The sequence below is a fragment of the Lontra canadensis genome, unplaced genomic scaffold (genome assembly GCF_010015895.1).
Source record: "Lontra canadensis isolate GAN:19392208 unplaced genomic scaffold, GSC_riverotter_1.0 scaffold66, whole genome shotgun sequence".
Classification (NCBI taxonomy): Eukaryota; Metazoa; Chordata; class Mammalia; order Carnivora; family Mustelidae; genus Lontra; species Lontra canadensis.
This window is the reverse complement of record NW_022631060.1, coordinates 10943971-11012386: the sequence shown is the minus strand read 5'-3', so window position 1 is coordinate 11012386 and position 68416 is coordinate 10943971. Positions and strand designations below refer to the sequence as shown.

The following is a 68416-nucleotide window of genomic DNA, read 5'->3' as shown; positions in this document are numbered from 1 at the left end:
CGCACAGACACAGCCAGGACGCGCCCAGGACAGCGGAGGGGACAGGCTGCCGTCCCACGCGGCCAGCAACGGGCAGAACAAGCCGGCCAAAGGCTCAGGAGGAAACAGAGGTGCGCACGTGTGTCCGCCCGTCCCGCCTGCGGGCCCACGAGCGCCCTCAACAGCGACCTGAGCTCCTGAAGTGTGCATGCGACGTTCTCCAAGAAACTATGTGTTCGGCCCCGAGACGGGTTTGAATACACTCACAGATACTAACCCATGGTGCGGCGGCAGGTCAGTCGCAGGAGGGAGAGGGTGGGAGCGCCGCGGGGCACAGCGGCTGCGCGTCTGGCTGTCGGTTCCGGCCGAGGCACGATCTCCGGGTCCTGGTTCCAGGCTCAGCAGGGAACCTCTGAGATTCTCTCTCTCCCTCTGCGCCTCCCCCTGCTCCCACTCTCACTCTCTAAAATAAATACATATTTTTAAAAAACAAGAAAAAGTGTGAAATTCACAGATATGTGAAAATTAAACAATACAGCATTTAAAAAAAAGATTTTATTTGAGGGAGAGTGAGAGCTAGAGAGAGCGTGCAGAGGGAGAGGGAGAAACAGACGCCCCAACGGCAGGGACCCCTAACACGGGGCTCAACCCCAGGACCCTGGGATCACAACCTGAGCAGAAGGGACACGCTTCACCCGCTGAGCCCCCCAGGCGCCCCAGAACAACACAGTCTTTTTTTTTTTTTCCAAGATTTTATTTATTTATTTGAGAGAGAGACAGTGAGAGAGAGCGTGAGAGGGGAGAAGGCCAGAGGGAGAGGCAGACTCCCTGGCAGAGTCCCCCCGATGTGGGCCTCGGTCCCAGGACTCCAGGATCATGCCCCGAGCCGAAGGCAGTGGCTTAACCAACCGAGCCCCCACACGCCCAGACCTAGGAGGCCCAGCGGGGCGGGTGCTGAGGGGCTGCGGCACAGCTGGGAGCCCCGACACAAGGAAGGGTCTCCAGTGACAGCCACACTGCAGCCCCCAAGGCGGCAGCAAGGGACGCGGGAACTGAGCCCCGCGCTTGGGGCAGGAAGGCGCTTGCGACGGTCCGAGCAGGGAAAAGGCGGCGGACACCGGCAGCCGCAGAGAACCGGCACACCCCACAGCTGTTTCCCCGGAGACAGCACAGGCGAGCAGCGTCCACAGGCGAGCAGTGCCGCGGTCGGAAGCAGAAGCGGTGCTGCCCCTGGTGGGACAGCAGTGCGTGTGGTGTTAAGGGGTCCTGCAGACCATCTTACCAGGCTTGACAACTGGAAGAAACAGACAAATTCCTGGAAACAAAACCTGCTCACGGGACTGAACTGCTTCTTCCCAAACTCCTCTGGGACACTTCGGGGGACGGACCCGCTCCCGCCTGGCTCTGTGTGGCCAGCGTGTCCCCGACACCGAAGCCGCGCACAGACCGGTGCCCGCCATGGACACGGGTGTGCGAGTGCGCAACAAAGTGCCAGCAACCCAATGCAGAAGCGCGACATTCTTCACCACGACCCAGCGGGCGCACCCCCGGAGCGCAGGAGCGGCCCCGCACGCAAGGATCTGTCCCCCCGTTCACAGATCGGGGGCACCTGACCATCTCAGTGGATGCAGAAATGGAATTTGCCGGAACTCCTCGCCCTTTCATGATGAAAACACTCAACAAACCAGAATGAGAAGGAAACCATCATCGTAAAGGGGAGTATGACAAGCCCACCCCTGATGTCGCTCCCAGCGGTGACGGATGAGAGTGTCCCCGCTGAGATGCGAATGGGACGCCCACGCCCAGCACTGCCATTCTGCAGAGCGCCGGAAACGGGGCCGCGGCTATTGGGCAGCAAAATGAAACACAAGGTACTGGGGCCTGGACCGGAAAGGAGGCACAGACAACACGGTCTTACGTGTAGAAAACTCTAGAAACTTCACGAAGAAACCGTTCAAGCCTCCTGTGGTCTGAATATGATCTCCTGAAATCCACATGTTGAAGATCTCTCCCGCAGCGATGGTGTCGGCGGGTGGGGGCTCTGGGGTGTGACCGGGTCATGAAGGTGGAGTCTGTGGACGGGGTCAGGGCCATCGGGAAGGGGCCCCTGAAGAGCCCCCGGGCCTCGTCAGCTTGGCAGTAGGTCAACAGTCTGCACCCAGGAGAGAGCCGTCCTCACCCCAGCCCGCCCTTTGTTCACTACTGGTGGGAACACAAAATGCTGTCCGTGTTGTGGAAACTATTTTGGCCGTCCCCTAGAAAGTGAAGCACGGACTTAGGACGCGATTCGGTGAGTCCACTCCTGGGTCTGTCCGCAACGACACTGGAAGCAGGGACCCAGGCGGATCCTTGCACGGTCATGTTCCTGTGCTCACAGCCGCCCACAGCGGCAAGCGGCCCCACGTCCATCAGCAGATGATACGGGAAATGGGATCTGGTGTATCGCACAGTGCCGTCCTCCTGAGCCCAAGAAAGGGGGGGCCTTCTGACCCCTGCCGCCACGCCTCATGGACACGGTGCTGAGCGGGTGAGCCAAACCCAAGGGGTAGGCACTGTGTGACCCCACTCCTCTGGTCTCCGGAGCCACCAGATCCGGACACAGAGAGGGGTGGGCGGGCACCAGGGCCCGAGGAGTTCCTGGTGGACAGAGTCTTTCTGGAAAGAGTAAAGGTGATCTGGACAGATGGCAGTGAGTGTTGGTCCCCCCTCTTGCCTCCCAGAACCATCACCCTCTTGGTCCCTCCAAAGCTCCCTTTGTGGCCGCAAACGGCCACATGTCCTGAGCTCCATGGGGCAGGACCTTTGTTTTCCTTGTCTAAGTTGCATCCAGGGCCCGGGGCCATCCCACCTTGGGGCTCAGAATTTGCTAGAAGGAAGGAAGGAAGGAAGGAAGGAAGGAAGAAGGGACAGAGGACAAGGGGGAGGAAAGGGACGTGAGTGAAGAGGTTGGGGGGCTCGTGGCCGCCACCCGGGTCAGGGCTGTCCTGTGGGAGGTGCTCTACATGCCTGCAGCCTGCCTGGAGGCGGGGGTGGGGGGCGGGGATGGCCCGTCTCACAGTGGGGATGGCTCCAGGGTCCAGCCCCCCTCCACAGCCTCACCCCACCCCAGGGTGACTTGTCCCCTCCAGTGGGAGGTCAAGGGCTCCTCTCCACAGCCCAAGTGCCCCACACAGAGCGGAGGTGCTCAGGGACATGGGTCAAAGAACAAGCTGGGGGCCCCCCGGGGCCATGATGCCCTCGCCACCTGTTTCTCCTGGACCAGGCTGGTCCCCCAAGTCTCGCTGGAAACACCCTGAGCATGCTGGGAGGAGGAACGAGGCCTCGCCATCCCAAAGCCCAGGCGGGAGGGGCCTGTTACGCACGTGTCACCTGGGGTCCTTCCCTGCCTGGGCCACCCTCCCCACTGGGGTCACCAGCCTGGACGGTCAGGCTAGTCCGGTAGTCACACCACTGGGCTCTTAGCTCTGGGGAGCACAGGCCCCTGGGGTGTAGACCAGGGCTGCCAGGGTCCCCGTGGTTGTGGCACACCGCCGGCCGGGGGAGACAGGAGGCAGCAGGTGTGAGAGGCCCCATCCCAGGGCGGTCCAGGGGGGGCTCCGAGCCAGCCAAGCTTGTGCCCCCAGGACCGCGCCCCGGTCCTCCCACACCCTCCGTGGTGCCCGAGGTGCAGCAGCTCGCCCAGCCACGCCCAGTAAGGGCTTGAGTCTTGGTGCCTCGTCCTTGCTGCCAGGATGCGGGGATGCAGGGAGACGCAGGCTCAGCACCTCCAAAAGCCCTGAGGGGTGGGGCAGTGCGCCTCCGGGCTCTGCATGGCTGGGTTGTGGCTGAGCGAGGACAGGGGCGGACCCAGGGCGCACGGGCTTCCTGGCACGGTCCCTGGCGGAGGCTTCCTGAGCTCCAGGAGGCGGCCGCGTCCAGGCAGCGGTTCCCTTCCCTCCCTTTACCTCCGTCCTCGGCTCCGTCAAGTGTGAAGGGTAAACTCGCTGAGCAAACAGGGCCGGGGCCGCATCCGGGATGTCTCAAGAGCTGTGCCGGCGGCCCCCACCGGCCTCGGCCCGGAGTGCGGCGCACGGGCAGGGGCGGCGCCGGGCGGCCCGGAGCGCCTACTGTGTGCCGCGGTGGGCAGCAGGCAAGGCCCCTGCCGCGGGAAGCTCTCCTTCCCGGGTGGGGTGGGGAGGGAGAGACGGCAAACCTGAAGCCCCGAACAGCTCACGTTCAGGTCCCGAGTCCGAGGCTCATATGGGCAGGGGCAGGGGGCTGGCGGGCCCTGAAGGCCGTGGGGTGCTTGCCGAGTCGGGGGGCCAGGGCAGCACGGCAGGGGCCTGGGTGTGGCTGGGCGCCGGGTGGGGCACGGACGAGAGCCGTGGGAAGGCCAGGGAAGCTGCGGGGGCCCGAGGGCTCGGCCTGAGGGAGGCCCGGAGATCTGCAGACGTGAGCGGGCAGCACGCCAGGCCCGTCGGTGGGAGCTCTGAGTCCAGGAAGCGGGGCCAGCTCCCGGCGGGTGGGTGCACTGAAGGGGCCAGCTGCCCGCAGACCCCGGACCCCCAGACGCACGGCAGTGGCCCAGATGTTGGCCGGAGGGGCCCTCTGCCAAGCAGAGGGGTGACTGCCAGGCTGGAGGCGTGAAAGCTTTGAGGAAGGTTTGCGCGTGGCCCCAGCAATTCCACTGATGTGAACGAATCCCGGGAAAGACAAATGCAGGGGGGGGCCCGGCTGTGCGCACCGTAGAGAAGCTATGGGGGCTTCCCGCACCTCCCAGCCAGATCCGCCCATGGGCCGCTCTCAGACACACTCAGGCGTGCGGTAAGGGTGCCCAGCGTTGTGGCTGGAGCCAGAGAATGAGACGCCTGTGGTGCGGGTCAGAGGGGGACAGCGGGTGAGGCTGAGCCAGACACCGGGAGAAGGTTACCCTGTGGCCCGGCCAGGCTGGGCCAGCCAGGGAGCTGGGACATGGCTCCCACTCAGGGCCGCACCGAGACCCGCTCAGACTGAGGTGACCTCGTCAGCCCTGCCGGGGGCCCCAGGAGCACATCAGTGTGGCGACATCAGCCCCCGTATGGCCTGCCGTCCACCCAGGACCCTGGCGACTCATGGACCCAGAGGGACAGTGGCTTCCTCTGTGCGACCCGGCCTTGGGCCACCTAGCCAGCCTCAGAAGCAAGGGGATGGTCAAATCCGCCATGCTGGGAGCTCCTGGTCCTGCCTTGGCCAGGGCAGGCGTGGGACAAAGGCCAGCCTGGTGTCTACTCTCAGGGCCTCAGTTTCCCCTTAAATCTGAACTTGGTGACAGAGAAGAGCCTCGAGATCTTCAGGGGCACTGGTCAGCATGGTTAGGGTCTCTGGGCATGGAGCCCCCTCCCAGGACCCCCACAAGCCATGCAGCCCAGGTACCCCACCCTACACACATGGCTGACCACCCCCTAGCTGAGCAGAAGCCCCAAGGACCCGGGGTGAACACCCCTGGCCAGCGCCCAAGGCTACCCGATGGCTGAGGCCTTGGCCAGGTTCTGGGGAGGGGCTCGATGTGCGGGCTCAGCGTGGGGTCGTGCTGACCACCTCCCTACTAAGTGAGCGAGACACGACCAGAGCGGCTGGGACGGCTGCGTGCAGGGGCCTTGCCCCCCCAGGATGGGCCGCTGGCACCAGGCAATCACCTCTCTCCCTCTGATTCTCAGACGCTGCAGAGGGGCGGGGGAGAGTGGGGGCAAGGGTCCTGTGAATCTGGGGCCCAGAGCTGCAAATCCTTCCTCCTCCAGGCGTCTTTCCTGCCTCAGCCCCTCCCCAAGAGCAAACACACGTGGCCGCCTTGGGGGGAAGGATGGAGCCCTGCGTGGCCCAGGAGCCGGGCGCTGAGCCAAGGCTTCTTGCTATATAAGCCCCAGGGCCCCCAGGGAGCGAGCACTGGGGCCCACTCCCTCCCGGCCACCAGCCCGCCGCTGTGCCAGCCCCCAGGATGGGTGCCCTGAATGGGTGCCTGGTGCTGGCCTGGGTCCTGGCGGCCCTGCTTTTGGTGCAGGAGACAGGTGAGGATAAGGACCCGGCTCTTTCTCTGCAGCAGGGGAGCCCCGCGGGCCACTCGCCGGGGGTCCTCCTCCTGAGAATGGGCAGGCAAGAGCCCGCCCCGTGTGTCCCCACTGGGGCCCCCAGGCTCTCAGCCTCCAGCCAGGAGAAGCTGGGCCCCGGGAGAACCAGCGAGAAGGTGTTGGGGTGGAGGTGGGGGAGGAGGCCAAAGCTGGGTGTCTCTCTGGTCCTTGGAGCTCCTCACTGCGGCTCCAAAATTCCTGCTCAGATTAGGGTTGGAACAGCCGATAGGGGAGCCCCATCGAGCCCGCCCCCCCCACTGGCTCCCAGGGGCTCCCGGATGCCCCGTGGCACTTAGCATCTAGGGGAAGCACCACTGGCCCTAATACTTACTGTCAACATGAAAGACACTGCCTCAGGGGCTGCCTGGGTGACACCCAGCAGGGCTGGCCTGGAGCCCTGGCCACTGCAGGCCACCCCGCCCGGTGTCAGCCCTGAGCTCTGCTCCCTCGAGGCCTCCCCACGCTGCATTGCCCGGGCTCGGGGAGTCCAGGCAGACGGACGCTGGCCCACAGCCCTCTCCATCAGTCGTTTCCTGGGTGTGGAGCAGGGCTGGGGGTTGGGGAGCTCCCCAGAGTGACTCCCAGTGGGGTGCCGGGCCCCCAGCCCACCAGGCTGTTCAGGTGCCCACCTACTGGTTCGCACGGCCCCCACGTGGCCGGGCTCTTCCAGGCTCCTCTGGGCCGTGCCGGCCTCGCAGCACGTGCCTGAAGAGTGGCTTCTCCAGCGAGCCACCTCACCCCTGCCCGCTCCTCTCTGGGGGGCAAACCCCGCTGGGGGGGGGCTAAGGCCGTCCGAGAGGAGGGCCCCACGTCGGGGTGTGTATGGGCCGCAGTGCAGCGCACCGTCGGTAGCGGGCGGTCCCCTGGCCCCGGCGATGCAGACCCGGTCTTGCTGGGCGAGTGACTCTGCCTGAGGAGGGCCCCGAGTTGAGTCCGTTCTCGTGGCGACGGGGCCTGGATGGGGAGGAAACCGGGCCTGGATGGGGAGGCGACGTGCAGGCCAAGCACCCCCATGACTCTCTCTTTTGACTGTGGGGTGTGGCCGTGGCTGGTCCCGGCCAGGCTCACATGGGAGGAGCTGCTGGTCTGGGGTCCCACAGGGGTAATGTCTGTGCCTGTAGGAAACAGTCCGCTGGGGCCCTTGAAAGCCAAGTTCGATGCCAAGCCAGGCCCTGTGGTTTCTGTCCGAGGTCCCTGCTGGGAGAGTCAAACAGGAAGCAGAGGCCGTCCCCATGGCCTCCCGGTGCCCCTTGCCAAGCAGGTCGCACCGGGAATATGGGGACATCAGGGACCCCCCTCCCACTCCCCAGGAAGTTCCGTCTTGGGCTGAGCGTGGAGACTCCTGGCAGACCAAAGGGAGGATGTCAGGGCCATGTGAAGGGGGTGCCGCAGCCTGAGCTCAGCAGAGGCGCCTGGGAGGGCTCGCTGCTGTCTCCCATGGCAGCGAGGGGGCCTGGGGGCTTGGCCACCGGGGCAGTCAGGCTGGTGGGGGAGGCCCTGTCTGGAGGTGGTGGGCACACAGGCCCCTGGAGACAGCCACCCTGGCACCAGGGCCCCTGGGCCTCCTGCTGCCATAATGGACTGTTCTAACTCGAATCTGGCTCTGGTCTTGGGTTTCTGCTAAGTCACGCCTAGAAGCCTCCCCAACTGCGTGTGTCCTTCTCCCCAACAAAGCCGGTCTTTGTCCTTCTCCAAGGGACGCGCGGGATGGGGCCAAACCCTCTTCTGGGGTGGCCGGGGTCAGTGGCAGCAACGCCTTTTCCTGATTCCGCTCTCTTGCCTGGAGGCAGCGGCGCCAACGGCAGTGTCTGGGCGGGACAAGGCACCACCCTGCGTTTGTGGACGGGGAGGGTGGGGGTCAGCACAAGGCTCCCAGCGGAGGCCTCCCACCCCGGCAGAGCCCCACTTTCCACCCTGTCACATGTCCATGGGGCCTGCCCAGGAAGGACGGGGAACGTCCAGCGGCTCAGGGACCCGCATCCGCTTTCCCTGCAGAGACCCAGAGCAGCGTGGAGCCCAGCCAGCCAAGCAGACAGGCCGCAGAGCACAGCCGGAGGGCAGACATCGGTATGCGTCCCAGGCTCGGAGGAGGGGGTGGCCCTCTGCAGGCAGAAGGGGCTGGGCTCCAAGTGGCCTGGCAACCTGGACGGGGGATGGGGACATTCCACATCGGCTGCATGTCACAGAGACCCTTCTGGATCCCACCTGCCCACAAGAAGGGACAGCAGGGGGGCACGGGCCCCGGAAAGCTAAGGCACTGAGCAGAGTGCCCGAAATGCTCACACATGCCCACACACGTGCCCACACATGTGCTCACACCTTGCGCGTGCATGTTCACATGCACACTTGGGGCAGAGTGTGTCTTGGGCAAGTGGGGAGGGCCCGGGAGGGGCAGCCCTAGTCCTGGGGCTCGATGGGCTGCGTCAGGGCGGCCAGCAAGAAGGGTGGGGGTCTCCTGCCTGGCCGTGTTTCGGTTGTAACCTGGCCTCCCTCTACAGCTTGGAGCATGACCGTCATCCCGCCCATCACTGTCTTGCCCACCATGAGCTGTGAGTGGACACTGCCCACTGCTGGTGGGGGGCGGGGGTACTCGCAGATCTTGGGGGGAGCTGTGTGGGCAGCTGAATGGCCCCGGTCCCAGCCGGGAGCCCTCCCTGTGGCCAGCTCTTCTGGGGGCTGACCCCAGATGCTGGGTCCAGGGGGAAGGGCGCTCAGGGCGGCGAGGCGGGCGAGCGGCCGCCCTCCTGGCTCCCCACCTCTCCAGACCCGGGGACAGCCACCCGCAGGTGGCTGGCAGGGCTGGTGGCGTCTGCTGGGGCCCCACACGCTCTCCCCGCAGCCCGGGACCCCGCGCACAACGGGCGCGTCTGCAGCACCTGGGGCGACTTCCACTACAAGACCTTCGACGGTGATGTCTTCCGCTTCCCTGGCCTGTGCAACTACGTCCTGTCCGCGCACTGCGGCGCCGCGTACGAGGACTTCAACGTGCAGCTGCGCCGCGGCCTGGCCGGCTCCAGGCCCACCATCACCCACGTCATCCTCAAGACCCAGGGGCTGGTGCTGGAGGCCTCCAACGGCTCCGTCCTCATCAACGGGCAGCGGTGAGCCTGGGGGGGGGCTGCAGCGGAGCCGGGACTCTGGGGCAGGCTCGGGATGTGCAGGGAGGGCCCCGGACCCTGCTGGACACCCGCTGCGGGACGACCAGAACTTTCCACCCCAGAGAGGAGCTGCCCTACAGCCGTGCAGGCCTGCTGGTGGAGCAGAGCAGCGTCTACGTCAAGGTCACTGTCCGGCTGCTGCTGACCTTCATGTGGAACAGAGAGGACAGTGCCCTGGTAAGGACGCCCTGCCCCCACGCCCTTCCTGGCCAGGTCGGGGCAAGCCTCCCAGCCCTGGGGGCAGGGGCAGCAGGAGGTGAGGGCTCGGCCGGGCCGGCTGAGGCTGGACCTGCCCTCCTCTGCCCCCAGCTGGAGCTGGACCCCAAGTATGCCAACCAGACATGTGGTCTGTGCGGGGACTTCAACGGGCTCCCGGCTGTCAACGAGTTCTACTCCCATAGTGAGTGCCCCTGGGCTCAGGGTGGGGTCAGGGAATGGCAGGAAGCCAAGCCTGTGGGTCTTTCGGGGGACTGGATGGTCCCAAGGAAGCCTGGAGGGGGCAGCCTGGGGTGGCCTCACCGAGACACTGGGCAGTACTCAAGCCAATGGTGCCCCAGAGAGAAGTTCCTGGCACCCCGGGCACGGGCAGGGGGTCCCCCGGCAGCCGCTGCCCGCATGGCCCCCAGGGGCCCTCAGCACGCCCCACGCCGAGCACCTCCTGTCCACAGATGCTAGGCTGACCCCTCTGCAGTTCGGGAACCTACAGAAGCTGGACGGGCCCACAGAGCAGTGTCAGGACCCCCCGTCTTCCCCGGCCAGCAACTGCACAGACGTGGTGAGCCCATGGCCCCTGCTTCCCCAAGGGCATGGGGACCACCAGAGGCACAGGCTCAGGCTTCCTGGGCTGGGGCCTGGGGTGTCCAGGTGAGAGAGGGTCTCCTAGCCCCCAGGCGGACGAGGACATGGCCTCCAGTCTGGAGACACGCCCTCTCACCGACTCACCTCCACTGACCGCACACGTTCTGAGTGTGTGGGCAGCACACGTGTGTGTGTCCTTCTGCGTGTGCAAGTACGTGTCGGCACATATACGGTCCTGCCTGGGGTGGGGAGCGGGGAAGCCCCACTTTTTGGGTCTATCTGTGAGCTTTAAGTCAGGATGTGGAGGCTCAGTCCAGCCCCAGCTGGTCGGGGGCGGGGGGCTGCTAGGGAAGGAGGAAGGGTTCCCTGGTGGGCTGGCTTTGGCTCTGCCGGGGCTGCCTAAGGGCTTCCCCCTTCTCTGACTGGCCTCCTGGGTGCTCACACCATGAGCAGGTGTGTCCTGGAGCCCTGGCGGGGGCTGGGTCCACAGTCACGGCTCAGTCCCCAGAGCCAAGCAGAGCTCTGCACCCAGTGGGGGCAAGTCCACGTGGCCGGGGGAGGCTGGGAGGGCTGCCAGCCGGCTGGGTGGACAGATGCACGGGAGCACGGAAGGAGGACAGACGGTGGGTGAATGTGTGGGTAGACGGACAGACGGACAGATGGATGAAGGGAAAAAAGGAACTTCAGGGGAGGAAGGGGGTCCCCTGGCCTGGAAATGCCTGCAGGGCCTGAGGCTAGACAGTGCCAGCGTCTGTGCCCCCAGGACGGCGTCTGCCACCGCACCCTGCTCGGCCCAGCCTTTGCGGAGTGCAACAAGCTGGTGGACCCCACGGCGTATGTGGCCGCCTGTACCCAGGACCTGTGCCGCTGCCTCACCTGCCCGTGTGCTACCTTCGCGGAGTACTCTCGCCAGTGCGCCCATGCGGGGGGACAGCCCCAGGACTGGAGGGGTCCCGACCTCTGCCGTAAGTGACTCTCAACAGGGCCAGCCCCCACACTCACAAGGGGTCCCTGGGGATGGGGACAACACCCCTGGGCAGGACATCCGGCAACTGGCTGGGGACCTGGGACAGGGGAGTTGGTCAGGAGGGTGGGCAGGAGAGCAGAAGGGGATAGGTCTGGGGGACCCAGGCTGGGTGCCATGAGCCGAGCTCACGCAGAAGCCAGGCGGGCCCAAAGGGGCTATCTGGGAGGCCCTGTGGTCTGGGCTCCCCTGCCTGCTGCCTCACCCAGAGGAGAGCCGGGGTCCAGGACAGGCGGGGCCCGGCCTCCCAAGATGAGGGGTTCCCCAGGCCCGGGTGTAGCACACGAACGGCTGAAAGTGGAGGGGCCTGTCCGCCCCGTGCATGGGCAGCTTCCTGGGGCCTGACTGCTGCCTCCCCGCTGCAGCCCAGACCTGCCCCCCCAGCATGCAGCACCGGGAGTGCGGCTCGCCCTGCGCCGACACCTGCTCCAACCCCCAGCGCTCCCAGCTCTGCGAGGACCACTGCGTGGACGGCTGCTTCTGCCCCCCAGGCAGGTCCTCCTGGCCCCACTCCCCGGCTGTCCCGGTCACCGAGGTTCCAGCACCTGACCCGGCTCACTTACGATGCCTCCCTGTCTCCAGGCACAGTGCTGGATGATGTCACCCACCGGGGCTGCCTGCCCCTGGAGCAGTGCCCCTGCACACACGGGGGCCGCACCTATGCCCCAGGAGCCTCCTTCACCAGCAGCTGCAGCGCCTGGTAAGCCTCCCATCTGCCCGGGCTGGGCGGGGGCGCAGGGAATGGGCTCTGTCCTTTCTGCTCACGCCCCCCGCCCCCTTCCCAGCATCTGCTCCGGGGGGCTGTGGCAGTGCCAGGACCTTCCGTGCCCCGGCACCTGCTCTGTCCAGGGTGGGGCCCACATCTCCACCTACGACCAGAGGCTCTACGACGTGCACGGGGACTGCAGCTACATCCTGTCCAAGGTGCAGCTCCGGTGGGGTTGGCAGACCTGTTCAGGGACTCTCGGGCCCCCTCTGCCCCCATGCAGGGTCCCATGATGGCCATCAGAAGGGTGAGCCCCCCCGCCAGATCTCCTCCTAGAGTCCCATCCCCAAGGGAAGCCCCTGGGCTCACACTTCCTGGGCCAGGGGCTCCCAGACCCTGAGACAAGCTGCCTGGAGGTGGCCACTGGGGCCACGGGCCACCGTGGGCCACCACCCGTCTGCACCCACACGGGCAATGCTGGGAACAGGCCCCACACGTGTGCATGCAGCAGCGCCCTGGTGGCTTTGCCCTCCAGACGTGTGCAGGGAACAGCTTCAGTGTGCTGGCCGAGCTGCGCAGGTGCGGCCTGACGGACAACGAGAACTGCCTCAAATCGGTGGCACTCAGCGTGAACGGCGGGGACACGGTGAGGCTCCCACAGGGACCCAGGGAAGCTGGCAGGACACGTGGGCCCGGAGGACACTGACTCCCAGTCCCTGCCTACACGCCCAGACCCGCTCCTGAGTCCCACGGAGCCAGAGGTTCGAGGCCAGAGCTCCCCGCCCGGCTCCGCCTCTGCCGGGCTGGCTCCCTGGACCCCCAAGCGGGCGGGCTCCTCCCTGCACCGACCCGGCGCTTCTTCCCTGCAGGTCGTCCAGATCCAGGCCAATGGCGGGGTGTTCGTGAACTCCATCTACACCCAGCTGCCCGTGTCTGCAGGTACGTGGCCCGGGACGGCTGGCCAGGCTGCATCTGGGCGGCCCGCTCCCGGAGCCTGCCCGCGGCCAGCTGGGTCCCTAGCTGCTCTTCACGGCCCGCGGCTGTTCCTCAATATCCTGCTGGCAAGTGGGACGCGGTCTGGCCCTTGGGGGCCCGGGGTGGAGCACACTCGGCGCCCGGCCTCCCGGGGACCAGGACCAGTCACTGCCAACACTGCCCACTCCCAGGGCCCGTCGTACACCCGTCTCCTCCCAGCTCGTCCCTGGAGGACCCTCCCCACCCCGGGGCTGTCGCCACGGCAAGGGCCTCGGCCTGACTCGGGCGCTGTCCCCACCCCTGCAGGCAACGTCACGGTCTTCCGGCCCACGTCCTTCTTCGTCCTGGCGCACACGGGCCTCGGGCTGCAGCTGCGGGTCCAGCTGGTCCCGCTCATGCAGGTGTTTCTCCAGCTGGACCCGTCCTACCACGGGCAGACGTGCGGTGAGGCCGGCTGCGGCTCGGGGGCGCCGGGCCCTGGGCTCAGCAGCAGGCAGGATGGGCTAGAGCCTGGCAGGAAGTAGGGACAGGGAGGGAGCTGCTCCTGGGGCGGTGACCTGGGGTGGGCATGGGGAGCGAGCCGGGCTGTCCTTTCGGGGGCAGGCTCTGCCCTTGGGCTGACCCCCCGGCGCGTCTGCCGATGGTGCTGGAACCGGGTCCGGGGCCGGGGCTCTCTGGCTGGTCTCCTTGCGAGGGTTTCTGGAGGGAACGCGGGGCCGGCGCAATGGCCCGGCTGGATGCCCCACGAATGCCGCCTCCCTGGGCCTCGGCCCCCAGGCCTGTGCGGGAACTTCAACCAGAAGCAGGCCGACGACTTCCGGACCCTCAGCGGCGTGGTGGAGGGCACGGCCGCCGCCTTTGCCAACACCTGGAAGACCCAGGCCTCCTGCCCCAACGTCAAGAACAGCTTCGAGGACCCCTGCTCCCTCAGCGTGGAGAACGGTATTTTCATCCCTGGGGTCCCCCCCCATTTACCTGGGCTGGGTCTGGGAGCTGGAGCTTCCATCTCACCTGGCCCTGGGGTGGGTGGGGCTGGGGAACCCCACATCTGGGCATGTGTGCGTGTGGGCAGCAGGGCCTGGGGTCCATCGGCACCGTGGGTCGGCCCCATACGTCACAGCTCTCCCCGGGGCGGGTGCAGCAGCGGAGGCTGCGGGGTGGGAGGCGCGGGGGAGGAGCCATGGGGATGGCCGCCAGCCGGCTCGCCTTCCCTGCCCCAGAGAACTACGCCCAGCACTGGTGTTCCCTGCTCACTGACCCGGCTGGAGCCTTCTCCCGTTGCCACTCTGTCCTCAACCCCGCGCCCTTCCACTCGGTGAGAACCCGGCCCCACCTGCAGCTGCCTCCAGCGTCCTCTCAGGGCTCCCCACTCCAGCACGTGCACAGGCCGGCCAGTCCTCCCTGGGTCCCGCAAGCTTGTCAGCTCTGCCACTGTGGGTGTGGTTCTTGGTGTCGATAAAAGCTAGAGGAAGTGCTTCTGTCCCAGTCCTGGAGGACAGAAGACTGAAAGCAAGGGGTGGGCCGGGCCACGCTCCCTCCTAAGGCTGTAGACCTTCCTCCTGAGTCTCCCAGCTCCTTGGGGCTCCAGGTAACACCCAGGCCACATCACCCCAATCTTTGCCTCCGTGCCCCTCCCCTGTGTCAGTGTCCAAATTCAGAGCCCATCCTGATGACCGCATCTTAATTGCATCTGCAAAGACCCTGTTTCCAGTAGGTCCTTCTCCTAGGCCCTGGAGGTTTGGACTTCTGCAGGCCTTTTGGGGGGACCCCAACCCACGCCACACCGCCGGCTCAAGGGCCACTTTCCCCGAAGCTCAAAGCCCACAGCGCCCACGAGCGCACCCTCGGGAGTGCATGTGTACAGGTGGAGGGCTGGGCCCCCTCTGCCCACACTGGGGGTGGCATAGTTCCCGTCTTCACCCCACGTGTGTGCCCCACAAGCGGTAACATCTGCGGAATGCAGCCGGACTCCCCGGTCCCATGGAGCTCCGTCCTGACCCTGACCTTAGCCTGGCCTCATGCCTTCTTTCTGCCCCCGCAACCTGGCCCGCGCGGTCCCTTAGGGGTCTCTGCTGGGGTCCCCTCCACGAGGCCCCCACCACTCCCATCCAGCGGTGCTGAGGGCCCTGCTTGTGGCAGAGCGCCCGGCCCGGGTGGGGGTCCCAGGAAGGACGCACAGGGAGAGGGAGAGGAGGGTCCCTGACAGCCCCCCGCGGCCCCGTCCCCAGAACTGCATGTTCGACACGTGTAACTGCGAGAAGAGTGAAGACTGCCTGTGTGCCGCCCTGTCCTCCTACGTGCACGCCTGCGCGGCCAAGGGGGTGCTGCTCCGCGGCTGGAGGGACGGCGTGTGCAGTGAGTGTCCCCCAGGCCGGTCCGGCTGCACTGGGGGCGGGGGCGAGGGCGCCGGGGACCCAGGGGGCGGGCGGATACTCCCGCTCCCACGTTCTCAGCTGGGGCTTCACGCTTCCTTGCCTGGGCCAACCGAGGACCTGGTGTCAGGGGGAAACCGTCTTGGGCTGTGTGAACCCCAGCCTGGAGGGACCCTCCGGCCACTGACCCAGTGCTGCCCCCGCCCCAGCCAAGTATGTGAGCAGCTGCCCCCAGTCCCAGAACTACAGCTACATGGTGGATGGCTGCCAGCCCACCTGCCGCGCTCGGAGCCAGGTCGACGTCACCTGCAGCGTCCCCTTCCTGCCTGTGGACGGCTGCATCTGCCCCACCGGCACCTTCCTGGATGACTCGGGCGCCTGCGTGTCTGCCGACGCCTGTCCCTGCTACTTCCGTGGCTCCGTGTTGGCCCCAGGGGAGGTGGTACATGACGATGGCGTGGTGTGGTAAGCGGCCAGCTGGACCCGTGCCCCCAGCGCGCCACTGCCCCTGCACACCCGTGCCCCCAGCGCGCCACTGCCCCTGCACGCCCGTGTCCCCAGCACACAACTGCCCCCCCGACGTCCTGTCCTGAGCCCGCAAAACTCTGGCCCCCCATGTCATACCCGACAGTCTCTGGGCCTCCTGGGACGGTTCTGAAACAGAGCGGGGCTCCCTGGGAGGGATGCCCGCCCTCCGCCCCTCAGCTGTGCGGTACACAGGGACCCGGCCCCTGGCCGGGGCCAGGGTTCTGAGGGTCCGGTGCCCAGGCAGGGTGTATGTGTTGGGCTCTGGGCAGAGTGGTGGGTGGGGCCCGAGGGGTGGTGGGTGGGCATTGGGCCCAGCAGGCTGGCCTGTCTCTCGCAGCTCGTGTGTGGCCGGGAGGCTGAGCTGCCTGGGAGCGGCGGAGCAGCGGAGCTCAGGTAGGGCCTCCTGCCGCGCCCGGGCTCAGGGGCTTCCGTGGGCCTGGGCTGTGGCCCCTCCCAGCCCAGTGGTCTCCCCCTGCAGGGTGTGTGCCCCCCATGGTGCACCTGGACTGCAGCAACGCCTCGGCTGGCGCACCTGGGGCCGAGTGTCTCAGGAGCTGTCACACGCTGGACGTGGACTGTGTGAGTGGCCGGGGAGAGCGGGCTGCGCCCCAGCGTCCCTGGGCACGGGGGGACAAGCTTGACGCCGTTCCCATCCACAGTTCAGCACCCACTGCGTGTCCGGCTGCGTCTGCCCCCTAGGGCTGCTGTCGGATGGCAGCGGGGGCTGTGTGGCAGAGGAGGACTGTCCCTGCCTGCACAACGAGGCTGTCTACAAGCCGGGGGACACCATCCGGGTGGACTGTAACACCTGGTGGGTCAGGGCCCCTGCAGGAGGGAGGGGGGTGGGGGAGGAGCCGAGGCCTGGCGCTGTCCCCACCCCTGGGAAAGCCCGGGACGGTCCCCTCTGTCCTTAGAAGGTGCCCCTGGGGCCCAGCCGTTCAGAGCTGCCACCAGGACCCCCGTCCCTGCCTCACCAGATGCTGAGGGCTTGGAAGCCAGAGAGAGGCGGGCGGCGGGCCCATGTCCACGCTGCCCCCTCTGCTCAGCCCTCTGCAGAGGGTGGCTGGCCAGGGCTGGTCCTGGGCACGGGGTGAGCAGCTGTCTGCCGTCCTCAGCACATGCAGGAACCGCCGGTGGGTGTGCAGCCACGAGCCCTGTCTGGGCACCTGCGTGGCCTATGGGGATGGTCACTTCATCACCTTCGACGGGGAGCGCTACGGCTTCGAAGGGACCTGCGAGTACACGCTGGTCCAGGTGCGTGGAGCCCCTCCGTCCCCTGACCCGGCCCGCCTGCTCCCGCAGCCTGAGCTCACCCTGACCCCTGCCCATCCCAGGACTACTGCGGGGGCAACGGCACGACCAACGGGACCTTCCGCGTCGTCACCGAGAACGTCCCCTGTGGGACCACAGGCGTCACCTGCTCTAAGGCTATCAAGCTCTTCCTGGAGGTGAGGGGCCACCGGGAGCCCTGTCCTTCCCTCTGTCTTCCTGCTGGGCAAATGGCCACAGCCGGGGCACCCGAAGCCAGAGAAATGCATTCTCTCTCGGTTCTGAGCCAGGAGTCTGGCAGCAGGGGTCCCAGGGCTGAGCCCCCTGCCAGCCTCCGGGGGCTCCCTCTTGCCTCCCCTGTCCCTCTCCCATGGGCCCACCCCTTCTCTCCTGTCCCAGGGACACCTGTGTTTGGGCCGAGGCCCACCCTAATCCGGGTGAGCTCGTCCCTCCCTGACCCCCACAGAGACCCTTCTTCCAAACAAGGCCACGATCACCGCCTTTAGGGCTGGGATGGGGACACACGCTGTGGGGTCTGTGTTCAGCCCACTACATCGGGGCGCCCAGTTCCAGCCGAGGGAGGTCGGCGTTCACCAGGAGGAGAGCCACACTGCTCTCTGGGGACATCGCCCCCGATGACCCGTGGCCCCTCCCCAGGCCCCCAGCTCTCCCTGCGCAGGTCCGACCTCGTGTTCAACGACAGTGTCGGGAACCCATTCCTCCTTGACCCCGGCCTCGCGCCTTGGGCTCCCGAACACCCGTGGGGCCCTTGCCTCAGGCCTCCGGTGGGCTCTGGTCCCCAAGCCGGCCCCTCAGTCCCTGCAGCCGCTGCTCCGTGCGTCCCCCGCAGAGCTACGAGCTGGTCCTGCAGGACGGCGGCTACAGGGCGGTGCAGTGGGGGCCAGGCGGAGAGCCACCCTACAAGGTCCGGCACACGGGCAACTACCTCACCGTGGAGACCCGCGGCGGCCTCGTGCTGTCCTGGGACCGGAGGACAAGCGTGTTTGTGCGGCTGAAGCAGGACTACAAGGTGAGGGCAGGCGGGCTGCGGGCCCCTCTGGGCATGGTCGGACGGAGCCCCCTTTCCTAGGTCTGGCCCCGAGGGGGCGCTCTGGCAGCTGATGAGCCGCTGAGGGCCGGGTGAGTCCGCGCTCCACGCTGGCTTCTGAAGGGCATGTCGAGGCCAAACCGCCCAACAGGCTGAGTCCTGGTCAGAACTCTGCTCGTGCTCCGCGTGTCCCCACACCCTCTAGGCCTGCCTGCCCCCCTGTCCACCTGCCCGCCCGCTGGCTATAGGGCTGTCTGTGTGCCTGTCCTCCTGCAAGTTCACAGGGCACTACCCTGGAGTCCCCCTGCCGGTCTGGGCTGGGTGCTATGCCCTCAGGCTGCCCCCTGAGCCCCCCGTGCCGCCGCCCCCCGTCTGCAGGGTCGGGTCTGCGGGCTGTGCGGGAACTTTGACGACAACGCCGTCAACGACTTCACCACGCGGAGCCAGTCCGTGGTGGGCAGCGCCCTGGAGTTTGGCAACAGCTGGAAGTTCTCCCCGTCCTGCCCCGACGCCCCGGCCCCCAGGGACCCCTGCACCACCAACCCGTACCGCAAGTCCTGGGCCCAGAAGCAGTGCAGCATCATCAACAGCGCGACCTTTGCCGCCTGCCACCCTCAGGTGGGCTGAGGCCCCGGGCTCTGACCTGGGGGCTGGGGCTGCCCCCCAAATTCTGGCAGAACTGGGTCCAGCCTGGGCTGGGCCTCCGAGCTTGGACTGGACGTGGGTGCTGGCACATGGGAGGTCCGTGGTGTGCCAAGACACCCCGGGGTCCCAGCCGGAGCATCCCTGTAGCTTTCGTTGGCCACTCAGGCCCTCCCTGCAAGTGAGGCTGCGAGACACACGGACCGCGGGGGCCACCTCCCCGTCCCATCCACGTTCCCCGGCAGCTGGGCCTCGCGAGCTCCGGGGACTGGTGGTTCTCCTCCGAGACTGTTCCCCCAGGTCCTTCCTGTGACTTTCTCGAGGACGCGGGTGCCCATGCACAAGCGTGGTCTCAGGGTGCAGGATCTGCTGCTGACATGTGGGCGGCTTAGGAGGGACAGGCTGGTGGCAAACGTGTCTTGGGTCCCCTCTGGGCTCTGCTGCTTGGGGGAGGGGTGTGGTCAGGGGGCTGACCCCTCACCATGAGGACACAGACAGGGTCATGACACGGCCATGGGGAGGGCCGTCTGCAACCACAGATACCATGTGGGTACGGGTGACGGTGCCAGGTGGGTGGGAGTCACAGATCTCGGACCACAGACGCAGGGTGCATGTGCAGCCGCTCCCGCGCTCGTGCAGGGCTGGAGGTCCCCCGACTACTGCTGAGTGGCCCCTCCGCCTCCCCCAGGTGGACCCCGCCAAGTACCACGAGGCCTGCGTGGGCGACGCGTGCGCCTGTGACTCGGGGGGTGACTGTGAGTGTTTCTGCACGGCCGTGGCTGCCTACGCGCAGGCCTGCCGCGACGTGGGCGTGTGCGTGTCCTGGCGCACCCCGGACACCTGCCGTGAGTGGGGCTCTGCTGCGGCGCTGAAGGGCGGGAAGGGGTGGGGCCCGGGTGCCCCGGCTGGGCCCCCGTCTGGGCGCTAACGGACCAACTGGGCAGGCCACCGCGGGACGGGACCAGCGTGCTGAGGGCGGGGCAGGAAGCAAGGGGTGCGCCCTCAGCTGCCCCCCTCCGTGCTCAGCCCTGTTCTGCGACTACTACAACCCCGAGGGCCAGTGCGAGTGGCACTACCAGCCGTGCGGGGCGCCCTGCATGAGGACGTGCCGGAACCCGGGCGGCCGCTGTCTGCACGACCTGCCGGGCCTGGAAGGTGAGGGCAGGGAAGGGGACAGGTGGCGGGGCGGCTGCCCCGCGCAGTGCCCAGCACCCGGCCACGAGGGTGAGTCTCCTCCACGCGCGGTGCCTGCCCAGGCTGCTACCCGAGGTGCCCGCCCAGCGAGCCGTTCTTCAGCGAGGACCAGATGAAGTGCGTGGCCCAGTGTGGCTGTTACGACGAGGACGGGAACTACCACGACGTGGGTGCAAGGGTCCCCACGGCAGAGAACTGCCAGAGCTGGTGAGTGGGCGGGGGCGAGGGGGCAGGGAGCCGGGCAGGGGTGCTGGCGTGGCCTGGCGGGCCCTCAGCGCTCCCCTCTCCTCTTCCCCAGTGAGTGCACTGCCGGCGGCCTCCAGTGCACACACAGCCTCACAGGTAAGGCAGAGGGGCGGCCCCGGGGCTGGGGCCGGGGCTGGGGCCGGGGCTGAGGCCGGGGCTGAGGGCTGTGAGTGAGCCCCATGCCGGCCCTGTCTCCCAGCCTGCACCTGCGTCTACGAGGGCAGGACCTACCACTACGAGGACGTCATCTACAACACGACCGACGGGCTCGGCGCCTGCTTGTTGGCCGTCTGCGGACAAAATGGAACCATCCTCCGTCGGGCTGTGGATTGTCCCGGAACCCCGTCCATAATGCCCTTCACCTTCACCACCACCGTGGTCCCACTCTCCACGTCAGGTGAGCCTGGCAGACACGCTGCTGGTCCCGCTCACCCCCGAAGCCTTAAGCCCAGACCCCGGGTGACAGTCTAGGCAGAGCAGGAGGTCAGAGTGGGCGTCCTCAGTACAACCAACGGCCCCGGTCACCCCTGCTCCTGGGCAAGGCTGGCAGGGGTCCAGAGGAGGCTGACGAGGTTCTCGCCCCCCGCCCACAGGCTCAGTCCCCACCGTCACCACCGTGTGTGTGCGCGAGTTCTGCCTCTGGTCCGACTGGTACGACAGCGGCCCCCCAGAGCCCGGCATGGCGGGCGGAGACTTCGAGACGTTTGTGAACCTCAGGCAGAAGGGCTACGAGGTGTGCCTGGCCCCGGTGAGCGTTGAGTGCCGGGCACGGCGACTCCCTGACACCCCGCTACTGCAGCTGGGTCAGAAGGTGGAGTGCGATGTGGTCAAGGGGCTGACCTGCTTCAACAGCGAGCAGAGCCCCCCGCTGTGCCATGACTACGAGCTGCGGGTCCTCTGCTGCAGCTACCTGCCCTGTGGCTCCTCCCCCGGGGCCACGTCCACGGCCCTCGGCACCACCACCTCCGCCGGGGCCACCACCACCTCCCCCGGGGCCACCACCACCTCCTCTGGGACCACGACCATGGCCCCCGGGACCACCAGCACCCCTGGGGCCACCACCACCTCCCCCGGGGCCACCACCACCTCCTCTGGGACCATGACCATGGCCCCCGGGACCACCACCACCCCTGGGGCCACCACCATCTCCCCCGGGGCCACCACCACCTCCTCTGGGACCACACTCACAGCCCCCGGGGCCACCACCACCCCTGGGGCCACCACCATCTCCCCTGGGGCCACAACCACGACCCTCGGCACCACCACCTCCGCCGGGGCCACCACCACCTCCTCTGGGACCACGACCATAGTCCCCGGGGCCACCACCACCCCTGGGGCCACCACCATCTCCCCTGGGGCCACAACCATGGCCCTCGGCACCACCACCTCTCCCGGGGCCACCACTACCTCCTCTGGAACCACACTCACAGCCCCCGGGGCCACCACCACCCCTGGGGTCACCACCACCTCCCCCGGGACTACGACCATGGTCCCCGGGGCCACCACCTACCCCCGAGCCACCACCCGGCAGCCACCGGCCAGGTCCACTCCTGCCACGGAGACCCCGCCGGCGGAGACCACCATGACAGGGACCTGGGCATCGAGCAGCCCCCCGGCCGTGGCCACCACCTCCTGCCAGCCCCGGTGTCAGTGGACGGAGTGGTTCGATGAGGACTACCCCAAGTCTGAGGAGGCCGGGGGGGACGTCGAGTCGTACGACAAAATCAGGAGCGCAGGAGGGGCCGTGTGCGAGCAGCCTGTGGACATCGAGTGCCAGGCCGAGAACTTCCCCGGCAGGAGCGCCGAGGAGCTGGGCCAGCGCGTGCACTGCGACGCTGGTTCTGGCCTGGTGTGCAGGAACGAAGAGCAGGTGGGCCTGTTCAAGATGTGCTACAACTACAGAATCCGCGTGCTGTGCTGCCACCAAGACCACTGCGCGGGGCCCACTCCCGGGACACAGACACTGGCCACTGCGCAGACCACAGGCGGCCCCTCCAGGGGGACCCCACAAGCACACACGACTCCCACAGTGACGGGAGTGGAGGCCACAACAGGCACTGTCCCTGCCGGCCCCCCGTTCAGCCCACGCACAGAGACGCGCACGACCACCGCAAGAACGTCACCGGGAGCCCTGGGAACGGCCACGACGACGGCCACCCCCAGCCAGAGCACGGCTGGCTGTCAGCCCCAGTGCGAGTGGACAGACTGGTTTGACATGGACTTCCCAACCTCAGGAGTGGAGGGCGGGGACCTGGAAACCTTGGACAACATCAGGGCCACCGGGGGCACGCTGTGCGAGGAGCCCCAGAAGATTGAGTGTCGTGCAGAGAACTACCCTGAGGTCAGCATCGACCAGATCGGACAGGTGCTCAGCTGTGACCTGCACACGGGCCTGGTCTGCAAGAACCAGGACCAGAAGGGGCCTTTCAACATGTGCTTCAACTACAATATCCGTGTGCTCTGCTGCCGCCCGAACCCGCACTGCCCCAGCACCCCCGCCCCTGCGGGCTCCACATCTCTGGGGCGAGAAACCACAACCAGAGTGTCCACCCAGACCCATGCCTCCTCCCCTGGAACCAGCCAGGGGGTCCCTGTCTCCACCACCCAGACCCTTCCTTCCCCTGCCAGGACCACAGAGAGGGTCTCCAGCCCCGGTCCCTCTGCCTCCCTGGGGACCCCGACCACCACCACCAAGCCCACCTCACCCCGTGCACCCACCACGGTCCCCGAGGTGACCTCCAGACCATGGACCTCCCCCGGGTCCCCGCCCAGCACGGCCACCTTCGGGACCACGCTGCTCTCCACGCCCCCGCTGCCCAGCTCCACCACGCACAGCCCGGCCACCTCGTCCTCCACGGGCTGCAGCCCACGGTGCACGTGGACAGACTGGTTCGACGAGGACTACCCCACGCCGGGCCTGGACGGCGGGGACTTCGAGACCTTCTCAGTTTTCCGCTCAGCGGGCCACGACTTCTGCCAGCGCCCCCAGGACATCCAGTGCCGCTCGGAGAGGGCGCCGCACGCACGTCTGGAGGACCTGGGGCAGGTGGTGCAGTGCAACGTGAGCTTCGGGCTGGTGTGTCGCAACCGGGAGCAGCCGGGACCCTTGCGCTACTGTGACAATTACCACGTGCGCGTGCTCTGCTGCGAGGACGACGGCCGCTGCGCCAGCCCCACCGCCTCTGAGCCCACCACGCCGTCCCGGGGGACGCCCGCCACCAGGGCCACCACTGCCTTCCGCTCCGCGCCCGTCATCCGCATCTCCACGGCCTCCACACTCAGCCCCCACGGCAGTGAGTCCCCACCCTGGCAGCCCGAGACCTCGCCTGGATTCCCAGGAGTCATGCCCAGCACGGGGGCAGGCCCCAGAGCCTCCCTGTCGCCCCCCGTGCCCGAGACCGCCAGCTCTATGCCTGGCACCACCTTGGGCCTCTCCACGGCCGCCTCCAGGGCCACAGTGCCAGTGGGCAAGACCGAGACATCCTCACCTGTGACCTCCAGCCACACACATACCCCCACGTCCCCCGTGGCCAGGTCTACAGCCTGTGAGCCCCGTTGTGCCTGGACAGACTGGCTGGACGAGAGCTACCCGGTGCCCGGGGCCTCCGGTGGGGACTTTGAGACCTACGCCAACCTCCGGGCCGCGGGCAAAGCCATCTGCCAGCAGCCATGGGCACTGCAGTGCCGGGCGGAGGCGCAGCCAGAGACACCACTGCAGGAGCTGGGCCAGGTGGTTCAGTGTGGCCTGGAGGATGGCCTGGTGTGCCGCAACCAGGACCAGGCCGGCCCGTTCCACATGTGCCTCAACTACCAGGTGCGCGTGCTCTGCTGCGAGGATGACGGCCGCTGCGCCAGCACCCTGGCCACCACTGCACTCACCTCGCGGGGCACCAGCCTGAGTCCGACCCCCGTGCTGCCCACAAGCACCATGGTCCCCAGTCCTACGGCCCCCAGAACCAGCCGGACCACGGCCACCGCCACGTGCCTGCCCACCTGCCGCTGGACCGACTGGCTGGACAGTGACCAGCCCCGGCCTGGCCGCTACGGGGGCGACATCGAGACTTACTACCACATCCAGGACGCGGGCGGTCAGCTTTGTGCGGAGCCCAAGGCCATCGAGTGCCAGGCAGTGCTCTACCCAGATGTGCCCTGGGGGCAGCTGGGTCAGGATGTGCGCTGCGATGTGAACTACGGCCTCATCTGCAGGAATAACTGGCAGACGGGGGGCCGCAGCTGCCTCAACTACCATGTGCGGGTGCTGTGCTGTGAGGGTCCCGGCCGCTGTGCCACACAGCCCACCTCGGAGCCGGGCGCCGCCAGCAGCTCTAGCACACGACTAAGGTCATCGGGGGTCACAGGGCTGCAGACCACGGCCACCCTCCCAACTTCCCCCGAGACCACGCAGGGTGTCATTGGCCCCACCTCCCAGGCTGGCCCATCTCCTGAGACCACCCATGGGGTTCCTGTCTCTACCACCCAGATCCTTCCTTCCTCCCTCAGGACCACCCAGACAGGACCGACTTCCCCTGGGACCACCCATGGGGTCCCTGTCTCTACCACCAGCACCAGCATAGGCCAAACGTCATCAGGAGTCATTAGGCTGGGGAGCACGACCACCCACCCCACGTCCCCTGAGACCACACAGAGATACACTGTCTCCACCACCCAGATCTCTCCTTCCTCCCCCAGGACCACCCAGACAGGCCCGTCTTCCCCTGGGACCACCCATGGGGTCCCTGTCCCCACCACCCAGATCTCTACTTCCTCCACCAGGACCACCCAGACAGGACCCTCTTCCCATGGGACCACCCAAGGGGTTCCTGTCTCCACCACCCAGATCTCTCTTTCCTCCCCCAGGACCAACCAGAATGGCCTGTCTTCCCCTGGGACCACCCATGGGGTCCCTGTCTCTATCACCAGCACCAGCATAGGCCAAACGTCATCAGGAGTCATTAGGCTGGGGACCACGACCACGCACCCCACTTCCCCTGAGACCCCACAGAGATACACTGTCTCCACCACCCAGACCTCTCCTTCCTCCCCCAGAACCACCCAGACAGGCCCGTCATTCCCTGGGACCACACATGGGATTCCTGTCTTCACCACCCAGATCCTTCCTTCCTCCCTCAGGACCACCCAGACAGGCCCGTCTTCCCCTGGGACCACCCATGGGGTCCCTGTCTCTACCACCAGCACCAGCATAGGCCAAACGTCATCGAGAGTCATTTGGCTGGGGAGCACGACAACCCACCCCACCTCCCCTGAGACCACACAGAGATACACTGTCTCCACCACCCAGATTTCTGCTTCCTCCCCCAGGACCACCCAGACAACACCCTCTTTCCCTGGGACCACCCATGGGGGTCCTGTCTCCACCACCCAGATCTCTCCATCCTCCCTCAGGACCACCCAGGCAGGACCCTCTTCCCATGGGACCACCCATGGGGTTCCTGTCTCCACCACCCAGATCCTTCCTTCCTCCCTCAGGACCACCCAGACAAGACCGTCTTCCCCTGGGACCACCCATGGGGTCCCTGTCTTTACCACCAGCACCAGCATAGGCCAAACGTCATCGGGAGTCATTAGGCTGGGGACCAAGACCACCCACCCCACGTCCCCTGAGACCACACAGAGATACACTGTCTCCACCACCCAGATCTCTGCTTCCTCCCCCAGGACCACCCAGACAGGACCGTCTTCCCCTGGGACCACCCATGGGGTTCCTGTCACCACCACCCAGATCCTTCTTTCCTCTCCCAGGACCACCCAGACAGGACCGTCTTCCCCTGGAACCACCCATGGGGTCCCTGTCCCCACCACCCAGATCTCTCCTTCCTCTACCAGGACCACACAGACAACACCCTCTTCCCCTGGGACCACCCATGGGGTTCCTGTCTTCACCACCCAGATCTCTCCTTCCTCCAGGACCACCCAGACAGGCCTATCTTCCCCTGGGACCACCCATGGGGTTCCTGTCTCTACCACCAGCACCAGCATAGGCCAAACATCATCGGGAGTATATAGTCTGGGGACCACGACCACGCACCCCACCTCCCCTGAGACCACACAGAGATACACTGTCTCCACCACCCAGAYCTCTCCTTCCTCCCCCAGGACCACCCAGACAGGCCCGTCTTCCCCTGGGACCACCCATGGGGTTCCTGTCTCCACCACCCAGATCCTTCCTTCCTCCCTCAGGACCACCCAGACAGGCCTGTCTTCCCCTGGGACCACCCATGGGGTCCCTGTCTCTACCACCAGCACCAGCATAGGCCAAACGTCATCGGGAGTCATTAGGCTGGGGACCAAGACCACGCACCCCACGTCCCCTGAGACCACACAGAGATACACTGTCTCCACCACCCAGATCCTTCTTTCCTCTCCCAGGACCACCCAGACAGGCCCGTCTTCCCCTGGGACCACCCATGGGGTTCCTCTCTCCACCACCCAGATCCTTCCTTCCCCCCTCAGGACCACCCAGACAGGACCATCTTCCCCTGGGACCACCCATGAGGTCCCTGTCTCTACCACCAGCACCAGCATAGGCCAAACGTCATCGGGAGTCATTGGGCTGGGGACCATGACCACGCATCCCTCCTCTCCTGAGACCACACAGAGATACACTGTCTCCACCACCCAGACCTCTCCTTCCTCCCCCAGGACCACCCAAACAACACCCTCTTTTCCTGGGACCACCCATGGGGTTCCTGTCTCCAACACCCAGATCCTTCTTTCCTCTCCCAGGACCACCCAGACAGGCCCGTCTTCCCCTGGGACCATCCATGGGGTTCCTCTCTCCACCACCCAGATCTCTCCTTCCTCCCTCAGGACCACCCAGGCAGGACCCTCTTCTCATGGGACCACCCATGGGGTCCCTGTCTCTACCACCAGCACCAGCATAGGCCAAACGTCATCGGGAGTCATTAGGCTGGACACCACGACCACCCACCCCACGTCCCCTGAGACCACACAGAGATACACTGTCTCCACCACCCAGATTTCTGCTTCCTCCCCCAGGACCACCCAGACAACACCCTCTTTCCCTGGGACCACCCATGGGGTTCCTGTCTCCACCACCCAGATCCTTCTTTCCTCTCCCAGGACCACCCAGACAACACCCTCTTCCCCTGGGACCACCCATGGGGTTCCTCTCTCCATCACCCAGACCTCTCCTTCCTCCCCCAGGACCACCCTGACAGGCCTGTCTTCCCCTGGGACCACCCATGGGGTCCCTGTCTCTACCACCAGCACCAGCATAGGCCAAACGTCATCAGGAGTCATTAGGCTGGGGACCATGACCACGCATCCCTCCTCTCCTGAGACCACACAGAGATACACTGTCTCCACCACCCAGATCTCTCCTTCCTCCCCCAGGACCACCCAGACAACACCCTCTTTTCCTGGGACCACCCATGGGGTTCCTGTCTCCACCACCCAGATCCTTCTTTCCTCTCCCAGGACCACCCAGACAGGCCCGTCTTCCCCTGGGATCACCCATGGGGTCCCTGTCTCTACCACCAACACCAGCATAGACCAAAAGTCATCAGAACTCATTATGCTGGGAACCACAACCACGCACCCCACCTCCCCTGAGACCACACAGAGATACACTGTCTCTACCACCCAGACCCTTCCTTCCTCCCCCAGGACCACCCAGACAGGACCCTCTTTCCCTAGGACCACCCATGGGGTTTTTGTCTCCACCACCCAGACCCTTCTTTCCCCTGCCAGGACCACAGAGAGGGTCTCCAGCCCTGGTCCCTCTGCCTCCCCGGGGACCCCAACCACCACCAAGCCCACCTCACCCCGTGTTTCCACCACGGTCCCCGAGGTGACCTACAGACCGTGGACCTCCCCTAGGCCCCCACCTAGCACAGCCACCTTCGGGACCACGCTGCTCTCCACGTCCCCGCTGCCCAGCTCCACCACGCACAGCCCGGCCACCTCGTCCTCCACGGGCTGCAGCCCACGGTGCACGTGGACAGACTGGTTCGACGAGGACTACCCCATCCCGGGCCTGGACGGCGGGGACTTCGAGACCTTCTCAGTTTTCCGCTCAGCGGGCCACGACTTCTGCCAGCGCCCCCAGGACATCCAGTGCCGCTCGGAGAGGGCGCCGCACGCACGTCTGGAGGACCTGGGGCAGGTGGTGCAGTGCAACGTGAGCTTCGGGCTGGTGTGTCGCAACCGGGAGCAGCCGGGACCCTTGCGCTACTGTGACAATTACCACGTGCGCGTGCTCTGCTGCGAGGACGACGGCCGCTGCGCCAGCCCCACCGCCTCTGAACCCACCACGCCGTCCCGGGGGACGCCTGTGCCCGAGACGACCAGCTCTCCGCCCAGCACCACCTTGGGCTTCTCCACGGCTGCCTCCAGGGCCTCGGCACCCCACACCTTGCGGCCAGTGACAGTGAGCACCTCGTCCACGTCCATCCTCACCACCCCACGGCCACCTGTGTCTCCCAGCGGGAGCCTCACCACCCGCTGCTTCTGCCGGGCGCTGGGGCAGCTCTTCTCCCCGGGTGAGTGCAGGAGCCACATCCCTCCCTACCCCGCCCCGGGCACTCTATTGCTGAGACTTGTGGGTCCACCCTGTGCCTCCTGAACTATCCGGAGCTGACCCTGCTGTGTCGTCTTGGTGACTGTCTCCTCACAGGGGACATCGTCTACAACAAGACGGACAGCGCGGGCTGCTCCTTCTACGCCGTCTGCAACCAGCACTGTGACATTGACCGCTTCCAGGATGCCTGCACTACGTCCTCGCCCCCGGAGGCCTCCTCGACCCCAGTGGCCTCGCCCTCCCCGACCCCAGTGGCCTCGTCCTCCCAGCCTCAGGGCTGTGACCTCATCATCCCTCCCCGACAGGTGTGCCTCCTGCCTGTGGCGCAGCTGGCCCGGGTCCTTGTGGCCCCCTTGAGCCCTCTCCGGGTAGCTCTGGCTGCAGGATGGCACGCGGGGTTGGGGCCGGGACGGCACCGCGGGAAGCCGGGATGCAGGGCCGCACCCCGGGCAGGGAGGGCCCTGTGGCCGTGGCAGGGCTGTGGGGCAGGTTCTGTGGTCCCAGCCGGTGAGCCCTGCACCCTTCTCTCCCAGGTGAATGAGTCCTGGACCCTGCCAGACTGCACGGTGGCTCGCTGTGAGGGCCACAACCACGTGGTCCTGCTGGGGCGGAAGCCGGTGGCCAGCATCCACTGCGTGAACGGACACCCACCGGTCAGAGTGTCGCAGGACAACGAGCCGTGTGATTTCCACTTTGAGTGCGAGTGTAAGTCTGGGCATGGTGAGGGCGGCCGCTGCGGGCAGAGAGCACTGGGGGACTCGCTAGGGGCCAGAGCCGCGGTGTACAGCGCCAGCCAGAGACGGTGACACGCATCACAGCCGGGGATGGCCCAGGTTTGCGGAGATCACGTGCACGGCAGCCTCTGTGGCTGGACGGGGCACTGGGCTGGGGGCTGGGATACCCAGGTTTCCTGAGTGTCCCTCCTGGAGCTTCCGCGGGGAGCACTTCTGGCCCAGCGTCTGGATGGCGTGGGGCTCAGGTTCCCAGAGGAAGCAAGGGCCACACCCGGGGGTCAAAACACCATCAGGGACCGACTGTCCCTCCGGAGGCTGCAGGGTGGCCTTCCTGCCTTCCCAGCTTTGGGGCTCCAGGCGTCCCAGGGCTTGTGGCCACTCCACTCCTGTAGGGACACCTGTCACTAGGTTAGGGCCACCTGGGTCATCCAAGACGGCATCATCCTGATGTCCTTAACCTACTAACAGACATGAAGGTCTTTTCCCAGACAGAGGGCACATTCTCAGGGTCTGGGTGGGGCTGGGGACTTGCCTTTGTGGCCACCATGCAACCCACTCCAGCCCCTTTCATAAAAAAGGCAAACGGGGCCCCGGGCGGCTGGGGGGCTCCCCTGAGATGGCTGTTTGGGGTGGCGCTGGTGAGGGGACCATCCACACCCCACAGGCTCCTGCAGTGGCTGGGGGGGCTCCCACTACACCACCTTCGACGGCACGTCCTACTCCTTTGCGGACAACTGCACCCACATGCTCATGAAGGAGATCCGCCCACGATACGGGAACCTCAGCATCTTCATGAACGGCTACTACTGCGGGGCCGCTGCCGCCCCCGCCCCCTGCCCCCGCGCCCTCAGCGTCCACTACAAGTCCATGGAGGTCATCCTCACCACCCGCACCAGCGCCCGCGGGCAGGAGCAGAGCCTGGTGAGCGGCCCTGTCCCGCCATCACCAGGGAGGGCCTGCGGGCACCGAGGCAGCTCCCAGAAGCCCCTCAGGCAGGGTCAAGGGCACGCGCGATGCCTCGGGGACCCCAACATGGCCGACCGGGACCCCAGGCTGCAGGGGGAGCATCTGCCCTTCGGGGGAGGGGTGCCAAGGATTCGGGGCCCCAGCAGCCCGTCACAGACCCCACATGTCCCCAGATCCTGTTCGACCAAATGCAAGTGGGCTCGGGCTCTAGCAAGGACGGCGTGAGCGTGTCGGTGACGGGCGCGACCATGATGACCATCGACATCCCCGCGGCTGGTGTGACCGTCACCTTCGACGGGCAGGTCTTCCACATCCAGCTGTCCTACAGCCGTTTCAGCCACAACACCGAGGGCCAGTGTGGTGAGCGGGTACTGGGAGACGCCTGGGCCGCCGCTGCCCAGCACGGGGGCGGGCAGAGGGCGGAGGGGAGCGGAGGAGGGTGACCCCGCCGTCCTGCCACCCAGGCACCTGCACCAACAGCCGGACGGACGACTGCCGCCGGCCAGACGGCACCATGGCCGCCACCTGCCAAGACATGGCCCACCACTGGCTGGTCCCCGAGAGCGGCCGCGAGGGCTGCTCAGCGCCTACCGGCCCGCCCCCGACAGCAGGGACCTCGTCCTCTGCGCCCACCACGCCCACCTCGTCCCCATGCCCCCCCGCGCCCCTCTGCGAGCTGCTGCGGAGCCCGTGAGTCGCCCCTGAGGGTCTGGTGCGTGTGGGGTGGCTGCCCGCCCCCGCCCGGCCTCTGACTGCCCCTGTCTGCAGGCTCTTTGCGGAGTGCCGCGCCCTCATCCCCCCGGAACCGTTCGTCAGCTCCTGCGTCAGTGACGGCTGCCAGGCCGACGGCCCCCGAGCGCCTTGCCGGAGCCTGGAGGCCTACGCGGCGCTCTGCCGTGCCCGGGGCGTGTGCAGCGACTGGCGGAATGCCACCAACGGGCTGTGCGGTGAGTCAGGGCGGCCCCGGGCACTTTGGCCTCCTCGGCCCACCTGACTCCAGTCTCTGTGTCCCCAGACTTCACCTGCCCGCCCGACAAGGTGTACCGGCCGTGTGGCCCTGCACAGCCTGCGTCCTGCGACTCCAGGTAAAGCCTGCCTGAGGGTCTGGGGCAGGCCAGGAGGGCATGCGACACCCCCAGCCTCAGGACCTCGGGGCTTTCTGCCCCGCCCCCGCCCCCCCAAGTCCGGGCCCTGTACAGCGGGTCAGCCCCAGTCCTCTGCCATGGCCTCTGCCCTTCCCCCTCGGACGGCCACTTCTACAGATCGAGGGGCCCAGGCACGCCCACCTTGCTTTGCAGGAGTCAGAGCGGAGCGGGCAAGGGGCTGGCGGAAGGCTGCTTCTGCTCCGACGGCCTCACCCTCTTCAACACGCACACGGACGTCTGCGTACACACCTGCGGTGAGCGTCAGCCATGGAGGACCCACCGGAGCCGCCGCAGAGCCGGGGGCAGGCGGCTGGGGTGGGGGAGGCCCGAGCCAGGAGCCACCCCTCCCGGGTGCTGGCACTCCCGGCCCGGCGACCAACCTGAGGGTGCTGTGTGGCCACGACATAGGGCCCTTGGCAGGAGGAGGAGCCCTGGCCGGGGGTGGGGTGGCGAGGCCTGCAAGGACAGGTCCCAGGGCCCGTGGTCTCTGCCCGCTGGGTCTGGCACCCCAGCATGCCCACTGACCCCCTTTCTTCTTCCCTTCCAGCCTGTGTGGGGCCAGATGGGTTTCCCAAATCCGTGAGTGCTCTGCCCCCAGCCTGAGCAGAGGGAGGGAGGGCCTTATCTCTGAGCAACCTGCTCCGCCCGGGCAGCCCCTGCGGGGGACTGGGGTGGGGTACCCGGTGGGACACACGTCCCCGTCACGGGGGCTGCGCCAGCGACGGCAGCTCGAGTGGGAGGCCGAGAACTGACCAGGCCACGCTGAGGGCGGGAGCCTTCCCTGCCGCCGGATGTGGCCCCGGAGACCAGGGCCCAGTCCAGGAGTCTGCAGGGACCCCCACTGCTCTGTTCCAGCCTGGGGAGCGGTGGGTCAGCAACTGCCAGGCCTGCCTGTGCCACGAGGGCTCCATGTCAGTGCAGTGCGCCCCCGTGCCATGCGAGCCCCAGGAGCAGCCCCCGCAGTGCGGACGGGCTGGCTTCGTGACCGAGACCAGGCCTCTGGCCAACAACTCCTGCTGTCTGGAGACGCTGTGCGGTGAGCCCTGGGCCCCGCCCCCCTGGCCGGAGGGTGACGGGGAGAAGGCGGGGCCTGTGGGGCCGAGGATGGGCTGTCGCCGACCTCCGACCTCCGGTGTGCCGTGGTACAGTGAGGGGACCCAGCGGGGACACAGGAGGCTCAAGCCCTGACGCACCCCGACCTCCCCACAGTCTGCAACACAACCACGTGTCCCCAGAGCCCACCCAGATGCAGGCCAGGAGAGGAGCTGACTCGCACCCAGGAGGAGGGTGATTGCTGCCCCACCTTCACCTGCCGTGAGTGGGGCTGGGAGCTCGGGGCTGCGGGAGGGTCAGAGCCCTTCCTCCCCACCAGCCGGGCGGGTGCTCAGGCCCCCTTTCCTTCCAGGACCTCTGCTGTGTTACTACAACCAAACCGCCTTTGGGGTAAGGGCTCAGCAGCTGGGTGGCTGAGTGGGACGGGCGGCCATGGTGGGGGGGCGCAGCTCAGCCACAGGGGACCTCCACCCCTCATCTGCACGGGCCGGCCCTGCCTGCACCACCCTCGTGTGGGGGATCCAGACCCTTTCGAGCTACGTGGGGACACAGGCAAGGGGGACACGGGGACAGCCCTGTGTATTGAGCGCCTGGTGGACTGTTGGCTGTCCCTGAGAAGTTAGCTTCGGGTGTCCCAGGAGCTCCCTCGAGACAAGAGTGTTGGGGTGAGACCATGCCCTCCCAGCCCCTCCAGCCGGCCTGGGGTCCTGCTTCTGCCCTGGTCTGTGCTCAGCCGGCGGCACAAGCATAATTCCATCTGAAGAAGAAAGAACCCGCTCTCTGTAGGCCTCCCCTTCCCCTGGCCCACCCAGCAGCAGGGAGGGGTCCTGGCCCTCGGGCCCCCGCCACTGTCTCAGTGTCACCTCCACTCTCCCCGTCCGCTGCAGATCGGGGCAACCTTCCCATCGCTTACTCCCTGCCACACGTGCACCTGCATGTCTGGGGACACCCAGGGCCCAATCGTGCAGTGTGAGGAGGACACCTGTAACACTACCTGCCCCCAGGTAAGCCCTCCTGGGCACACCCAGCCCTGGGCAGGGACACAGCTCCGCAGGGGTGGGGGGCTGCCAAGGAGGTCGCTGGGCTCTTAGGGTGTGGATGGGAGGGCAGGGGGGCTGGGGGGCAGGGCCGGGGTACTGACGGAACCAACCCCTCCCTCAGGGCTCCGAGTACCGGAAGGTGGACGGACGGTGCTGTGGGGAGTGTGTGCAGACGGCCTGTCCCACGGAGGACGGCCAGCTGGTCCAGGTAAGGGGGGTTCGCTCTCAGCCCCTCCGCCCGGCGCCCCTTCCCTTTGGCCCGTCTCTGCGAGCCTCCACCCCCACCCCCCGCCAACTGCGTTGCAGCCCAACGAGACCTGGGTCAACAGCCCGGTGGACAACTGCACCGAGTACCGCTGCGAGGTCAGGAATGGGCTCCACGTGCTCATCGGGAGGGCCACGCCCTGCGCCAACGTGTCCAGCTGCCAGGTGTGTCCTGCCGCTCGGCTGCCCCACGGCGGAGTCCCCGCCCGGCACACCTCAGCTTCGCGGCCGGAGCCCCCACCGTCTCAGAGGCTGCACCCACAGCGCCTCCCCTGGGAGGCCCCGTCCTCCCCAGACCACGCCCCCACAGGCACCCCACCACCTCGGAGGCCACACCCACCCAGAGCCCCTGCCCCGCCCCCAGCCCGCCCTCTCTCTCCCCCTCCCGCTTCAGGGCATCCTCAGGAAAACCGGCTGCTGCTTCTCCTGTGAGGAAGTGGGTAAGTCGAAGCTGGCCCCCCTGCTCTCCAAGCCCCAAGCTGCCCCTGGCCCCCGGGGACCCCACCCTGAGCGCGGGGCTCAGCAGGGTGGCGTGGGTGGCGGCCCCGGCTTGGGGTCCTCAGAGGTGCCCTCCCGCACCGCCCCTGCCTTTCCTCTGTCCGCCCAGACAAGTGCCAGATCCACGTCAACAGGACCATCCTGACCTACCAGGGCTGCGCCACCCAGGCCCCGGTCAACGTCACGTTCTGCGGGGGTTCATGCCCCGGACTGTCCAAGTGAGAGAGCCCTGGCCCCTTCTGGAACACCCCTCCCCGCCCCACATGGCCCTGGCTTCGGCCAGGTGTGAGCAGTGGGCGCGGAGAGCAGGCGGACAGTGGGGGGCTGGCTCAAGACTGGGGTGGGTTCCTCCCTGGGGGAAGAGGGTCCTGCCCAGGTCAGCGAGTTCCACGAGTGGTTCCAAGACAAGACGGAGCCTGGCGGGTGAAGGTGGGAGCTCAGTGACCCCGAGCCCTGCCCCAGGCCAGGTCAGACACGCCCCTAGTGCTCCGAGGATGAGCTCGGGGCTGCCCGGAGCAGGCGGGGGCCATCGGCTCTAGCCCCCCCGGGAAGCCAGGAGCTTGGGGGCTTGGGCTGGACCGGGCGGGTCCTGATGGCGGCCGTGCGCCCGCAGGTACTCCGTGGAGGCCCAGGCGATGGACCGCCAGTGCACCTGCTGTCAGGAGACGGGGGTTCACGAGGAGGTGGTGACGCTGCGGTGTCCCGACGGGACGGCCGTCCGCCACACCTACACCCACGTGGACGAGTGCAGTTGTGCCCCGGCCTGTGTCCACTCACCCGAGGTGCCCGAGGACAGCACCCCCATCCTCCTCACCTAGAGGTCCACCACTGTCCGTTGCCATTCTGACCCCGTCCCGCCAGCCCTCCCCCAATCTGGAGCCAGGACACATACCACTCAGCCACGGAGAGCTCGGCCAGCACACCTGCCACCTGGGCCCTCACGGGACCTGTGCCTCGGGGGTGACCCCGGAGGGTGACGGCACAGTGAGGACCTGCTTGACAAGGGCTCTGGGAGGGGCCTTGCCCTCAGAGCCCCTCCAGCACGTCTTGGCCACTGTCTGGCCTTCAGGACCTGCCCCTCACCTGAGACGAGTGTCCGCACTGCCCGGACTCTCCCCTTCTTCATGCCAGGAGGATGCCTGGAGCCACTGTGCCGCCCACTGCAGCAGGTTCCTGCTGGCCACCTCCTGCGGCGGGATGTGGGCTGGGGCCTGTCCCGCGGCCGCCAGCTGCCTCCGGGGAGCAGCGTCAGGTCCAGCGTCAGGTCGGAGGGCTGGCTGTCCACGCCCTCGTCTGAACCTGGGCCTGGGGTGACCATGGCTGCTGGGAGGCAGGCCAGGGAGGGGTCGGTGCTCCCCAGCACTCCCTCTGCCCACCCTGTCCCCGGTCTGCAAATAAACACTGAGCATCGTGTACACTTCTTGGTCCTGGTGTCTTTTCTGCCCACGGAGTCCCCTGGGCTTCTCCTCCATCAGGCTGTGCAGCACCCCCAGGGCCTGTGTGTCCCTCCCACCAGGAGAGACAGGTGGGATGAGGGGCCCGGAGGCCCTCAGGGTCCATCTCAGGCTGTGGGGCACTGGCTGAGGCCGGGGATGAGCCCAGGGCTTGGAAACATCCCTCTCCATGATTTCACACACAGAGATTTCAAAGGAAGCTGGTTCACTGATGTGGAAAGTTTGGGAACCCCATGGAGGCATGGCCACTGCCCAGGTGTGTCCATGCAGGAAGCCGCTGCCTCACAGGCTGGGGGCGCACAGGAGCGGGGGGCGCCTGGTGCCGTTCCGGCCCCAGGGAGGCTGCCGGATGCTGCCATCCCTGCTCTCCCCGCCACGGCTCACACACTGAATTTTCTGCGGGGCACTCGTCCCCCTCAGCTGGCTCTAATCTGGTCGCCTTTTCTCATCTCCCCCAAGGGCGGGGATTTCTCACCAGAGAGCTCTACGCACACGTGCTGAGGCGGGAAGAAGTGGGGAGCAGGTATGGGGTGTGGCTGACAGGACCCCACACGCAGCCCCCGGAAGCAGAAGGCTCCCTGGCTTTACTGGCGGGAAGGATGAGACGTGGCCCCAGTGGGGAGGGGTGGCTTCGGGTGCGGCTGCCACCTGGGGAGGCAAAGGCAATGCCTTTGCTGGTGGAAGCTGCTGGGGCAGGGGGCGGGGGGCGCATGGGGGGGTCTTCTCCCCTCCCCTGAGTTCCATGACCTGCCTCTGCTCTCCGTGTGGTTCCCATCGTGGGGCCGCTGTAGGGGCTGAGCGCGGAGGGCCTGGGCTCTCTCCAGGCCACGGCCTGCCTTTCCTACCCACCCCACGAGCTCTGGGCAGGGCAGGCCACCTGGGACCCGGCCGGGCTGGCGAGGCAGGCCTGCAATCGTGGCTGGCCGCCCCTCCCAGGGCCGCCTTCTGGAAGCTGAGCCTGGGCCTCCCAGTCTGGTTTCCTGGAGGCTGTGGCCGCGCCCCCACTGAGTCTTTGTGAAACCAGGTGCAGAACAACAGCCTTCCCCAAGCCTCCCTGCCATTCCGTGGCACAGCCGCTCTGCAGACACATGCAGCTCTCACCAAACTTAAGTACATCCCTAAGGGCCCAGGGGCACGAGTGTCACGGGCCACGGACTAGGGTGCGCGAGCGTCGCGGGCCACGGACTAGGGTGCGCGAGCGTCACGGGCCACGGACTAGGGTGCGCGAGCGTCGCGGGCCACGGACTAGGGAGCGCGAGCGTCGCGGGCCACGGACTAGGGAGCGCAAGCGTCATGGGCCACGGACTAGGGTGCGCACATACCACGTGCGGCCTGTGTCCCAGGGGAGCTCTCCTCTGACCCTGACAGCACCCCAGGCAACGTGTGCTGTTATTTCTCCCGCTTTACAGAGGGGAAACTGAGGCATGCCATGGCGAAAAGCCTTGCTTCAGCCAGGAGTGAAGCCAGGCCCCGTAGCCCTGGAGAAGGGAACTATAAAAACCAACACAGGGCATAAAAACAAAACAGTCACTAAACTTCAAATATTTTTAAAAAGAGATTTCTGGTGTCCAGATGGAAAAGTGGCATGTCCTCCCCCACAGGCACAAAATTCGTCACGATAAAGATAGAAAGAAATTTGAAAATAGAAGAGCGAAATCAAGAAAGTGAACCTGACAGACAAGACAGAAGAAGGGAGGTTTGGGGGGGTGCGCTAGTGGCGAGCGGGGCCTGTGGCCTCAGGGCAACTTCTGGATCCACACGTGACAACAATGACCTCTCAGAACTGAAGGCATGAGCTCGACCGAGAGTCCTTGGCGAGCGCCCAGGAAGGTAAAGAAGGTCATGCGTCCTGGAGGGGAGATCTGAGGGCAGTGAGGCCGGGAGGAGCTCGGACCTGCCAGGGTGACAGGACTTTGCGCCTGCACCAGCGTGAGATGGGGACCGGCGCCTAGGGACTGCAGCGGGTCACCTCTGTGGTGCTGAGGGCACAAACCTGGAATGCTGAACTCCACACCCAAGTAAACTATCACTTAAGAATGATAATGAAGGGGCGCCTGGGTGGCTCAGTGGGTTAAAGCCTCTGCCTTCGGCTCAGGTCATGGTCTCAGGGTCCTGGGATCGAGCCCCACATCGGGCTCTCTGCTCAGCGGGGATCCTGCTTCCCCCTGTCTCTCTCTCTCTGCCTGCCTCTCTGCCTGCTTGTGATCTCTGTCTGTCAAATAAATAAAATCTTAAAAAAAAAAAAAGAATGATAATGAAGAAAAGGCATTTTCAACATGCAAGGACTCAGAACGTAGGCTCACAAGACCCTGTGCGAGAGACACCGGCAAGCCAGTGTCACCTCTCAGGCAGCAACACGCGGCACGCATAAGTTCGTAACGCTAGCGGGCCAGAGCCGTCGGTGTTCTTCACGGCTAGCGCTTCCCGGCCCTATTTCACAAAACCTTGGGATCAGAAATATGGTCTCCTGGGTTATTTCCTAGAAGCTTGACAATCCACCTAGCTTTTTTTTTATGGGTATAAAATATACATAACAAAATTTGCCATCTTAACCATCTTTAAGTGCACAGATTAGTGGTATAACATTCACACTGTTGTCCATTCGTCCGTCCATCCACACATCCATCCCCACGATCCCTTTAACTTGGCAAGATGGAGACTATACACAGGAGGCAGCAACTCCTGGTTGTCCCTCCCTGTGGCTCCTGGAAACCACCCTCAACTCTCAGTCTCTATGATTTTGGTGAGTCTAGTAGCTCAGAGGAGTGGAATCCCGCAGTAGTTGTTGTACGGTGACTGGCTTACTCACTGGGCCACGTCTGCTGGGTCCATCCGAGTAGTAGCAGTGTCAGAGTCTCCCTCCGCCTACAGCTGGGTGTCATTCATTCCAGGGATGTGTGGATCGCATTCCACCTGCCGCTGGTCTCCGGGGTTGCTCCCACATTCAGCTACTGCGAACAACGCTGCTGCAAACACACGTGTCTCGTCAAGACCCTGATTTCAACTCTTTTAGGGTCATACTCAGAGGTCGAATGGCTGGACTGTATGGCAGTTCTAATGTTTTGAGGAACTGCCGTACTGTTTTCCACAGCGACTGAACAGGTCCACATCCCTAACGGTGATCAGGGGTTCCGATGTTTCTACCTCACCCTGCTGGCTATCGTCACACTCTGTGTTACCACAGTCAGCCCAGTGGCTGTGAGGCGGTACCTCACTGTGGTTTCGACTCCCATTTTCCTGATAATCAGCAACGTTGAGCATCTTTACATGCTCCCGTTGGCCCTTTTAGGTCGTCTTTGGAAAAATGTCTGTTCAAGTCCTTTGGCCATTTTTGAATTGGATTGTTTGGGGATTTTTGTTGTGGAGTATTTTCTGGATGTTCTCTTATCAGATATATGATTTGCATATATTTTCACTCATTATGTGGGTTGATTTTTATTCTGAAAGTGTCTTTTGATGCACAAAATTTTAAAACTTTTATGAAGTTCAATTTGTTTTTTTTTTTTTTTCTTTTGCTAACCCCAACCCTAACCTGTCGCTTTGGTGTCCTGAGAATAAATTGCAAATCCAGGAGGAAGAGAGGCGCCTTGCGTGAAAAGTGCTTTACTACCCATCAGGAGAAAGGAAATTTTCCTCCTATAGAGACAACAGCCCAGCCAACGAGAAGCCCCTCCCAGCTCTCCCCTTCCTCTATAAAAAGAGCCTCCTTTTCCTCTGTTCTCAGGACTTGCCAATGGTTGGTTTTGCTGTGGCTTGCTTGTCTCAGGTTACAGGTCTCTGCTACTCCCAAATAAATCCATTTTTTGCTGGTAAAATAACCGGCAGTTTTATATTTTAAGGTTAACAATGACTTTTCTTAGGTTGGGGTAGTTTCCATCTATTCCTGGTTTGTTGAATGTCTTTATCATGAAAGCGTGTTGACTTTTGCCAAATGTTTTTTCTACATCAGTTGAGATGATCGTGTGTTTCCCCCTCTTTGTGCTGTTGCTGTGGAGTATCATACGATGACGATGACCTGCGTGTGCTGAGCCATCCTTGCATTCCACAAATAAACTGCACTTGGTCGTGGTACATAATTTTTTGACATGCTTCTGAACTGGTTTGCTAGTATTTTATTGAGGACTTTTGCACCAGTGCTCATAATAGATACTGGTCTGCGGTTCTCTTTTCTTCCAGTGTCTTTGTCTGGCTTCATTGTCAGGGAATGCTGGCCTCACAGAATGAGTTAGGAAGTGTTCCCTCTTCTTCAGTTTTTTGGAAAAGTTTAAGAAACACTGGGATTCTTCTCTACGGTTTCTCTTTGTTGGGAGAATTTTGATCACTGGTTCAATCTCCTTGCTAGTTATAAATCTATTAAGATTTCCCATTTCCTCGTGATTTAGTCTTGGTAGGTTTGTTTCATTCTTTAGTTTTTATTTAAATTCCAGTTAGTTACCATGCAGTTAACTAACGATATAGCAATCCAGTCTGGTAGGTTCTGTGTTTCTAGGAATTTGCCCATTTCACCTTAGTTACCCGTTTGTTGGCATATAATTGTTCACAGTACTCTTATCATCGTTTTTGTTTTTGTAGAATCAGCAGTAATGTCCCTCTTTCATTATGATTTCACTAGTTTGAATCTTTCTTCTTTTTCTTAGCCCATCAAGCTAAAGGTTTGTCAAACTTGTTGATCTTTTCAAAAAACCAACTTTTGGTTTTGTCTTTTTTTCCTATTGTTTCTCCATTCTCTATTTTATTGATCTCAGCTCTAATCTGTATGATTTCCTTCCTTCTGCTACCTTAGGCTTTAGTTAGTTCTTCTTTTTCTAGTTCCTACATTTGTAAAGTTAGATTGCTGTTTTGAGATCTTCCTTGTTTTCTAATGTAAATGTGTATGGCTATAAATTTCCCCCTTAGCACTGTTTTCACTGTGTTCCTCAAGTTTTGGTATATTGTGTTTTCATTTCTGTTCATCTCCAAGTATTTTCTCATTTCTTTTGGATTCCTTCTTTGATCCATTTGTGTTTAAAAACATGTTGCTCTATATCCATAATGTTGTGAATTTTCCAGTTTTCCTTTTGTTATTGATCTTCAACTTCATCCCATTGTGGTCAGAGAAGATACTTGTATTATTGCTAGTTTTTAAATCTGTCAGGACTTAGTCTGCTGCCTCACATATGGTCCATCCTGGCAAATGTCCCACATGCACTTGAGAAGAATGTGTTGTTGGGTGGGGGTTCTGCGTATGTTGCTAGATCTAGTTGCTTTACTGTGTTATAGGAGTCCTTTGTCTCTTTATCTCCTGTGAGGTTGTTCTGTCCACTATTGTGAGTGGGGCACTCAGTTTCCAACTATTATTATAAAACTGTTTATTTCTCCCTTCAATTTTGTTAGTTTTCGCTTCATATAGTCTGTCACTTGGGACAAAACTGTTCACAATTGTTGTATGTTTTTGCTGTATTGAATCCTTTGTTAATACATAATGTCCTCCTCTGCCTTGTAAAGTTTTAAGATTTAAAGTCTACTTCTGTCTGATGTTAGTAAAGTCACTCCTGTTTTCTTTGCATGGAAGGTGTTTTCCAACCTTTCCCTTGCCACCTGCTTGTATCTTTGGCTCTGAAGCAAGATTCTCAAGAAAATAAAATAGAGTTTCTCATAGACAGCACAAAGCTGGACAGTGTGTTTCTATCCATTCTGCCCATCTCTGTCTTCTGAAAAGCTTCAACCATGTACATGTGTTTACCGGTAAAGTGCGCCTTCTGTCCCTGTGATATCTCCTTCCTGTTTGCCCTATGGTCTTGTTTTGTTGTTGTTGTTGTCCCTTGTTTCCTGCATTGCTCTCTTCTGTGTTTGGTTGATTCTTTGTAGTGAAACATGTGAACTCCCCAGTTCCTTTCGTGTATATTCTATAGTGATTTTCTTTGTGGTGACCCTGGGGAAGCATTTGACGTGCTTCAGTTGTCACACTCTAATCTGTGTTTATACCAGCGCCACTTCAGTAACTTACAAAACTCTTCTCCTCGGCAGCCCTACTCCCACCCCCTTCTGGTTGGTGACATCACAAAGTTACATCTTCATACAACACATGCCTCCAGCCAAAAAGAACTCTTAGAATGCATTACTTTCTTCAATGTTGTAGAAAGCAAGATTCGGAGTTACAAACTAAACTCAGAGTGATGCTAGATTTTACACTAGTATTTTTTTCTTTAAATGTATTAGCCTCTTAAATCATGCAGGAGCAAAAACTGCAGTTACCAACCGTTGTCACAAAACTATCTTTTATGACTGGCCATGTGTTTACCTTTATTGAGATCTTTGTCTCTCCATATAAAGTAACTAACATCATTTTCTTTCAGTTTCCAGAACTCATTCGAGTATTCCTTGCAGGGCAGGTCTAGTGGTCATGAACACCCTCTTCTGTTTATCTGGGAACGTCTTACTTTGTCCCTCACTCTTGGAAGGAGAGTGTTCCCGAACATAGGATTCTTGGTTGACAGGTTTTTTTCTTTTAGCATTTGAATGTATTGACCCACTGCCTTCTGGCCTCTAAAGTTTTTTCATGAAAAATCTGTTGATAATTTATTGAGGATCCCTTGTACATGAGGATTCTCTTCTCTCTTGCTGCTTTCAAATTCTTTGTCTTTGGGCCTGGAAGTTTGATTACAATGTTCTTGGTGTGGATCTCTAGGTTCATCTTCCTGGATGTTGAGATTCCTGGGTGTTTATATTCATGTCTTTCCTCAAACTGGGGAAGTTTCCAGGCATTATTTCTTCAAGTCTTCTCTTTGCCCCTCTCCCTTCGCCTTCTGGGACACCCACAATGTGTGTATTGGTCTGCCTGCTGGTGTCCACAGGTCCTTTAGGCTCTGTTCCATTTTCTTCCAGCTTTTCTTTTTGTCTTCCTTGGGCTTGATAATTTCCCATCCTATCTTCAAGTTCACTAATTTCTTCTTTTGTCTGCACAATTCTGTCTTGGAGCCCCTCTAGTGAATTTTTCATTTCAGTTATTGTACTTTTTAAGCTCCAGAGTTTCTTTTTGGTTTGTTTTTTGGTTTCCCATCTGTTTACCGTATCTTCATTTTGTTCAGACATGGTTTTCTTGACTTTCTCCACAACTTCTTTTAGTTGTTTTCAGGGCTTTGTCTGGTGTATCTGAGATCAGGTCTTTTTCAGAGAAGAGTTTCATTGATTTCTTTTTCCTTTTTATAAACCACACTTTCTGGTTTCTTTGTATGCCTTGTGATTTTTTTCAGTTCATTTGTTTGGGAGGGATGTAGGGAGAGAGCAAGCACAGAGGGAGAGTGATAAGGAGAGTCAGATTCCCCGGTGAGCAGAGAGACTGACATGGGACTTGATCCCAGGAACCTGAGATCATGACCTGAGCCGAAGGCAGAGAACTGAGTCACCCAGGTGCCCCTGCCTTGTGATTTTCTTAGTGGACACTGGACACCTGAGTTGAATAATGTGGTAACTCTGGAAATCCAGTTCTCCCCCTTCCTCAGGGCTGGCTTTTTGAATTGTTTTATTTCACTTTTACTGTTGCTCTGCACTGTCTCTGTGCGAGGACCAGCCTGACCTGCAAATGTAATGTCTGCTCAGGTCTTCTCCGAGCCTTTTCCCGGGCATCCAAGATCATGTTCTAACTTTCCCCTTATCTGTAGCTGTTTTTGAACATCCTAGTCTTTAATGTCTGGCTCCCAAAAAGGCAAAAAGAGAAAAATGGAGGGAAAGATGGGCACTCACCCTCTAAATCCTCTGGAAGTCACTTCTGCTTATGGGGGAGGGGCATGTGATGGCAGGGGTGGGGTGCAACACGGATACCTGTCTGCCCCTCTGCGATCAGAGTGCAGACCCCTGAAATTTGGAGGGCAGGGCCCCTCTTGCCCACCTGGCTCCCACAAATTGTGTGCGGGCTGCTCCAGGAGCACGTGCCTGACCGCCTGCCCGGGGCCAGGACTCTGGTGGGTGGCTGCTGCCGTGAAAGCCAGCACTGGCCAGAACAGACTGCGATGTGCTCTCCAAGCACTCGCCCTGAAAGGTGCACGCCTTCGGCCAACTCCAGCATTGACAACGGATCCGTCAGAGTCTGCCTGTGCAGCTGTTGTGAGGTGGGGAGACGGCTTCTCACCTGAGGACCTTCCTGCTCGGCCACCTTCTGGAATCTTCCTGCCTTTGCATTTTGAGTCTGCCCAGAATTGATGCTCGGATGTGGTGCGAAGCAGGGGCCTGATTCCACGTGTTTCGCGTCTAGCCCTGGCTGACTGGCCTCACTGCCACCCCGCACTCTCGCCCCTGCTCAGCTGCACTGCACTGTCCTTCTGTCATCTTCATCCAGACAACAGTGCTGAGTCTCGCTTTCTACCTGAGCAAGACTTCCACTCGTCTTCCTTTGACAAGAATCCTTGACTCTTCTCAGCCTTCTGGATGTTCATATGCTTAGAGTCAACCTCCCTGGCCTCACGAACAACAAAACGCAGGACCCGTGGGGAAGGAGGTCATGGCGAGGGAAATCACCATGAGACAAACCAATGGCACGTGCCACTTCGATCCACGCACACTGTCCAGCCCTCCGTCCCACGGAGCTGCCCGAATGGCTCAGACTTGCTGGAAGCATCTCTCTGAGTTCTCCCTTTTCTTTGTCATGTTTTCAAACATTTCAGAAAGAATTTTGGGGGGCTGTTTTCAGTAGGGATGTTCCCGATAAACCCAACTTGCTGTGTTCCTGTTCTCTCTCAAGAAGGGCCACACTCTGTCCTCTTCCCAAAGGGGCCGCTGCGCTGTGACTCCTCTAAGAGCTGGCCCAGGAGTCTGTGCTGGGTGGGCAGCAGCACAGCCCCCGCCCTGACACCTGAAACCCTCCTGTGGCTTTTCTGCCATGAAGACTGCTCCTCAGAAACTAACAGTTCAAAACCGGTTTGGGATCATTCTCGGAAGTAAAGATCGAAGAGGTCATGACATCTCAGCTCCCTCAGCACCAGGAAGAGGCCCAGGCCCGGGGTCTGTGCGCCCCCAAACGCTGGGCACCCCGTGCCCTCGCATTCCGGAGGCAGCTGGTGGGGATCCCCGGTGATGCCGGGGCCACGGCAGGGACATGAGGCTGGGACCCGAGCGCTCCCTCCCTGTGTCCACAGGCAGACCGGGCACAGAGGAAATGAGCCACAGAGCCTGCTCTCCGAAGTCCCCAAGCAAGGCAGCATCTGTGCAAAGATGGTGAGAAGATCAAGGACAATGTGTGTCAGTCCAGAGGGTCTAGGAGGTGTGGGAAGGAGCAGGGAGTTCCGGGGGGTGTCCAGGGAAGCTGCCCAAAGAGGGGACCTTTAGGAGAGGCTGGACGGAGCTCAGCATCTATGCAAAGTCCCTGGGGTGGGGCTCACCGCAGTGGCTGGAGTGGGATGGGGACGTGGGTGGGCTCCAGCCTCGATCCAAGCAGGACGGGACCACGGGCCATTCTGAGCACATGTGGGACGTATCTCGCCTGAGCAGACGTGAGGCAGACACAAGGGAGCATGCGGAGGGGAGAGCAGGCCTTGCCATGCCCCTGCACCCCCAGTCCTGCCTCAGCACACGTGCCCCACTCATGCCCCATCATCTTCTCCTGGCTGTCCCTCCAGCTGCACCTTCTGCCCCCCGGAACCTGAGCCTTTCAGGTTGTGTCCAACACAGCAATGCTCCGGGGGGTGGGGGCCTGCAATCACACGCTCCGTGTCCGCGTCCCAGCTCGCGTTCTGCGTCTGAGCTGTCCGGGCCCCCAGAATGCAGGCGGGAGAGTCCTCCCAACCACCCTGCGTCACCCTCTCCTCCCGCATCTCTGCCTCAGCCCCAGGGTGTGCACCTGCAGGGCCCCAGGACATGGAGCAAGCAGCATGACTGCGTGCCGCTGGCTTGGCTCTGGGAAGTTGGGGCCCCCGCAAAGGAACTCTGTGGTGCTGGGGGAGGAACTGGAAGGTAAGTCTGTGTTCCCAGGACGGCACGCATGAGGGCATCTGCACTGGGAAGCTGGGAGTTGCCGACACTGGGACGAAACCGGCCCCCAGAGAGCGGAGGCAGGGGTGACAGGAACCTGCAGGGACAGGCTTCAGGCACAGCGGCACCCGGCGCGCTCCCACGGAACAGCGCACGGAGCAGCCTCCTTGACGGGAGGCCTGCAGCCTCCCCGTGTCCAGACCTGAGCTGCCGGCCGGAGGATGGCCCTGCGATGCTGTGCCGCCAACATGGGGCGACGACCCCGACCCTTCCCAGAGGTGCCCTGGGATGAGATGGGCCACCAGTGTCCCCTTCAAATCAGGGCTTAAGGGGGAGCCTGGGGCGGCTCAGTCAGTTGAGTGTCTGACTCCTTGTCCTGGCTCAGGTCATGGCCTCAGGGTCCTGGGATGGGGCCCCGCGTCAGGTCTGTGCTCTGTGGTGGTGGGGGGGGCATCTGCTTGGGAATTCTCCCTCTGGCCCCCCTCGCTCACACACACGTGTGCACTCTCAGATAAATCAAACTTTAAACAATAAAAATTTAAAAAAAAATCAGAGATTACGGGGCCAGGACCTGGCCGTGGTCACGTCCCCAAGCCTGGGACGCATGACTGGGGTGGACAGGCCCAGCCGGGCTCCCCTCACGGCTCAGTAGCTGCTAGTGCGGCACAGGGGGAGCCAAACCGCCTGTCCAAACCACGGCGCCAGGGCATGGCAGAGCGCAGGCCCTGGCCCTAGGCTGCGACCTGCACCTCCCACGCCAGGACCACAGGACCACTGGGCTCGTGGTAACAGGCAGGAAGCCTCACACGGAGCGAGCCGCACCCTCCCCCTCACCGCCGTCCCCAGACCAGAACCCGTGTGCCCTGCATCACACTCTGTTCCCATCGGTACAGGTGCGTGTCACAGGGGGATGGACGTTTAGTGCCACACCCCGTGGGGCTCACTGGGACTTCTGAACGGAGTCAAGCGTCCCCCCCGCCCCCCTGGGCAGTGCCCGGTCTGCCACCAATCTGTCTGCTCAGACGCCCACTCTGGGGGCCGCGTCCTGACCAGCGGCTGCTGGGCTCTGTCCCGTCGCTGTGCAGCCTCCCAGTCTCTGCTCGCACTTGAGGTTTTGTCGGGTTCTCACATTTTAAGTCCCCACGTGGCCCTCAGTGGAGTCTGACACCGTGGCCCAAGGCCTGGTTCTTGGTCATGGCCGCTCCCCGCCCGCACGGTATGTCCACCCCAAGTGCGCACGGGGCCTCGGAGGCTGAACCGACACTGCCTTCCTCCAGACAGGATGCGCTTCTGCTTCCACCCCGACGGCTCTCCCACTGTGGGGCTTCCTGGGCCACGGCCTGTCCCTTCCTTCTGTGGCGGGCGCTTTGCTTGGAGCTCATCCCCGCCAGCGGGATGCCGGCCCCTGGCTGGGAGCCACACCGGAGACTGTGCGAACAGAACCAAGCCGGCTCCGCCCGGACACCCAGGACCTCAGCGAACACAGCCTGGCACCTGTCGCGTGCACGTCCGCGGGTGTTACGGCAGACGGACGGACCCCCACGGCACCACGCTGGTGTCCCAAGCAGCCCCGCACCTGCTGGGGGCACTCAGAGCTTGGCTCTGCCCAGGAGCTCGGCCCCCCCGGCGTTCAGGGCCCTCCGTCTGGACACGCAGAACCGGAGGCCCTGCTTCCACCCACCGAGCACGTGCGCTTTGCTCTGCTGCTTTGAGCAAGAGTCATGTCCAGGGCGCCCGGGCGGCTGGTCAGTGACACGTCTGCCTTCGGCTCAGGTCATCATCCCAGAATCCTGGGATCCAGCCCCGCATCGGGCTCTCTGCTCGGCCGGAAGCCACCTTCTCCCTCTCCCTCCCCCCGCTTGTGTGCCCTCTCTCTGGGTCTCTCTGTGTCAATTAAATAAATACAATCTTTTTAAAAAAGTAGTAAAAAAAAAAAACATTAAAAAAACACCAAAACCCATTCATGGCAACACACAGCAAGTGGCAGCAAGTCGCAGGAAGGAAACACACTGCAGAACCCCACCTTGGGGCCGGGGGTGGCGGGGGCACGCAGCGGCCTCCCCTGCTGGCTCCGGGCCTCGACACCCGTCCCCACAGCCCCCCTCGGGCGTGGTGCGCGCTGGGCAAACGTGCTGAGACTCACACCAGCAGCCCTAAGCCTTCTCCCTGTTCTACGTCACGGGAGATTTTATTTGAAAGAAAGAGACAGAGAGGCAGAGAGCACATGGGGAGCAGAGGCACAAGCAGGGCCCCCACTGAGCAGGGAGCCCGCTGCGGGCTCGATCCCAGGACCCCGGGCTCATGACCTGAGCCGACGGCAGACACTCAGCCGAATGGGCCACCCAGGAGCCTGTCTCTGTCATTTTAGTCGAAAAATGAACCTCGTGCTTAGTATAAACGCGTCGGGTTCCGCCCTGAACCCAACCGGTAGGTCGCACCCTTCCTCCCACAACCGTGCGCGCTCTGCTAGCGAGTGCATCCTGAGCTACGTCAAAAACCACTCGGGAACGAAAATGGTAAAGATTCGTTGGAGAAGTTTAATTCTCTACTTTTATAGATATCACGTATTAAATTAGAAGGCCACAAAGCAAAAATATACTTTACAATTCAAGATAAACCCGGACACTGGACCCAACAGAAGCATCTCAAACACGGAGCTCTGAGAATCGTTCCCACTGGCGCGCAGGGCTGTGGCCAGAGGGCGCCAGTACGGGGAGGGGCGCCTCCGGAAGGCCGATGGGGAGGCGGGAGGAGTCCCGGCACACACGGACGTTCCATCCTGGCTGACAGCGTGGCGGGGCTGCCTCTGGTGGAAAGGCCACCAGCCAGCTCACGAAGGCCCCCGGGGTCTCTGCCTGGTGTGCACGGGGCCACAAGGCACAGCGGCCCGGCACCAGCAGCCACGCTGGCTCATGGGAGTCCGTGGTGGCCACGCTGCGGCTGCATCATCGGCCTGTCCCAGGCCTGCTTCAGAGGAACCGCAACGGGTCCCCCTCCTGCCCCCCAGAGCAGCCACAGGCCATGACCCGCAGGCAGGACAGCAGGGCGTGAAGAAGGGAAAACAGGCCTGACACAACCAGGGAAGGTGTTGCAGAGCCTGGGCTTTCTCTGTTGTCAGTGCTCACGAGGAAGGGGAGCACAAGTGACAGGTGTAGGGTCTCTCCCGCCAACCGAGGCCCCGCGAGTCCCGCTGTGGCTGCTTGCTGGGTTCTGTGGGAGTCCTCACAAGGAGCACATCCCCGACGCGCCCAGATGGCCCGGCAACGGGGAGGAGGAAAGCGGGACCGGGGCCTCTCGGACACGGGGTCCCGAGCTGCGCGTCTGTGGAGGTCGTCCCCACGGGAGTGCGCCGCAGGCCTGCCCGGTGCTTCTGGGTAGAAATGTGCTGTGTGGCCCCAAGGTGTCCGAACCGGGAAGTGGCGCCCCACGAGAAAGCAGGGCTCCCGCGTCCAAGCCGGCAGTCGGCGCCCATCCCCCAGCAGCAGTCTTCACCGAGAAGCCTGGCCGGTGCGGTCATTGGGCAGCCGGCACGCACGCCTTCGGCCTTTCGCGTGCGGATCCCTGATTGTCCCGCGCCTGCCGGCAGCAGCAACATCCTCCAGCTGATAGGAAACGCCCGTGCAGTGGGGAGGTGGAACCGGGTTCACCCTCACGCCAAGCCCTCGCAGGTCCGCGCCATCGGAGCCCATCGCGCCCACGGCGGAGACTCCATCTTCGAAGGCGAGCGTGCCGCGTGTGGGCTACGAGCAGCACCCAAGACACGGCTCATGCTGCTGACTTCCACGAGGAGCCCCTACTCGTCCCAGGCCAGGGGCCACGGCTGCCACGCAGCCCATGGCGCGGCACACGCACCTCCTGCCTCCCGAGAGGACTGGTTCACTAGGCGGCTGCTCCTTCCACCCGAAGGGAATTCAGGGCACTGGTCCAGCGGTTACTTAAATCAACGTCAGTAGTGAGCCGATGGTTCCTAAACACCCTTTAATAAACAAAGTACTGGAACTACCACTTTTACCCCCAGTTTCAAGGTTCTGTTCCAAGAGTCAGTCAGAGAGGAGCGGCAACCTCTCGGAGTCCCACCCCACGGAGCTGGCATGACGCACAGCAGGAAAAGGCATCACGGGGTCCCCAGGGCCCAGGACAGCCCTGCTCCAGAGCCTGCGGGCGGGGCCAGGCAGGCTGCCAGGCTCGGCGCACCCCGGACCCAGTGCGTTGTGCATCCACGCTGACCCTGCCGCTGGACTGGCAAGACGGGAGTCAGCCCGCCCAGGGCACGGGTGAGCAGCCCAGAACCACACACAAAGAACATCCATGGAAAGATGGGAATTGTACGGTTGCAGTTGTGGAAATAAGCCCAAATCAGCTGTTAATGTTCTACGCGCCTGAAGTAACAGGTCTACCCGGCTAAGGAGATGAACGGCATGCCACAAGTCAGCCCGCAGGGCGGCGACGCTTTCTACAGCGCTGGCAGAGGCGGGGGCTCGCAGACAGCCTGCTTGCGACAGCGTGCGAGGAGCAGCACACGGCACTTGAAGACACATGTCCCCAAGCGGTGGGAGGGCGAGCGTGCGTAGAGAGGACAAGCCCCCCGTGCCCGCTCTGCTCCCAGTGAAGCCAGGAGGAGAGCCACCCACGCCTGAGTGACGCTGGGCTCGGCGGCCGGGGACCAACCACCCACATGCATCCCACACAAGGGGGAGGACTGGGACTACAGACGTCTGAGCAAAGGCTACACGGGGCTCCTTCACAGGAATGGGGGGAGGGGCTGGGCCGGCACGTCGGGGGCGGGCGGGGTGGCGAGGCTCTAGGACTCCTCGCCCATCTGGAGCAGGGAGTTGATGGCTGCGTCCCTGTCCCCTCTCTGGGCTTCCAGCACAGAGCGGATCACCTCCCGGTCCATGTTGGGGAACATGTCCTGGATGGCTCTCAGGTCCTCCTCGCTGCAGCGGGCAGGGGCACTCACGGCTGCTGGGGGCAGGGCCACAGGCACCACGCCGGGGCTGCACACCGCAGGCACACCTGCAAGCACAAGACGTGGTTTAGGGAACCCATGGCGGCACCAGCGTCCACACCGAGTGCCGGCCCTGGAAGCAGAGACACGGGCCCCCCGCTGCAGCCCCAGGCACAGGTCCGGGCCTGCAGCGCCCTCCCCAACAGCTGCACCCTCCACGCTCTGCACTCAGAGCCTGGACAGCTGCTCGCGCTGTGGTCCCTTCAAACTCCGGATGACACCACAGAGGCCAACGTTCGCTGACTGAAGGCCACAAAGCAGTTCTCTGTCAGAGAAGGAGCAGCGCGTGGGAAGGAGGCCCAACTGTCCCATGCGGGCTGGTGACGGTGGGCCAGGCTGTGCAGCCAGTGGGTCCCTCTGACGCAGACCAGCACGAGATCTCCAAGAGCAAGGCGCGCTCCCAGAGCCTCTCTCATGGGCCACGGTGCTGAGACGCCAAAAGCCCAACTCCCCAGTCCGCGGTCTGCAGGGTGGGCGGAACCACGGGGTAGAAGAGCAGCACGAGGGCTTCCCGGCCACTGTCCGGTGGGCACAGCTGACCGCACACACCGGCTCCGTGGCCTCCGTGCCGCCCACGCACTGCTCGGCGCACACTTTGCAAGAGCTCTCGCCCTCAGCCCAGGGTTAACTCCACTGTGGGACCCCCCCTGCTGGGGGGCAGCACCTGCAAGCAGCCCCCTTCCACGGGAGCAGGGTCCACAGACACACACACACACCACACACGTGCACACGCACACCCCCACACTGCAGATCACACGTGCACACGCACCCCATACTGCGGGTCACACGTGGACGCACACAGCACTCATCACGCACACACGTGCACGCGCGCACACATCTCAACGAGGTTGGGGACGTGGGATCTAAGTTATTCACAGCGGAAGTCGCTCTGCAGCTCAAGCTTCACGAAAACACGGCGGCGAGCGCAAGTCCCTGTTCGTAGGAAACACACTGGAGCCGGTGGGTGGCTTGGCCTTGGGGTCCAGGCAAAAAGCTCCTTCTTCTCCTTGGTCACCTCGTGCGAGTAGCTGACTACCCCACAGCTTACAAGCGTGCACTGAAGAGAACTTCCAAGTCCCCATTTACGCAGAACTCTCCTTTTCCAGAATATATGTTTTAGGACAAACTCTAAAGGCATGTACGGAGCGCGCTAAGGAACCAGAAAAATGCGTGTCCTGACACAGTGGACTTCTGGTTACCCACACGGGTCCCGGAGCAGGACACTGTGGGACACTGTGGACACTGTGGCTAGGGTGCCCCTAGAAAGACATCTGGCGGCACCTCACCTAGAAACTGGGGGAGAGCCAGGCCGTCTGGGGCCGCGTCCTGATGAAAGGGGTGCCTGGGGCACAGGCACAGATCCCCAGGAGGGGCCCTCGTGACCATGGGGGCCACGGGGCTGAGCCACGCTACAGCAAGAAGGGTCTGGGAGGGTCCAGCCTTCCCGCCTGAGCCTCTAGGGCCTACTGCCCGCCCACACCCTGATTCTGGACTTTGGCCTCCAGAAGTCAGGGCAGACCTTCCTGCTGTTTTAAGACGCCCAGGGCATGCACCCCTCGGCCCGTCGGGTGTCTGTTCCTCCTCAAACCTCCAAGGGCGGGCAGTGAAACCCCAATCTCACCCAGACCCTGCAACTGCTGCAGGGAAGGGGCAGGGAAGGCCCCAGGGAGAGCCCACAGGAAGGTCCTCCGCTGACCTCACAGAGCCCCCCCGAGGCGGGGGAGGTGCCTAGCCACAGGCCAGCTCACAGATGAGCGAGTGCTCTCCCACTCAGGGGGCTTCCCAGGCTGACGACGCGCCCTTGGCTTCCTGAGCCGCCGCGTCCCTGCCGAGACTCCCGTCTCCCGCTCAGCGCGACATCCTTCCATCCTGTGAACCTGCCCAGGCTGCTCCGGAACTCCTGGGCCACCAAGGCCACTTCCTACTGGCTGGCTCTGTCATGACCAGGGCTCACCCTTTCCCCCGTGTCTGTGGGACGGCCCCCATGCAGATCGGAGTCCACGGCTCTCCCACGCAAGTCCCGAACCTGTGTGGGCACCCTGGATACAGAGGCAGCCTCCTCGCCCACTTCCTCGTGGGGCACGTCTAGGCTCCAGGTGAAGGTCAGCCCAAGGTGACAACCTGGTCCTGCACCGGCCACAAGTGCATAATGACGAGGCCTCTCTCGTCTGGCTCAGTGGAAACGGCAGGGCACCCCACGCCACCCCAGCCCTGGGCGGCACAGCCCCCGCGCCCCACAGTGTGCCGCCCCAGCCCGGCCCCTCTGGCACAGTGGGACCACCACACCGCCTCGGGCAGAGACTGCGGAGACCTGGGCTCCTCTGTCCCCCTGCCCTCGGCGCTCACGGTCCCGCAGAGCCTGTCTGTGGACGCCCGCACACAGCTCTGCCTCAGCCGTGCTGCCCGTTTCCTGGCTGCTCGCGGCGGAAGCTGGTTGAGCCCAGTCACCATCGAGGGCAGGACAGAAGTAAACTGAGGGCTGACGGTAACATTCGGAAATTGAAAGACACGAAAGCAACCCCACTGCCGTCACAAACTGCTACTTTACAGAGATGGACAAGCACGACAGAGCGGGGACGTTAGGGCACCAGCTCACTTCACCTCACAGGGCAGGATCTTTCGTGACGATAACTACGCTAATGCGTTCAGAGACTACGTTTCTAAACTTCCATAAAAGTTCAACTTGCTAACAGTTTGGGGGTAAAATACTCTGTATCCTAGAAATGTAAAAATAACTCATGCCTAAAACCAAACCCTCGCGTTTGGAAGGATCCCGTGATGCAGAATGGACTTAGCCTGCGCACTGTGCTGAGTCCCCGAGGACCGCGCTGGGGAGGGGAAGGGCACACACCTGTGATGGGCACGTAGCCGACGCCTTGCTGGTACACGGTGGGCATCAGGACTACGGGCTGAGGCGGCATCATCACAGTGGCTGGCAGCGACTGGAACACACGGAAGACGATCACGGGGTCACAGGAGAACAAAGCACACAGGAAAATGGACACACCCTGGTGGAAGGCCGGGGCAAGTGCCTTGGCTATGGGGCTGTTCCGGAGTTATGGCCGACGGACACATCAGAAGGGAACGTGGTCCCCAGAAGCAAACAAGTACTTTCAGGCCCTACAGGGGTAACGCTTCCCGACCACCTCTAGCACGCCACCCCTCAGTGAACGCAGTCGGGGTTGTGCGTTCACATGAAAATGTCAGTCGTGTCATGAAACGTCTAGGAGTAAAAGGACATGAATGCTAGTACCTGCTTTCAAACGGCCCAGGAGTAAAGAGGGGGAACCAAGGTCTGCTGGGCTGGGACACCTGCAGGGATCCTCGTCCAGCAGATGTACAATAGCAGGGACACCACCACCGCCTTGGGGACACAAAGGTCCCAGAACCCCACCCTCCCCGAGAGCAGTGGGCTACAGACCGGACCCGGCACGAGCCAGGGGACCTGAGGACCAGAGGGCCAGCAGCTGTTCCCTCAAACCCCATGTGGTCCTGAGACCCTCCCCACCCCAACCCCGGACCACACGGCAGGCCCTCTCTGGCCATGGGGGGCGGGGGCATACCCTGAGGGACAGGCCACCACGCCATGCTGCTCCCCACCACCAGAATGCACCACGGTCCCAGTCCCTTGGGAGCAAACAGCCCCACTGAGCTGAAACTGCCCCTCCGCCTGCCTTCCTGCCCTGCCCTCACCGTGTAGGACATGACCAGGTTGATCATGCCCTCCTTGTCGTCACCCTGCCGGCCGCTCAGGCTGTACCACTCGTCCTCCACCTTGCCCTGCTTCAGAGACTCGGGAATGGTGACATGCGTCCAGGCAATGCGGTCATCCATGGAGAAGGCCCGCTGAGGGAGATGGGGGGCACAGGTGCTGCTGCCATCCCGAGGCCCCGCCCCTGCCGCCCACTTTCCAGGTGCCCTCATAGCCCCTGAGCCCCACCCACAGCCCCACCCCTCACCCTGCCCCTGAGGTCCCACCTCCTCCAAAAGTCACCCCCCACCCCCACCCCAAGGCCTGGTCCTGCCCACAACACACACAGGACCCCTAACCTCAGCCCCACAAAGCCAGGAGGGCCTCCGTCAGCATCTGGACAGGTGCAGTCTGGCCTCTGCCCGCCCCCTTGGGATCCCCTGCAGGTCCAAAGCCCAGTGGGCACAGAGAGAGGAAAGAAGGCCCTCTCCCTGCTAATAAGCAGACCCTCCCTCCTATCCCCCTGTGCTGAGCAAAAGGAGAGAAGAAGTAGGAGAGAGGAACCTAGAAGCCAAAAGAGAGAGCAGAGGGCACCATACTGGGTGGGGGTCCACCTCAGGCCCTGCTGCCCAACCCCCAGCCCTCCGACCTCTCCCCCTGCCAACCAAGCCCCTGGGGCTCCCTGGCCGGCTACAGCCGGCTGGGCAGCCCCATGCACATGCCCAGAGGACCAGGCTCAGGACGAGCCCCATGGCATCCCTCTGACCCTCCCAGGGACGCCTGGGGGGCTGGCAATTTGCACAAGAACCCTATTCCACCCGGCGTGGGGGTCTAAGCCACTTTATACCCAACCTGATCACAAGAGCTGGCCTCCGCGTGCCTTTGGCTTGGGGACGTGTCTGCGGCTTACAGAAGGGGGTGCGGCCAACACTGTCTCCTCAGAGTGCCGGGTCCCCAGCCCTGGGAAGCTGTTTCTGCACGTAACTGGTCAACAGACCCATATGGGGCCGTGTACTGTGCACTGCTGCTGGGGACACCAGGACGCCCATCACAAAGCAATGACGGCCCTGTGTCTGGGCGGGCCTGCAGCTCCCGGGCGGCCCACACCCCCGGCCCACGACGGGCGGCCGGCCCTCTCACCTCGTCGAAGATCTCCAGGTAGAAAGAGTCCACACCCGGGGGCACCGTACACTGGATAACCTTATTCCAGCGGGGGTTCTTGGCGCCGTTGTGGGCGGTGGGCGTCTCGTACACGGCGTAGCCCAGGCGCAGGCGGCAATACGGGTCCATGCGGGTCATGCCGTAATTCTTCGCCAGCTTGGCCTGAAACACACCAATGTGACTGAAGGGGCGGCCGGCGTCAGAGTGGAGGACACGCGCTCACCCACGCTGTCCACCCGCTCCGAGTCACCAACCCTGGCGTTCCCCGGGGACCAAGATACGGCCGCCACTGCGTTCCTGGGCTCTGGGTGCCCGGTCCCTGCTCAGGTCAAGGGAGCCATGGTGCCACACGGGGCAGCTCCTTCTCCAATGTCCCCTCAGAAGAGGTTGTAGGGCAGGGTGACGGGCAGGCTGTCCTGGGCCAGAGCCAAGAGCCAGCCTGGAGCAGCGGGGCCACAACTTCAGGCCACGGGCCAGCCGTCGCCAGGCTCCCATTCTGCTGTGTCCACCGCCACGGGCTAGGGGCCCTGAGGAGCCTGACCCTCAGCCGGACAGGCTCCCTTTGCAGGAAGAAAGTGCGGGGACGGACGAAGAGCGAAGGCTTTGGCTGCCCGGGTCTCTGTCCGCAAACAGCCTTCCAGGCGGATCTCACCGCTCCAGCGCCACTGCGGCCCGGGAGAGGAGCACGGCGGCTGCCGCCCACCGACACTGACCCTTCAGGCCTGGACCAGTCTGCCGAGAGGGGCACGAGCAGACACACGTGGGATGGAGCGCCATGCCCAGGACAGAGGAGCCTCTCAAACCTCAGTGCCAAGAACAGAGCCCAGTGGGATGCGGGCGAAGACCCATGGGGGGACGTGCTGGCTCCGTGCCGTTGGCCGTCACGGGGACATCAGCTCAAACCCCAACGAGCCCAAACCAAACCGACCCTGTGCTGAGCCGCACAGCACCCATGTCCCGTGCGCGCGTGGCCGACGACACACCTGCCGGGTACCCATGGAGGCCCCATAGGCCGTGCCATGGACGCTTCCAGCTGCAGCTGGGTGGAGGCCGGGCGCAGGGACAGGGAGGGGAGAGGCGGGGCGCTCCATGGACAGGAACCACCAGAAAAGTGGCTGGTGGGGCGGCCCAGAAGCACAGTGGGGCCCCGCAGACCGGGGAGAAAGGCTTATCACGGAGGATGTGGGAAGCCACGGGCCATGCTGAGAGGCCCAGCAGCTACACAGGGCTGGGGGGACAGCGAGCCGGGCACAGACCTGCTGCTTATGCAGGTGCACGAGGGGGCAAACTTTCAGAGACACCTGAGGATCTGCGGTGACCCTGTCACCCCAAGAGTGTGGCCAAGTGTCTGGGACGCAGTTCCCGTAAGACCCACGGTATTGGTGAGGCCTGACTGTGACTCTGCCTGCCTCCCAGTGACTCCCCTTTCTCCCTGGTTTCACAGAAAGCCATGGACACCAAAACCACTTTGGGCCCTGACCATGCCTTTGGCTCTCCTGGGGGTCCATGCCCCGACCTCGCCAGCACCGTGGTGGGCGGGAAAGGCATGAGTGGCAGGAGCACGGCTGGCACACGGCACGCGCCCATCCGCACCCCTCCCTGGTGATCCTGCTCCTGCTGGTAGAAGCCCGGGGAATCATCCGCATCTTTTATCAGATAGGCTTCCAGAAGAACGAAGCAGAAAAGCCACCTGTCCCCACGGAAAGTGCGGTCCAGCCCCCCCCCCCCCCCGCCGCCCTGGGGAGCCCCAGCACGCACCTGCACCACAGTGATGCTGAGGCGGCCCACCGTGCCCACCGCCCCTCCGTACTGCAGCTGCTGGGCTGCCTGCGCGTCCAGTTGCACCTGCTGCTGTGCGGCCGTGGGCGTGATGCGGAGGAAGTCCTGCGGCAGCTCACCGACGTACACCTTCGGGGAGAGCACACCATAAGTGGCGGGAGGGGAGCCCAGCCACGTCATCGCCAGAGCCGGGGGCCCACAGGGTCTCCAGCCCGAGCACCTCGAACCAGCACCCTGCCCTCCGGCAAGGAGCCCTCAGTGGACAGAGATGCACACTGGGCCTCTGCGGGGGCCATGGTCGGGGGTCACACACCCTAACCCACGTGTCCGCCGTCGGCTTGCTCTGCAGCCACTGGGATGAGCTACGCCTGTGAGCTGCGAGGTACCGGCTGAAAGCAAGCAGTGAGACAAAATCGGGAGCTTGGATTTCTAGTTGTATGGAAACCCACAGCTCAAACCAGCAACGGCCCAGAAGACCCCATAAAGCCGCAAACACCCCCCCTTTTTGCCTCCTGCTGATCCCTTTGTGCACGAGGCTGCCTCGCCTCGGAGAGGAGGGGCCGAGACACGCCAGACAGGGGACTGCGCAGAGGCCCCAAGGGTTCCCAGGAGCCAGTCTTCCAGGAAGAGGCAGCGGCTACCGCGGGAGCCGACTGCCACACGTGGTGGCTGCCGTGGACAGGGCTTCCCCTGCGGAGACGAGCGGGGTGTTGGATGCACGGCAGCCGGCATGTCACTCTTCCCAGGCAGGGCGGGCTCAGGGTCTGGAGGCTCTGGGTGGAAGGACAGATGGCCCAGGGAAACACAGTGGGCACAGCTGCTGGCCACAGACAGAGCCCCACGGGAGGGGGCAGCAGACCACAGCGCAGGGGACCCGGGTCCTCCTCGGCCGTCCCATGGGGACGTCACCAGGATTCAGGAGAGCCTCCAAGGAGCGTTATTTCCAGGAAAGGCCCCGGCGCCACAGGGAGTTGTGGCGAACGGCATTACCGATGGTGGCCACTAGGGACCGCACGGGCACGCACCAAACACCCTAAGGCCTGCGCTGCTGAGGTGCCAGATGACTGGGTCCGGCAGGATTCCAGAAGGTTCCGCACCCACTGAGGTCACAAGCACCAATGGGAAAGCATTTCTCTGCTGTTTTACTTCAAACGTCCCCAGAAAGGTCTAGGTCCCTGTCCTTTGTGTCCCCTCACGGGCCTAGTGTTGAAACTGAAGGACAGCCACTCCCAGACGCCCGTCTTGGGTTCCCCACGGCCCCCGGCTCAGCACCCGGGAGCCTGGTGCTCCAAATGCTTCTCTCTGTGAAGCAAGCGCCCCCTTCTCCTGGCCGCACCCCACGCCGGGCCGTCTCAGGCGCCCGGGGAGGAGGGCCCCTCGCACCGTCTCTGCGTCTGGAGTGGGCAGCCCCGGGGCTCATGCACTCATCACAGACACAAGGGAAAAGCAGTGGGGCCCCGGAGGCCCAGGGTTGCCAGGTGAGGACGGCACTGGCTCCCAAGGGGCCTCGCAGGTGCCCTTCCCCCAGCGTGCCGCTCGGCTCACCAGCAGGGCCCAGGGCTCGCCCTGGAAAGGAGGCCGCATGCCCTCCCGCACGGCTGAGATGCTGCGGCTGGCCTGGCGGCTATCCGACCGACGCCCATGGTCACGATGGGTAAATGCGCGTACATGCGAACACACTCCCAGCCAGAGCTCTTCCCAGAGGCCACAGGGCCGGATGCTGCCTTGCCAACCGGCCACGGGCCTCCCAGCCTCCGCCTGCAGCGGCCGAGGTGAGCTCTGCCCACTCCCGTGAGGGCGACCTGGCGCACAGGGACTCAGGCTAACCAAACGCAAAACATCAGTGCACACAGACCGAATTCTGTTATTCTGACAAATAACCTCTCCCTCCGCACCACACAATGCAGCTCTGAGGGTCCTCTGGGGACACGCCGTGCCTTCGGGGGACACAACAGGGACGGCCACGCAGGTGTCAGCAGCGACAGCGGTGACAGGGTGTGCTCAGGCCCGGGATCGTTCTACTGCTACTTCCCGTCATCCCATCCCCAGACCGGGACTTGCAGAACGACGCTCCCTCTCTGCTGTACTCATCTGGGTTTTCTTCAAGGAGAACACGCCCTTTAGAAGGGGCGGATAAAACCGTACTACAGGACAGAGATCGGGGCGCCCGGGGGTGCCGCCGGCTGAGCCTCTGACTCCTGATTTCGTCTCAGGTCCTGATCTCAGGGTCCTGGGATCGAGCCCCACAATGGGCTCCTTGCTCAGTGTGGAATCTGCTTGGGATTCTCCCTCCTTCCCTCTGCCCGACACACTGTGCTCGTGTCTGCTCGCTCACTTTCAAATAAGTAAACCTTAAAAAAAAAAAAAAAGATCAAACATCTAATGTTCTTTCTCAACCACTTTTCAACTTTGAAACCATAACCGTGAAATGAGGGTTTTTACGACATAAACTAACAGTGCAAACAAAACACGGGAAGGGACAGACGTTGAGCCCCCCGCCAACGCCAGCACTGACAGGATGGGGGACACCAGCTTCCGGAAAAGCGGCGAGGAGGACCCCATGCCCTGGGGGCTTCTTCCTGCCTGAGGGACAGGCTACAACGCCCCTGACCAGCAGTCCTCAGACAGTCCAGGTCTCCCAGACAAGGCATGTCTGAGACGGGCCCAGAGAGCAGGCCACTAAGCGTCCTGGCACCCGCATAAAGCCCAGAGCGAGCGGTCGCGCAGCAAAGCCGGTCTCTGCTGACGTCACCCGTGGGGACCCCCCACAAGGTGCAGAGACGTAGGAGCTCTCGTGCTCTCACAGCCGCTCTGTACCTCGAACGTGCCAGGTCAGGAGAAAACGTCAACCTCACTAAAAAGGAAGGAAACGGTGCTTGGCTCCTTACGGAACACCGAGCTCCCGGCTATACGGGCGGGGCCCCGCTGCCCTGGGAGCCGCCACACGGGTCCGTCCACATGGCCGGACGCCCACACCTGCAGTCGGCACGAGTCCGTCTACGCAGCACACACCGCGGACAAGCCCGGGGGCCCACACAGGCCCGACCGCTGAGACCAGCGGGGAAGGTCGTCGGGAGCGCCTGCCTACGCGCGGGCCGAAGCTCAGGGCTAATCCCAAAACGGACCCTGCCCTAGGACGACCGAGGAGAGGCCTGAGCGGTCACGCCCAAACACGCGCTTCATGCTGCCTCCAAGACCAGAGAACGATGAATCCTGGTCAGAGACACGTAAGGGACACCGTCAGCTGTCACCTGGCGCGCGCGCACAAGTGGGGTACGCGGACTCCAAAACGACGTCAGCCGCGCGCCGGCTGGGGCAGGTGGCCCTCTGGGCCCGGCTGTCATCACTGTCCCCACAGGGAGCAGCTCCCCGTTTCTCCTCCCACCCACACAGCCTGCACACAGCGTCTGTCAGCCCGCGTGCCGCACAGCACCTCGGGCTCGGCGTACAAACAGCGCTCCCCAGTTAACGCACGGCCACGGCAAGCTTCTGAGGGGCGCCTGGGGGGCTCAGCAGCTGAAGCCGCTGCCTTCGGCTCAGGTCATGGTCTCAGGGTCCTGGGATCGAGCCCCGCGTCGGGCTCTCTGCTCGGCGGGGAGCCTGCCTCCTCCTCTCTCTCTGCCTGCCTCTCTGCCTGCTTGTGATCTCCGTCAAATAAATAAAATCTTTTTAAAAAACTGAAAAACTGTTAGTGTTTTGTATATATTTGTTGAGCAACCTTGAATGTATTTATAAATTATAATGTGTCAAATTACACACACAAATCAGCGATTTATAGAAATACTGTACCAACAAAATCACAAATTCAAAAATTCATTCGACTGTTACTTTTCCAGTAAAACATCTGGGACGTTTTCTCAGTATTTTTAATGAACTTTTAACTTTTGCTTGATATGCGAAAATAGTTTTTAGTCTCCTGGTGGATGTTCTTTTTGGTCCCCTGACAAGGTGACGGGGTGAACTCCCGTGGTACGGAGACAAACATGGCAACAGTGGCACGAGGCAGAGCTCCCGTGTCCGTGTCCCCCACCAAGTCGACAGCCACGCGACGCCCAAGGCAACAGGCGCGATGATGCCGCGAGGAGGAGCAGCCCCGGCGCAGGCCGCCAGCCGCTGTGAGGCCGTCCCTTGGCTCTGCTTGTCTGAGAACCTGCTCCGCCCTCTGGGGCCAGCATCACCCCTGAGGACACTGGCACTCAGGGCTCCAGAACCCCCACCGTGGTCCGAAGAGGTACCCCAACACTAACGCCTCCTTGGTCCACATCACTCACACTGGAACCATAGCTGAAAGGGACAAAGAAGGGCGACACCAGAGACAAAGAGAAGCCCTTTGTGCCCTGAGCCGTGGAGGGGCCGAGGGCCAGGCAGTAAAGTCCCAGCTCACAAGACGAGGCGCCCCCACTGCAGGACGGTGTCTGGTGGGCCAGGAGTCCCAAACCTCCCCGGCATCCCAGGGGCCAGTCGCACTGAAGGCCCTGCAAGGGGACAGGTGTTACCAGACTGAGGCCACAGCTCAGCAGGGTCCTATCTCCCAAGCGACTGCATGAAGGCGCGGCTCTGACCCCCAGCCTGGCTGGGACAGAATCCTCGCTACACCCTGCAGGAGGGGGCCCGGGCGGCGGAAAAGCTGGACACGTGCTGCAGGGTGTGACAGCCGATGGGCCGTGGGGACAGCAGAGGCGTGTGGGCGGGGCACAGGCTGAGAACCCCACTCTGCTCAGAAGGCGGGGCTCCCTCAGGGCTCATCCTCACACTGGGGGAGACTGCAGTGGGGTCCGCGGGAAGGAGGGCCCCGCTCTGTCTGCGATGCCTGGAGCCTTTCCAGGGCAGGGAGCAGCCGAGCGCACGGACCTGCTGCTCAGGAAGGAGGCTGGGAGGCGACAGGGAGTCACGGTCACACGGGAGACCCGAAGCCAGGGTCCCGGGGGGGAGAGGACACACAGGGAAAGAGGAGGAGGAGGAGCTGATGGAAGCAGGTCCAAGTGCAGACGGTGGCCTCAGAGCGAGGAGAGGCTGCGGTCACCTGGCTCACAGGGGATGGCCATTTCCAGAGGGCCCGGGAGATGGGACGCGAGGAACGGCAGCGCCGACCCCGGGCACACCCGCACCCGGCTCCGCGAGGCCGGACGGAGGGGCTCGGCTCTGCGGTAGCGGGGAGGGCTGGGCCGCCGGCAGGGCAAGTGGGGGGCCCCGCGGCCGGGGCGCGTGCGGGAGCCCACGGGCTCACCACGGTGCTCGACAAAGGAGACGCCGCCACGCGCAGGCCTGAAGGGAAAGCCGAGTCCTGCGTCCGCGGCCTGGGAACGGACGGGCAGGAGCCGAGCGCGTCCTGACCTCCCTGCACGACGTCTCAGGACCAGCGGACTGGGGGGGGCGGGGGGGGGCGGCTTCGCAGACCGCTCTGGTCAGTCAGCGCAAACAGCCCTGAGACACCCGACGCGCCCCGCGCCGGCCCGAAGTCGCCGACCCGGCAGTCCCCTCGCCATCGGCAAGTTACACCCACGTTCACGGCCTACGGGAACTCCTCCACACGCTTGCGCTTCCCGGCTCGCGAGGACGCAGTCACCGCGTCACCCGGCAGAAGCGATCGCCGTCGGCAAAGCCGACGAGGGCCTGGAGTGGCAGGTCAGCCGCGTGCCACCCGCGGGCCAGCCCGGCTCGGGCAGGAGGGCAAAGGCATCAGGAAGAGGAGGGCGCGCTCGGCCTGAACCCGCTCGCCCACCGTCAGCGCCTCTGCAGGAGGTCGGGTGGTCGTGGTCAGCCCGGGCTCGGGGGCCGCCCTGCGCGTCTGTGAGGGAGGCTGGAAAGGCTCTCGCTGCCTCCGACGGAGCCTCGGTCCCCGTCCCCACGAGCCGGCGGGCGCCACCGAGGTTTAAAGCAGCCTGTCTCCCACAAACTCCCCGCGCTCCGACGAGCGCTTCTGACAGGCTGCGGGCTGCGGCAGGAAACAGATGTCGTCGCGAGGACACTGGCCATGGGAAAAGCGAGGTCAACAGGACGGGCCTGGGCACGGCTCCGCGGCGATGTGGGGAAGGAACCAGCCCCAACAGACAGACGCCTAAGAACCACCTGAGCCCCACCGAGGGGAGCAGCTGGCACTGCCCACCACAGCCCACCTCACCCAGCCCCTCAGGCTTCCCTGTGCAGGGAGGCAGGAAACACCCCATCCCCTGCCAGGCAGACTCTCCCTCCTTCGTCACACCCCCAAGGACGCTGCCTGTTACTCCTCTGTGGCGAGTGGGACACGGATGCCCCACGTGCACCTGAGTCCAGGCTCTGGGCGCCCTGGAGCCCAGTGGAGTCCTGTGTGCCATGCGCAGGGGTGTGGGCCCCCCCACCCCCAGCCACACGCGCTCAAGAGAGCGCCCAGCCCCCACCCAGCTCCTGAGCGCTGCTGGGTGCTCCCTCACCCCCACCCGCTGGGATGGCCGAGCACCTGGTCCTCTGCCCCACAGCACCCGGCCCCAGTGCAGTCGGGGCACCCGGCTAAAGGACAAGGCCCACCGGACTGGAACAACTGCCACAGTCCTCACAAGGACCACTTGGCCGGGGGGAGCGGGGGCGCTGAAGCGGCTGGTGCCGGGCAGGAGGCTCTGTTAGAGACCAACACCGGAAAGACCGGGTGAAACTCAAGCGCCCAGTCCAGCTGCTGGCCTTTCGTCTGGAAAAGCACGGGGCCGGGCCTGCTGCTCGCCCCGGCACAGGCCCCCCCCCCCCCCCCCGCCCACCTCGCGGCCCCCAGCCCCTCCCCACGGGCCTGCCGGGCTCCTCCTCCAAGTGTCAGGTTAGGTGCCAGGTCCCCCAAGAACCTTACCCACCTTGACCACAGCCCCTGACAGGCCACCCGCACATCTAAGTCAGGAGTCGAGACCCACAGCTCTGGGCACCTGGGTGGCTCCGTCGGTTGAGCATCTGACTCTTGGTTCCAGCGCAGGTCACGATCCCGGGGTCATGGCATCGAGCCCCACATCGGACTCCACGGTCAGCAGTGTCTGCTTGTCCCTCCCCCTCGCTGCTCCGCTGCTCACACGCTCCTCTCTCTCTCTCAAATAAATACAATCTTAAAAACCCAAACAAAAAAAGAACCACAGCCCTGCGCGCAGCTCCCGGCTTCCGGGTGTCTCCTACGCTGCACAGTAACCCTGGCTGCGGGCACTACGCCGGGTGCTCCCGGTGTCGCGCTGCCCCAAATACCAGGCCCGTAACAGGCTGAGGAACATGTCACGTGTCCTGCGCTGGCACTCAAGACCCCAGCCCCAGATGCCCCCTTCCCGGAGCTCCCAGCAGCTCCGGCCCAGCCCTGACGTTACCGCGCGCCTGCAGGTCATGGAGGGCACCCACCGTGCGCACCAACGCGGACACGTAAAGCCACAGCACCGGCACGAGCGGCGCACGGCGGACAGACGGGCAGCGCGACCGCAGGCGCAGACAGTGGCTCCCCAGCCTGGGGCTCTGCGCCGCCACAGAGCGGAGCGTCCCCCGTGCAGCCTCCCTTCCCAGCAGACGCCGTGCCCGGCTTCGTGCGCGTCTACGCGCGGGACCCGCCTCCGGTGCAGCCCCGCGGCCCCCGGCGCGCGGCGCGGGGTGGGAGGACCAAAAAAGGAGCGGCTGGGCGGGCTCCCTCGCTCCGGGGTCAGCCAGTCGCACGAACAGGAGGCACCGCCGGGGACACCGCCTGGGCTCGCCGCAAGCCCGAGCGCTGGAAGCCGCGGACGAGTCCAGAGCTCTCCGCACGGGCCGCGGGGCCCTTCCACAGCCACGTCCCGCGGGCAGCGGGGCCAGCTCCCCCTCGAGCTCCCGGACCGCCCCGTGCCCGGGGGACCCGACGACGCCGGGGGCTTCCCCTCAGCCTCAGAAAGGCCGTCCCCTCCGGCGAGCACCGCACGCGCCCGCCCGGCTCCGCGCGAGAAGCCCCGCGACCTCCCGCCCTGCGGCGCGTCCTGAGCGGCTGCTACCGCGGACCTCGGGTCTCCGACGCCCCGGGTGCGGTCCGGGCTGCGGGAGGCCACCGGCCCCAAGCCACCCGAGCCGCGCCCCTGCAATGGCACAGTGCGGGGACCACGCCGGAGCCCACCGGCTACCGGCTCCCGCGCTCTCGTCGGCAAACGAAGAGGCTGATGGCGGGACGAGGGGCCCGACGGGGGCCGCGGGCCCTACTCCGCCCGGCGAGCGAGGGCGGCCGCCTGCGGCTCGGGTCCTCCACAGACGCACGCTGCGGCTGCCCCACGTGAGGCCCGCCGGGGACCGCGGGACCCTCCCCGGTGCGGAGACCCACGCAGGGTGCCGGGCCTCCTCGGCCGCCGCAGGCCTCGTCGCCCCGCCCGTCGCCAGGCCCTCCCCGGACGCTCCGGAGCCCACGCCCGCCCACGCCCGCCCGCCCCCGCCCGCAACCTCACCGGCCCGCGCTGCGTGCTGACTGTGGTCGCCATGGTGCCTCCGCCTCGCCCACCGGGAGCGGACGCGTCCGCGACCCTCGGCGCCGGAGCCTGCGACGCCAACTGCCGGTCCTAGCGAAGCCGCCGCCGCCTTGGTCAGCTGACGGCTGGCCCCGCCCCCGCGTCGCTCACTGCGCAGGCGCCAAGTTCGCCACGCCCCCTCCGGCGCCGCACGCACGCGCGCCCCAGCAGGCGCCTGCGCAGTCGCTCTCCCCGGGTCGCGGCCCCGCGAAATGCCTCCCGAGCTGGCCGTGTGCGCATGCCCGTAGTGGCGGGCCCGCGCCGGTCACGTGGCCGTGTGGGGCCCGCCCCCCCTTCCCTGCCCCCAACCACCTCGAGGTGCTGCTGCCGCGGAGCAGGGCGGGCGACCGCAGGCTTCCCCACCTCGGAGGCAAAGCGACGGCGTAGCCCTGCAGCTGCCCCAGATGCTGGGAGTGCGGGAGCCCTCACGCGCGCATGTGTGAGCGCTGCAGTCCTGCCGTCGGGGCGGCGGCGGCGCCGACCGTTTCAGCACGAGCGCCTCCGCCGCCAGGACGGACGGCCCCAGCGTCCCTCCAACCCCCAGGTCCCCTCCCCTCCGGGGTCCCCCCCGGCCTCGACGGGCGGCGCCCCCACCCATACCCCCGGGTCTCCCACCCCCGGGACATGACGGGAGGCGCCCCCCACCCTCCGGGACCCTCCACACTCCGCTCCCGCCCGGAGGCCCTGAGGCTCGGAGGCCCGAGCCCGAGCCCGCTCCGACCTCCGGGTCTCAAAACCGTATGGGCCGCCGGCAGCGCCTGGTCAGAGCAGAACCCGCTTTCGCGCTCGCGGGCAGAAGGGCAGCCCTCCGCGGCCCTGCTTGTTCGTCGTCCTGCTTGCGGAGGCTGGGGGCCCGCACGCCGCACTTGCGTCCGCCCTCCGGGCCCGCACCCCGGGCTGTCGCGAGTGGCCAGCCCGCCCCGTGTCGGCGGTCCCGGTGTTTGCCGGAGCACCCGGGAGTCCCCGCCACCCGACTACCCGTCTGTTTGCCCTCCTCTTGCCTGCGGGCCGCGGCGCCCTGGCGCGAGGCCGAGGCTCGGGACGCCGGTGCAGGACACCGCCGTAGCGCTGAGATCCCCCCCCCCACCCCGCCAGGAGTGTGTCCACCAGCTCGCCGCACAGATGAGCAGCTCGGTCCTGGAGCCCCGCTTCGAGAGCCCGCTTTCTGGGGCCACTTCTGGTGGCGGTTACTGTATGGTCAGGGTCCCGGCAGGAAGCAGAGGGCAGCGCACAGAGACAACGGAGTTTAGGAAATGGACGGTTACGCGGGGGACCGTTAAGCGAGGGAGCAGGGAAGAGGCTCCGTCAGCAGAAGGCGCGGCCTGTCCAGAGGAATGAACCCCGAACCCCAGGCCTGGGGAAGTAAATACTCCCACCCACCCGCAACACGCTCATCTCCAGGTGTCTCCCCTTAACCCAGCCAGGCCCCAGGTTTGCGGAGGTCTCCTTCCTGGAGCACAGACACCGCTGGAGGAAGGGGACGGTGCTCCTGGAGCAGGTGCAGACTGGCCGACGCGCATCCGAACACGCTCACCGCGGGCGCAGTTCTGTAGAACAGCAAAGACACAGAAGCGAAACCTTCTAGAGGTAGTTAAGGAAAAATTATGAGACTTTATTGACAGATGCTACAGAGTCCTTGAGTCCATAGAGAACTGTGTACCATGTTCATGGATAGGAACGCTCAGCCTCAGAAACACAATTATTCCCCAAATTGCCCCTCAAAAAAATTTTTCATTAAAACCTCAGAAGGGGGGACACCTGGAGGGCTCAGTCAGGTAAGCATCTGCCTTCAGCTCAGGTCATGATCTCAGGGTCCTGGGACTGAGCCCTGCGTCCCTCTTCCTGCTCAGCAGGAAGCCCAGTTCTCCCTCTCCCTCTGCCCCTGCTTGTGTTCCCTGTCTCCATGTCTCTCTTTGTCAAATAAATAAATAATCTTAAAAAAAAAAGACTTAAAACCCCAGATGGGCTTTTTAAAAGAAGTTCAACAAACTGATTCTAAATGTGTATGGAAGAACAAAGGCTGAGTAACAGCTGGAACATTCTAGAAGAAGGAAGAGAAGGAGGCAGGGATGGAGAGGAACTGTCCTGGGAGATGTGAAAACACAGTAAAACCAGCGATCAAGGTTCCAGTGCGGATGTGGGGGTAGACATTCACCAGTGGGGCGGAGTATGGGAATGATTAACAAGGTGCTGGCCTAGCTGAGCAGTTGGGAAAGGAAAATGTCATTTAGTAAGTGTGCTGACAGTCGGCTGTACATGGGGAGAAATTTAAACTGGATCCCTGTTTCGTGCCAGGCGAGAGAGACTTCCTGGCTGGGTGGAATTGATCCAATACATGCTTGATGGATCCCACGTCTGTGTGACGTTCGGAAAGAGTAACAAGGGGATGAGCTGTCACTCTGCTCTGATCCTTCTGGAAAGACGTGAGCGGGAGTTGGGAGGTGGCCCTTACAATGGGCGGGGAGCTCGTAGCAAACCCCACGTGACAGCAAGGTGTTCAGCAGGCCAAGCAGGCTGAATCGGGGCAGGGACCAGATGTCCCTGAGAAGGAAGGGCGCAGGGAGCCGGCAGGTGAAAAAAAGGAGAGGGAGGCGGGCCAGAGAGGGGGTTTTCAAACCCAGAGTGGGATATTAGATGGAATAA

The 68416-nt window shown here is 63.8% G+C and overlaps 2 protein-coding genes across 2 annotated transcripts; one reads left to right on the top strand and one right to left on the bottom strand.

The window, feature by feature from the left end:
• Positions 1-8568: 8568 nt before the first annotated feature.
• On the top strand, positions 8569-35127 carry MUC5B (mucin 5B, oligomeric mucus/gel-forming). Its single transcript, XM_032879096.1, has 50 exons — positions 8569-8611; positions 8902-9163; positions 9283-9397; positions 9530-9620; positions 9889-9995; positions 10782-10983; positions 11408-11536; positions 11625-11742; positions 11828-11966; positions 12284-12394; positions 12618-12687; positions 13030-13167; positions 13501-13665; positions 13944-14038; positions 14952-15078; positions 15305-15560; positions 15961-16016; positions 16102-16202; positions 16283-16434; positions 16739-16877; positions 16958-17071; positions 17743-17922; positions 18319-18558; positions 19271-19427; positions 19609-19737; positions 19839-19983; positions 20075-20118; positions 20222-20419; positions 20616-21065; positions 21213-24603; positions 27208-27445; positions 27650-28544; positions 28679-28887; positions 29116-29287; positions 29981-30237; positions 30456-30642; positions 30747-30972; positions 31051-31229; positions 31298-31367; positions 31581-31681; positions 31975-32006; positions 32283-32463; positions 32637-32741; positions 32833-32870; positions 33368-33484; positions 33642-33728; positions 33827-33949; positions 34179-34224; positions 34392-34500; positions 34896-35127. The coding sequence occupies exons 1-50, from the start codon at positions 8569-8571 to the stop codon at positions 35098-35100; spliced, it is 11241 nt and encodes a 3746-aa protein (XP_032734987.1). The 3' UTR covers positions 35101-35127.
• A 15352-nt stretch (positions 35128-50479) lies between these two features.
• On the bottom strand, positions 50480-65818 carry TOLLIP (toll interacting protein). The gene is made up of 6 exons (XM_032879807.1): positions 65714-65818; positions 57297-57446; positions 55518-55700; positions 54380-54532; positions 53538-53628; positions 50480-50694 (listed from the first exon to the last, which is right to left on the bottom strand). The coding sequence occupies exons 1-6, from the start codon at positions 65744-65746 to the stop codon at positions 50480-50482; spliced, it is 825 nt and encodes a 274-aa protein (XP_032735698.1). The 5' UTR covers positions 65747-65818.
• Positions 65819-68416: the final 2598 nt, after the last annotated feature.

What these genes read in the sequence shown, in the direction of transcription:
- TOLLIP (XM_032879807.1), bottom strand. Translation starts at nt 65,746, where the DNA reads ATGGCGACCACAGTCAGCACGCAGCGCGGGCCG. An exon ending in TCAGCATCACTGTGGTGCAG is followed by an intron (nt 55,701 to 57,296) that starts GTGCGTGCTGGG and finishes GGTGTGTTTCAG; the next exon opens with GCCAAGCTGGCGAAGAATTA. An exon ending in ACCTGGAGATCTTCGACGAG is followed by an intron (nt 54,533 to 55,517) that starts GTGAGAGGGCCG and finishes CATCTCCCTCAG; the next exon opens with CGGGCCTTCTCCATGGATGA.
- MUC5B (XM_032879096.1), top strand. Translation starts at nt 8,569, where the DNA reads ATGACCGTCATCCCGCCCATCACTGTCTTGCCCACCATGAGCT. An exon ending in TGTCTTGCCCACCATGAGCT is followed by an intron (nt 8,612 to 8,901) that starts GTGAGTGGACAC and finishes CTCTCCCCGCAG; the next exon opens with CCCGGGACCCCGCGCACAAC. An exon ending in CTTCTCCTGTGAGGAAGTGG is followed by an intron (nt 34,225 to 34,391) that starts GTAAGTCGAAGC and finishes CTGTCCGCCCAG; the next exon opens with ACAAGTGCCAGATCCACGTC.